This window comes from Notolepis coatsorum (assembly GCF_963971535.1).
Source record: "Notolepis coatsorum genome assembly, chromosome: 5".
Taxonomy (NCBI): domain Eukaryota; kingdom Metazoa; phylum Chordata; class Actinopteri; order Aulopiformes; family Paralepididae; genus Notolepis; species Notolepis coatsorum.
Genome location: NC_140169.1, coordinates 111,143,281 through 111,215,369, shown reverse-complemented (window position 1 = coordinate 111,215,369; position 72,089 = coordinate 111,143,281).

Below are 72,089 nucleotides of genomic sequence, written 5' to 3'. Positions count from 1 at the left end.
GGCGGAGTTTAGTGATGTTTCGGAGGTGAAAGAAAGAGGTCTTGCAGAGGTGTTTGATGTGTGTATCATATGTGAGGTGGGGGTCCATTTTCACGCCTAAGTTGGTGACAAGGGTGGAATGGGGAATGTCCTGACCGGAGAAGGAGATGGTGGTGATGGTGGTTGACCGGACCTGGTGTGGGGTACCGATCAGCATGGCTTGTGTTTTGGAACTGTTGACCTGGAGAAACCTGTGGTTCATCCACGCCTTAGTCTCCTCCAGGCAAGCGGTCAGTGTGGGGGGTGATGAAGGTGATGATGGTGTGATCCGGATATATAACTGGGTGTCGTCAGCGTAGCAGTGGAACGACACACTGTGCCGGCCGATGATGCGGCCGAGGGGGAGCATGTACAGGGTGAACAGCAGGGGGCCGAGGACGGATCCCTGGGGGACACCGCAGGTGACAGGGTGGTTGGAGGATGTTGCGCCTCTGAGGGAGACACACTCAGTCCGAACAGCCAAGAGGGACTGGAATAAGCCAAGGGCTAGGTTGCGGAGTCCGACATTGGAGTGGAGACAGTCCAGTAGAATGGGATGATCCACTGTGTCGAAGGCTGCCGATAGGTCGAGAAGGACCAGAATGGATGGGGTTCCAGCATCTGCCGCCATCAGTAGATCGTTGGTTACCCTGACCAGGGCTGTCTCTGTACTGTGCGCAGAGCGGAAACCAGACTGGAACTTCTCGAAGATGTTGTTGTCTCTGAGGTGTGCTCTGAGGTGTGCTCGATTCACTGTCTGTTGTTACTCCTAGGAGTTTAGTCGCCTGGACTTGATTAATTGCCACATGGCTTGTCAAGAGCATGAGATATGCAGTTAGGGGTTTGGTATTTTTACACATGGGAATACTTTTGGTTAGTATTACAATGATTTAGCTGAGTAGTGACTCACAGGAAATGGATCGCCTGGTATTCGTTTCTGATTGTGTGTTAACATTGCAGTACAAGTGCAGCGTCTTGCTGTGTTTTTTTTCTACATTATCTTGCAGTAGGCCTGTTGCGACGAGCACAAGCTAGTTTAAATAGGTAAATCCGTTGACATAGTGTATATAATATATTAGCATTGTAGGGCGGTTGTTTTGTACTTAATTGGTTGGATTGGTTGCGTTTTAATCACAGGACTGTTTAGGTCTGGTAGTTAGTCATGTTTCAAATTGCATGTATCCAAGTGACGATATTGGTGGTTCATTTCCCGTTGTTCATATGCCTAGGTTTTGTTTTGTAGGTGGGTTTAGGAAGGATTAGGGATGTTGCAATTCACAGTCAAAGATAGGATAAAGATAGGATAAATAGTGGGGTAGGAATATTTATTCAGTATTCTTATTTGGTTCATTGCAATGTACTCAAACATAGTAACAGACGAGATTATGTCGTCATCGATCTCTGTTTATATTCAGGAGTGCGGTTGAGGTCATCCTCATTTGTAATACGTGTGCTTTAAAATCAATTTCTAGGTTTGGTTAAGTTTGAATGTGTAGTTTTTTATTTTTAATAGATTATATTATAGGTGTTTTGTTTGCTTTTCTGAGTGCATGTGGGGCCGGTGTTATAATTGGTACAGGTACAGGAAGAGTGGGGTGCGAGCGGGTAACAGTGAGGCTGCGGTGAATTAAAATGTTTAGTCCTCTGCTCCTGTTCTGATAGGCTCCGCAACGTTTCACATATGCGGGGTGCTCCTATGTCTAAATTCATATTTTGTTCTTTCGTTTTTGGAGATTGGGAGCTGTGTTGTGTTTGTGTATGGATGAGGTGTGAGTTATGTTCTGCGTTTTCTAGGTCGACCTGGCCTGCATTGTTAAATTTTGGCCAGGTGTGGGGGATGACCTGTGTACAGCAAAAGAGTCTCCAAAGAGATGCCTGGTCTCACCACAAGGTGGCAGCAACGCGCCTTGAAAGACATTTCAGTGACTGACTTGATTTTGCATGCAGGGAAAAATTGCTTTAAAGGCAAGGTTATATAAAATAGTTATATTCAGTATAAAAACATTTACCAAAGTACATAAATAGAGATAATAAATTACATATGCTTTGATCTTCATTCATTTAGGTTTAAAATAAATAGATTAAGTCATTTTAAAATGCTGGCCCTTGGGTAAAAATGTACATATTAATGCCTGGGTTGGAACTGATTTGTTAGGGATTTGATAGTAGGGCAATGATTTATCTTGCTTTCATAAATAAGTATGTGATGTGAAGAAGCGCACTCGCGCTTTTTGATTATAAAAAAAAAATATATATATATATAAAAAAAAAAAATGATATAAATTTTTTTAGAATGCTGTCTGAGAGATATGAAGTTGGAATTTCCGCGCCCAGCCAATGCTACCTGTAAATTAGGTAGTTTATGCGAGAATTACCCTTTTATAAGAACTCGGATTGCACAAAATGTTTTATTTGATTTATGTACCATTTTGGGAAAAGTGAGCAGTCAAGGATGGAAATGAGAGGAGCAAAGACACTGTCTTCAAAAGCATGACGTAATGTGGGGAACCGTTTATGCATGAATGGTTCTTTAAAGGACGTTATTAGCTTTTTGAATGTCATGGAAGCAAGAATGATGGTGCAAAATTATATGTGGTTGGACGTCTGTCACATTACATCGGTGTGTTGGGCGCCCAGCAATTGATGTGGTGAACAGATGTAGTATATTTGCGCCTGTGAAAGACTGAATGGATCCATGCGGGGGAAGCATGGGTACAGGGTGGATAGTGCAAGATGTGGGGCAGTCACGGGATCGTAGTTTATGATATGATTACCGGTGCCCTGTAAGAATGAGGATTCAGTGGGTATTAATATCGCTGAAAGTATTTTCTTCCTCATTAGTATAAAGCGTTGTGACAAACAGAGTGAAAGGGAGGGCACAGGCCTATAGCTGTGTCTTGAAGTAGAGTCAAGTGGAAGGACTTTGTATAAAATTGTAATAATGTATGTAATAGGAATGAGAGCATAGAAGACATTTATTTGAATTTTCTCATAGTAGAAATAGACAGAAAAAGTAACCGTGGAATGTACATTTAAAACGGTTTCACTAATTTTAATCTGTTAAGATTAAGCAGATGATTGGATTTACAATTGAACTAATGCAAGTCTCTTTCTGTTTCCTGTTTTTGAGTGTTACAGGAAGACCGAGACGGAGTGTGATTGCAGTGCAAAGATTCGACCAGAGAGGAATCGAATTAAAACAAAAAAACAGATAAGGCCTTTGTTTTTTGCATAAGTAAATTACATTCTCTCTGTGTGTTATGGGGTAGGAAGAGTCCGTGTTCTGTGGGAAAGTAAAAAACCAGAGGCGGAGAGGAAAGTGACACTGTTGTTTTAGGTGTGTTTTTTGTTCTTTCTCATAGGTTCTCAGCAGGGAGAGAGTTTCTGACGACAACCGGTACCAGTAGCCACAGAACGGCTAAGTCATGGGTGCTGTATAAACACAAGAGGGGAACACATTTTTACACCTGCAGACGTCAATTAGGAATCCCTGGTTGAATTGAATAACCAGATAACAATAACAGAGAGACTTGCTTTGACAACAATAACATTGTGGTTTGAAATGGAGAGACTGTCTACCTATCTATTAGAGATGACCTCAATAGACCTGTCTCAAACCCTGCCCTCTTTTCTTGATCCTCCAATCACAGCTGTCGCTTACCTCGGACTTCCTCGTACAAACAAATGTTATAAGAAGTTTAGTTATGTTCATTGAAAGATGGCGAAAGAAGCGCGAGATTCCGAGGCGACTGGAGTTGGCAGTATTACATCTGTTGAATCAGGAACGTCTTGGGGATATAGAAAGAGAAATATTAAGTGAAACCGTCAGTATTGAGCATGTGACCCCCTTAGAGAACCAGTTGGTGAGATTGGACAGAGACTCCGAGATAACGGAGTTGGAAATGAAAGCCCCTGACCTCGGAACAGACGGGGGGCGAACAGTGGGAATTATGGAAGAAGTAACAGTGAATACTCTGATCTGTGCTGAACAAGGGATTGATTTGCCAGAAAGTGGATTAACTGTGTCCATTCAGCAGGTGTCTGTGGAACCCGCTTCGACAGGCGGGAGAAAAGCAAAGAAGGCAAAGCAAGGAATACGGCGAGGCCCGCAGCCATTGTATAATGGACCTGTGTTGTGTTGGAACTGCGGGACCAAGGGGCACATTGAAAGATCCTGTCCATACGACCAAGGGCAGTTTCCAGGTCCCTTCCGAGGACAGGCCCGAGGGGGAGAGAGACGTACCGTGGACCTTGTAGGCCGCCCAGCATTGAGAAGCCAGGTCGCAGGTGGAGCGACAGAGAGGAACAGGTATGTGCTCTCCCCACTACAGCAGGACCTGCCCAGGGAGACGGCCGGAGGGGACCGAAGAGATGTGAGCCTGTCAGAGACTGTGACACATGACACTGAGGGACGACAGAGGCCTGAGTTTGAACAGACTGCCAGGAGGGTGGTACAGGGGGGCCCTTCACAGGTGCAACAACAATACCAGAGGGGACCGAACTGGCAGCCACAGGGCCAATATGGAAATCAACGGGGGGGACAGAATGCATACCAGCCACAGTCGAGGTACCAGCAAGGGCCAATACAATTCTGGGATTGTGGAGGACGAGGACATATAGCCAGAAGCTGTCCCCAAGAATATACCGGCCCCTACCAAGGGAATCAGTTCCAAGGACAGAGAGGGTATTTCGGGGGTCAGTATCAAGCCCCTGATCAAGGCCCCAGGGATGCAAGGTCCAACAGCCCTACTGCATTGGGAGACAGGGCCAGGACCGTGGTCAGGATGGAGAGGCCAAGCAAGGACGGTACGAGAGAGGGGGGCTGCAGTGCCACGACCCCAAATGCCAGGGCATCCGAAGGGGTGACCTCCTCCACCACCAGGTGGGATGGCTGACAGGCCGCCAATCACGGACAGAGGAGCCCCAGGAAGAGTGTCATTTTTGTGGGCTATTAGGTCATTTCTACCAGGCCTGCCCCGGACGCCTGTATCAGTTCCGCAACCGTTCCTATTTCCGGGGTAGGCCTGATTGGCCGCGACAGGCACGTGACCTGCCGCGGCCACACCCCGCGGCAGCCCCAGGACGCGGCAACGAGGCTGCTGTGTTTCACCGCCGCTTTCCGCCTTCAACGCCGCCCGCAGCAGCAAATTTGCGCGAGCGCAGGATTATTTCAGTGTGTATCATGCAATCATTTATCATTTAACATTTGAAAGGCATACAATGTTGTATGAAATAAAATAGTATAGAGACATATGTACAGCGTTCGATGCAGAATAGAAGTAACTGAGTTACCATACAATATACAATACGCTATAGTGCAAAGCAGAAATGGGATGAGATACAATTTACAGTAAGGTGATACTATGCAATGTACTAATATACAATACGGCTCACTTTTCCCACTTCAATGACAGAGCCGCTGTTTAATAATATTGTCGCGGCGGAGCTCCGTCGCGGCAGCATTATGTAGCAGTAATCCCCCCTTTTTTACTATCGACAACTAGCTCAACTGGCAGCGCTGCCTTGCTGTGGATCTTCCGGTCCATTGGTCACAAGTTTGATTCCCTTAAATCTTTTTTTTTATTTTTTTGTTTTTAACGTGCATTCTTTTGCCGGTTAAGTTTAGGCATGTTAACTTTAAGCATAGTATATTGTATGGTACAGTAACAGTCTCTGGAGCGCAACAGTAAGAAGCATTTGCACTGCAACGCATACACCTTACTGTAAATTGTACCTCATCCCATTTTTGCTTTGCACTATAGCGTATTGTATATTGGTACATTGCATTGTATATTGTATGGTACAGTAACAGTCTCTGGAGCGCAACAGTAAGAAGCATTTGCACTGCAACTCCGAAACAATGCCTAAACTTAACTGGCGAAAGAATGCACGTTAAAAAAAAAAAAAAAAAAAATGTAAGGGAATCGAACTTGTGACCAACGGACCGGACAGCAATGCAGCGCTGCCAGTTGAGCTAGTTGTCGATAGTAAAAAAGGGGTGATTACTGCTACATAATGCTGCCGCGACGGAGCTCCGCCGCGACAATATTATTAAACAGCGGCTCTGTCATTGAAGTGGGAAAAGTGAGCCGTATTGTATATTAGTACATTGCATAGTATCACCTTACTGTAAATTGTACCTCATCCCATTTCTGCTTTGCACTATAGCGTATTGTATATTGTATGGTAACTCAGTTACTTCTATTCTGCATCGAACGCTGTACATATGTCTCTATACTATTTTATTTCATACAACAATGTATGCCTTTCAAATGTTAAATGATAAATGATTGCATGATACACACTGAAATAATCCTGCGCTCGCGCAAATTTGCTGCTGCGGGCGGCGTTGAAGGCGGAAAGCGGCGGTGAAACACAGCAGCCTCGTTGCCGCGTCCTGGGGCTGCCGCGGGGGGTCACGTGCCTGTCGCGGCCAATCAGGCCTACCCCGGAAATAGGAACGGTTGCGGAACTGATACAGGCGCCCCGGACTACGGTTCTCTAGGGGGGGAGGAAGGAGGGGGTCTTGCACCACAGACAAGGGGTAGCAAGTCTATAAAAAAATAAAAATAAAAACATAAGAATAACTAAATGAATAGATTACGTATAAAAATGTATAAGAAAAAATATTTTTGTAGATTAAATTTAGAGAATGAATAAAAATGTGTCCATAGACCATAGCCGATTATTTTATGCATGCCAGGGATTAAAAAATTAAATAAAATAAAAAATTAATAAATAAATAAAATAAAATAAATATAAATGTGCGATACTAACAATAATGAGGGAAATGAGGGGGACTCACTGGGAATGCATGTTCGGATATTACTAACATAATTAGAGTTACAGGATAATATAACATTTGTGTTACTAAAAAAGAAATATCTAAAATATGTAGTAATAATAATGATTATGTAAGATGGTGTTACAAGCCGTTTAGTTAGAATTTAATAGTGATTGTCCATTCTTGAACAGTGAAAACAACAGACATTGTTCTAGAGGGTGGAATGCAAAATAAAAAATAGGTTTTTCTTTTCATTTCCTGTAGCTTTTCTTAAATTTTTTACCTAGTTGTTGCCGGGAGGATTACACATATCTCTCGAGTGATGTTTGCTTATTGATAGTGTGTTGCATGTTATTTGGCGTGGTAAAAGAATATTGTTTTGTTTGTTTTTGAATTTTTTTCTTTCCTTTTTCTTTTTCTTAGATTACCGACGCTGGGGGCGTTCTTGCCTCTCGGATAGGTTGTATTTGTGACACACCCGGATGGTTAGGAGTGTCTGGGGAATGACCTGGAAAGAGATGTGGGATAAGTCGAATCTCTTTCCCGTTAATTTGTGTGTTGCAATAGTGTGGAAGTTGGAAGTAGCAAGACTCTCTGTGTTGTATGAGCTGATGGGGGTGATTGGGATGTGCCCTCGTGAGTGACTTGGCTGAGATTGGCCAGGTGGGACGCGGTAAAAGCAGGACTATGAAATGTGTGATGGACCATGGGCGGTACAGTGTCAGATCTCCGCCTCTCCAGACTGGGGACCTCGGAGGGGGACGAGGTGACCGTGTTGAGTGTACACGGCCAAGGGTGGAGGTGAGTGAATGAAGAGAGGTGATTTGATTGTGTAAAGGGCATGTTGAAGCCAAGAAAATGATAGGACAAAACAGAACATAATGATTTGGAAAAACGTTTAAAAGAGGATGCTGTAAGTGAAAGCACTCTGTAGAGAAGTGGAAATTTGAACTGCAATCACCTGTTGTGTATGTACTGTATAAACCTGCATTGTCCAATTGTAGAGTCAAAAGACTGTTCATAAATCATTAATGTATTTTCCTAATATACTGGAGGAAATGACATTAGACTGTCTAAGGCAAGTAGGCCATGTTATAAAAATAGAAGGTTTAAAGTCAATAATAATGTAAATAACCACTAATGATTGTACTCCCGACATTTTCCGTTCTTTTATAAAGTTCTTTGTAGAAAATATAACAATTTTGTAGGCTTAAGACTGAGTATAGGCCTTCTACAAGCACATGTACACTTGAAGGAATACAATAAGGGGATATGGAGCATTCCCGAGAGAAAGAAGGAAATTGCTTTTAGAGTGTCGTTTAATACTGATATCAATATTATTAAAAAAAAAATTATTGTTTACTGTTATGATGCAAGTGCTCGGATGTTGTGGGATGGAGAAAGCTAAGGTTAAAGTGGGAGAGGCCCATAGTTAGTCTTACAGGGATTCTGTGTTTTAAAGGTTTTACAAGAGTAAAGGGTGGGGGTAGTTTTTTTTTTATGGAATACGATTACTGGACTGTTTATTCGATAATTGTTAATTACCGAAGGGTGGACTTTGGTATCCGTAATCGTACAGGCTAATACTCCATGCAGATATGTTGCACATTGGTCAGATACAGACCTTGAGTAGAATTAGCTGGGAAAACCCTGAAGGACAGATCAGTTTGTCTGCAAATGCTAAATGGAGCAACACGCAGTAAAGTAAACAGGACACTCACTTTAGAAACTTAGAGTAGATGCTAGGAACAGATTGTGAACCACTTTGGATTGGTTCTGTCGGCCTGACCGCGATACGGCGCGATAGATGGTGATTGATAAGTTAGGTTGCCATGGGAACATACTGGGAAGAGGGGTTTATGACCAGCCTCAAACGAGAATCTAAGAAACAGACTGCTAGAAGCCACATGTAGATTTTCCCTCCATTTTTGGGAGACAAAGAGAGAGGGTGAATATTGGATCAAATGCTGGCATACCCACTAAAAAACATTAATAAAATAGTAGAACCATATCATTGTTAAAGAAATAAGATTCTAGTTAATTTAGAACTAATATTTAAGACTATTACTAGCGGGAAACCAAGTTAAACAAAATAGTGTGTTTAGAACTTAAAACAGACTGCAAAAGTAGTTTAGCCTACACCTAGAAAAAAAGAACAAATAAAGTAAGCAATAGATTGAAATATTCAAATACTTCTTACAGTATATTAAATTAAGGACTCAATTAGGATAAATCATGTTTAAAACGTACTAGGAACATTTTGTAAAGGCTGAAATAGAAGATTTGGATAAACTAGAAAGTATTATGTAGTTTTTAAGATACCAAAAAATAGAAAACTATATTTAAAGCATCCTGTCAAAACTGCTATGGCTTATAGTCCAACTTCTGAAGTGTATTTTAATCAATCAAAGACCTCGTTGCATTTACGAAGAGGTCCTCCCTCTGGTACATTCCAACAAGGGCTTCAGAATAACTGGTTGGTTGGATAATATTCTTTAACCTAGCTTTTAGCTTAAATCAAACGGTACAAATATTAAGTAAAGAATCTATATCTTTGTCTTTAAGAGGTAGATACTGATCGCCTAACTCTAATTTGGAAAACATTAATCTAAAAGGTTTAATTGGAAGAAAACAATTTTCTTAGAACTAACAGAGGGAGGATCGTCTTTCTGACTCACAGGCCAGACACGGCCTCAGGCTTGTTTTTGATTGGCTGAGGGTGTGTGTCCTTCTTGATGAGGGAGGCGGGCCTGGACGGTTTAAATGTCTGTGCCCGGTGGAACAAACACACACACAACAGACACAAGGCTGATGAGGCCAGATGGAGATGATGAAGATGAAGATGACGAGGAGAGATGGCCAGAACTGAACACAGATGAAGGTGCGCTGCTCTGCCATGCCAATGATGACTACGACTATGCAAACTGCCAAACGAAGACCAAACCTGCTGAAATAATGATTTTGTAAATACTGGAAACCATCCAGAGAGAGTGTGTATTATGATATTTCAGAGAGCTTTAAGATTACCACCTTCAGGGACTCTTTTTAAATAAAAGCTCTATAGTATACCACTCCAACTGGCTTGTGTGGACTCCAAATTCTTCTGCACTACACCTGCACCAGACCGGTGGTCGAACCAGACACGTAGCCATATAAGAAGCAGAGTACTGACCCAGAATATACGACTTTCTTGCAGTTTATCCAATAGAAAACACTAGCGTTTCAACCCGGAAGTCTGCAAATCATGTTAAGATTTTTCAAAACGCAACCGAGTAACACTAGCTGGTTACTGGAAACGAGAAGCCAATGATGGGTGAGGCTCAGCCAAGAGGGCGGCCTATGGCCACGCTCGCTATTTACATCACAATATTAACTCCCCACTCCCAAAATATCAAATTGATATTGTAATCTTCAAAATGGGGTAAACAGCACTTATTAGCAGACACAATTTAGATGTATTAGTTGTATATTCTATATAGATAAAAACAACTTAACTCTATTTGACCTGGCTTCTTCTTCTCTGCTTTCTTTGTGCATCATTACTGCAGGTAATCGTACTCTTCCCTCTGTCATGGTCACATCCAGACACCATACAATGAGATGCAATGTATCTTATCGATGAAAGTAATACAAATCAAGCTATGTCATTATAAAACAATTTATAGAATGTTGAGAGACGCATTTCTGACTTTTACACAGGCAAATACAACGCTCTCCCCCACAAGCTTGCTAGGCAAGGTTTTGCAATTAGCTCACAATGCGTGTCAAGGTGTGTCAGCAAAGCCTGCAGGATTATTAAGGACCCCAGCTACCAGGGCCGGACTGGGGAAATAATTCATACCGGGAGATATAGCGCGAAATATAGCCCCAGTCAGGCCACTTTTTAAGCGGGGGGTCTGGGGGTCCCCCACTAGGATTTTTTTTGTTACAAAGACTTAATTTCCTGCATTCTGGTGAATTTTAGTGCATGTGAATCACAAACTAATGAGCCAACAATTGCTTAGTACAATGTACTGTTATGGACCTCAAATAAAACTGTTGTGGCACTAGCAATGCTACTCTCTCCACCTTCAAAAAGAAAAAAGCAAGAGCACAACATATTTTTCTATTTACTATTATAATACAGTTAACCACTCTCTCCTGTAAGGGCCTTTCTTTTTCTTTGTTTTATCCCTCTCTCCTCCACCCTTTCTCTTTCTTCCACTGTCCATCTTGACATCAAGGTTAATTGACTTTCGCTCTACTGTATCTCTCCCGAGTCCCTCACTACCTGGCTCATTGCCTGGCTGTTATTCTGCATCTGAGTGCCGTCTGCCATTCCATTCGCCGCCTCCGCTGTCAATCAGCTGTATCGCCTGGTCCCGCCTCCACCAATCACAAGCGGCAGCACGGCTCCATTGTGTGTGTGTGATCCGAGGGAGAGAGTCAGATAGTTCTCCAACTCTGATGCAGACAGTGAAATCCTGGTTGTTCCCCACCCATCTAGGTTATCTAACTATCGCGCCGCGCCGCCGCCACAACTAGAAACAATGGCCTGGCAATTTTTTTATTTTTTTTTTTTTTTTATAATTTTTTTTTTTTAATCTGTGCAGGCCAGGCCACCGGGAAAACTCCCGGTGCTCCCGATGGCCAGTCCGGGCCTGCCAGCTACCCCAACCATAAACAGTTTCAGCTGTTGTGATCCAGCAAACAACAGCCTAAGGCCTGGAACAGCAGACTCCATGACAGTTTTTTCCCCCAGGCAGTCAGACTTGTGAACAAATATCACTAGAGGCCGGCTACTGGCCCGTGACTGGAGTAATACAGTGCTATTTTAACCTCTTCCGCCCGTGCGGTCCGTCGGCAGACCGCAAATTACATCACGTCATGAATCAACCTCAAATCAACTGTCTGACAAAATTATAGTTTTTTTTCTCAAACTTATTCAAGTATAAACATCATAACCATGTCACAACAGCAGTTATAATGTATATTATCATCAATACGTTAGTTTACCAATAGGTTAAAGTGTTATTAGTGCGATTTTAGTAATAGTTTTTGTGCTGTTTTGATCGCGAAAATCAGCCATTTTGAAAAATTTACCGATGGGAATTGTAATTTTTTTTTACGACATTTTGAAGAGGACATCGAGAGCTTTCAATGAGCGCCATTTTTCAGAACGACACTTCCCAAAGGCCTCTATGGGGCTTCAAGCGAATTACTTCTGTATGCATTTTTTTAATATCTCTTATTACTCGGGATAATAAACCACAAAACGTAACGTTATTGACATATATTGGAGCGCAGTTAGTTTCTCTTCCCTATTTTTAGCATGTAGCAACAATCAGATTTGAAATTAGTTTCAAAATGTCGGCACTCTGGCCAGAATAATAAACCTACTGTACATAGGCCTACAGTAGATTTCATTATCTGTTCTTAGCATGCCTGGGGATACTAAATCCAAATTGAACCCGGGCATTTGAAAGATAAGCTTTGGCACAATCGATAAATGTGCGAATTGGCTATAATAAGGTCATTTATAAGCCTGCTATTCTATATTCTATAATAATATTTCAAATTGCATTGGTCCGGATGGGAGGATTCAGTACTGTATCTACAAAACCTTCTGTTTAATCATCTTCCCTTTATTCATTTCCTTAGATTTTTTGTACACGTGATCTCAAGAAGGTACTGAACGAGATCAGTGGCAGTTTTTCATGGTGTTATTCACTATGGTGTGTTATTCACTGTCAAATATGAATAAGAAAATGGCAAAGATAAATCATAATTCATATTCTCCTTTGTTTCATCACAATTCAAGCAAGCTTAGTAATAGACACAGATGTCTCTATAGATACCAAGAACATGCAAATAGCCTTGTAGAAGTGGAGCAATATTCCATTTACTTAGGTATGTATTTTAGGCGGATTTTCAGAAAATAGTGCTCCGGGCTTAAGAGGTTAAAGCTGTCTCTGCTAATGATTTGCAAACACTACTGTTTTGCACACACTACTGATTTACACACACTACACCTGTGCTGTGTTTGTTAATCTCTGATTCTACTGCCACTTTACACCCACAACACCCACACTGTGACTAGTACTACATTGTGATTCTTGTATTGTAAATTAATGCCATTGTTGCATCATCATTAGAATGTTCAGGTCTGAAAATTATATCTAAGATATGAGGTCAATAACTAATCAGTCCAATGAACTCAGTTCCAGACAAGCATGTTGAGATCAGAGACTCTGTATAGGATTGTTAGTAACTGTCTAACTGTACATATGACTGTTTACACTAGTAACTGTTTACCTGCGTAGACAATTGTCTCCACCAGTGATTGCCTAGTTGCATATATATCTGTCCCCACTGGAGGGCACTCTAGGCGGAGCCACCCAGGTATTCTACCTTATGGCAACTATCACAGGAAAGGTGCCCACCCCTTTCGTTCTCTCCCCCAAAGTCTCTCAGAGAGAGAAGAGTTGTACTACTACTGCTGCTGACATGTGAATAAAAGAAGCCACGCCAGTTCAGGCACAAGATAGAAACCATGCCTCTTGACCACATTATTGTCGCCCTAAATTGAGTACTGTTAACAGGTTATGGGCCCAGATAAGCCGGGGCGAAATAGTGGAAGTACTGTAGCAAGCTTAGCTGAAGTTATAGGCTAGGATAGCGCCGGGAGCACCGCGTGGCTAGTCGCTAGGCCAACCAGAGTAAAAGCTAAGCATACCATTAACGAAGAGGATGGAAAACAAGAGAAGAGACAAGTGGCCGACATTCAATGGAAAAGCAGAGAACTACGAACTCTGGGAAGAGCGCATGCTGAGACGGTCCTGGGGGCCCCCACCGGAGAACTGACAGCGGAAGAGCAAGCCCTGGACGACCAGCGGAATGCTAGCGCGTACTGTGAGTTAGCGCCGATGCTTGACGACACCAGCCTGGGGCTGATATTCCGCGACACTAAAGACAGAGGCCGAGAAAGCCTGGCGGTACTGAGAGAGCATTTCATCGGGCGAGGAAGACCCAGAGTCGTGGCCCTCTACACAGCACTAACGGGCCTGAGGAAGGGGAACACCGAAACTGTGACCGAATACGTCAACAGAGCTGAGCAAATCACGACGCCATTGAGGAGTGCCGGAGAAGCACCGAGCGATGGGATAATGATGGCGATGATAATGAGAGGACTACCGGAGCTGTACAAACCGTTCACACTCCTGATAACACGCGGTTCAACGGACATTACGTTGGGACAGTTCAAGGCTAAGTTAAGGAACTTCGAGGCCTCAGAAGACACCCACCCAGCCGCCGCGGAGGAGGGGGAGAGGGTGCTAAAGGCTCGAGAGACGCCAAGAGAGAGAACCAGGACCACGACGGACCTGGCGTGTTGGCGATGCAGAGATAAAGGCCATCGGAGAAGCGAATGCACAAAGGCTGTCTGGTGTAGCTTCTGCAAATCCACGGGGCACACAGACAGAGCGTGCATGAAGAAACACAACCAGAGCGCGCGATACACGCATGGACAAGATGGCGGCTACAGACGAGATGACGGCCATGAACGAGACAGAGGCCACGGACAAGATAACGGCTGTGGACAGGATGACGCCAGCGGACACGACGGCGGCGACTATCGACGTGAGATGAATCGAGATGACGCCCGGAGAATCGATGGTGGCGACGATCAACGTGAGGCGAGTCGAGACGACGCCCGGAGGATAACGGGACAAGAAGACTGCGCTTTTGGAGCGTGGACGGCGGGCATCGCCGGACCGGCCCAGATGCAGCGGGCCCAGAGAAAGAGACTGATCGTGGACACGGGCGCGTCGTCCCATGTCATCAACGCCAGGAGTCGGTTCAAGAACTTTGACGACACTTTCCACTGTGAGAGGCACTGCATGGAACTGGCGGACGGTAGATGCATCTACGGATTGGCACAAAAGAGGGGAGACGCACAGGTATGCCTCACGGACAGCAGGGGGCGCCGGCGTACGGTGACGCTAAAGAACGCTCTATATGTACCATCGTTCCCACAAGGACTATTCTCTGTAATAGCTGCTACTGCAAGCGGCCCCAAGGTATTCTTCGATAAAGGTAAACATTTTCTTATAGAACCTGACGGTACCCGGTTTGACATAAAGATGTACCAGAGAGTATTTTATCTGAAAACGGAGTGTGATGACTACGACCAGTGTAACGATAATGATGATGTGTGTAGCGGGACGGCCAGTCACGATATTCAGTCATGGCACGAGATTGTGGGTCAGGTTTTAAAGTTCAGACTGGAGCCACAAACCACCAGGAGAAAAAGGGTTGCAATCAAATATCCATTTTATTTTGCTGGATAATGATGATATGATGTTTTCATGTTGATTGCCATGGTTCTGAATAAAGACAAAAACAAATTCAATATCATGCCAGATAATACAAACATAAACATGGCCTTTAGATCATAGTATATCATTTAGGTATTTAAAGTATATTATTTGAGTAATAATTAGCCACAGATTTGGGAACTTCATAAAGTAAACAAAATCAAAACATACATTTAAACAATAGAAATGCATCTGTTCTTAAACATAGTAAGGAAAACACTGGGACTTACATTAAACAAAGTTCAACAGACGCATGGCAGATATCGGGCAACACACAGCAAACTCACAGGCCTGCTGTGCATGTGTTGGAGACAAAGGGAGAATGAGAGAGAGAGTCCTGGGTGTAATGGGAGGAAGTGAGGTCAGTACTACCACAGGTGCCACTGAACACCTTGTGGCGGTGTCTCCTTGTGGAGCGGAGGGAAAGTGTACCTTGCAGTTTGTCACAGGGTCATTGTAATTACGAGGATTTACTGAAACTGCAAGTAGTGTCAGAGGGTATGCACATTGAGGGGGAGAAGCGTAGACCTGACAAAAATTGTGCAATGTGCAAAACGGAGAAGTTTACCCAACCGAGATACAGTAATCCCACAGACGGAGTAAGGGTACCACTTGCACTAGTTGACATGGACCTAGCCGGCCCAGTGAGCAACGAGTCCATAGCAGGTTTTGGATATGTACAGTATTTTACAGACGTGTGTACAGGGGCAGTGTTTGTTTACTTTATCAAAGAAAAGAGTGACACACTCCAGGCCACCGAAAAATTCCTGGCAGATGTAGCTCCTTATGGTACAGTAAGATGTTTGAGGTCCGACCACGAAACCGAGTTCACAAACAGAGAGTTCCAATCACTGTTGGGAAGGTATAAGATAAGACACGAGACGTCACGTCCATATCCCACGCACCAGAGCGGGGTGGCAGAGAGGGAATGGCACACCCTTTTCGAAATGGCTAGGTGTAAGCTAGTAGTAACTTACCAAAGAGCCTGTGGCATTATGCGGTACAAGAAGCCGCTTACACCAGAAACAGGTGCTTTAATAAGCACTCGGGCACCACTCCGTATACAGCGCTGACAGGAAAGAAGTGTAATCTAGCCAGAATGCACCGATTTGGATCAGTGTGTTATGTGTACCTGCAGGACAAGGGAAAACCCAAGTCCAAGGATGTAAAAGGATTTTTCGTAGGACACGACAGAGGAAGACCTGCTCTCCTAGTTTATCATCTTGGTAAAGGGATAGTGCAGAAACACATGCTATCAAGTTTGTCACGAAGGCAACCTGTGAGAGCGAGACACAGACAGAGGAGCCAGAGCTGGACTCCAGAGCAAGGTGTGTAGAAATAGAAACACACCACCCCAGTGTACTTAGTACAGTTGTGCAGACAGACAGCCAGCAACCCCCAGAGGGCGATGACGAGGAGCACCCGAGGGTGACGTCAAGTGCCTCAAGCAGTGGGAGGTATCACCCAAGGGAACACAGACCCCCAGAACGTCTGACAGGCTATGCCAGGGAAGGGAGTGACGAGGAGGACAATACACCTATCCCCGTTGAGCACTACTACAGGGTAGTCAGTGGGGTAAACCCGACCTTTAAAGAGGCCACAATGTCCCCCGAAGAGGGCATGCATACAGTGGGAGGGAAAATGGATGTATTCAACCAAGTTACTAGAGGGCAGGCAGTCAGTGGGAGGGAGACAGGGTTATTCAAGCCAGGAAGGTATTGAAGACCACGGTAAATACAAAGTATGGTTAATAGAAAATTGATTGAATGCTGAAGAATTGAGCCATATGTTTGGTCCCATGTTTAAGTACAGAGGTGGATGAGTTACCAGGTTTAAAATGCTGAAATGGATCATATGTTTAATCCCATGTTTAAATACAAAGGTGGGTGGTTTACAATGTTAAAATACAGAAGTGGAGGATTTGATCATCGCTCCAGACCACAAAAGAAAGACCTAGGCAGTGTGGTATAATATGCCCTCATGTAAATATATCCCCCTCCCCTGTGTTCCCTTTACCTGTGCCCCCCCCCCCTCTCTGTGGAATAAGACACCCCCCTCCCCTGTGTCCCCAAACCTGTACCCCCTCCCCCCCATCTGACCTATCAAATGGGACCACACACCCCCTTTGTTGAACTATAAAGGGCTCTTCCCGACCACAATCAAGGCTTCTTACCTGGGTAATTTCAGCTGATCACCTGGGGCGAGAGCCTCAGCCATTCTCTCTATGTATTCTATCTGTTTGGTTAATAAACCTTGTTATTATCCAAGCCTCGGTTGACTGAGACATTCTTCATCAGGATATCCACAAATATCCCACAATTGGCGTCTACGAACTTGTGACGGACTTTTTGCGTCCTCCCGGCGTGCTGTATCATTCAACTATACAGAGAAAAGTGAGTATAATAGGATGGTCGACAAAATGTATGGAAAGGAATTGAAACCTTCCCGCTTTTCTCTGTGCCAGGTGAATATTACAGAATGTTGTCCAATATTGAGATCATGGCTGAGTAGAATAATGTGCATTAATATATCTGATCTGTATTGAGAATCGTTACCAGGGCGCGCGTGCACCTGGGTCCTTTATCAGGCGGTTCTGAGAGGATGGGTTATAGTGCTATTCCCAAAAGTTTAGGCACAAAGGTTGAGGTGCTATTCCTGGTCGAGTCGGAGCCGACCGAAAGCTAAGGCACACACAGGTTGTTGGATTGCTACCCCTAGTCTAGCTGATGCAGACTAAAAATATAGGCAACAAAATAGATACGTGAGCTTATTACGATGTGATATCCTTGGAAAACGCTACTCTGTTAAAAAACGTTCTGTGATTCCTTTGCAAAGAGGCGGGAAGTTAGGACCGAGAAGCTGATGGAATCATAATTAGAAATTACCAGAGTAGCGTCATAATATTCATTGTTTCAACCTCAAACTAAGCTCACAATCTTTTCCATTCCTGAAAACGATGTATTTTGGATTAAATTAACCAATTGATCAATACAGATAGCGGGAAGATGATCACGCGATGTCCTAGTTAGTACATGATTACGCGATGTCCCGGGAGTACGTAAATGTACATTAAACGGGACATCAGTCGCGGAAAAGTACATTAAACAGGACGTTAGTCGCGGATTAAGAGGCCGAGAGTATGATTAAAAGGTATATATAATCTAATATATCGCTGGTAAATTTCGAAGTCAGGTTCGGTCGTTATGATTTTAATAACGATGTGTAGTTATATATCAAGGGTATAAATGCCTTGTCGCAACAGATGTTGGAACAATACAGATGTTGGACGACTAAACGTACAGCGATCCAATACAGTCAGATATACACACACGTTAACTTATATGTATTAATGTTTGTTTGTCTGTTTTAAGTCTCGTTTGTATGTGCACAAGTATTATAGGACCCGTCGCGTTGCTTTATTGAGTCAAGAACCGGCTACGGATAGCGCGACGAGCATTGAGAGACTAGTTACCGTTATACAAAGAATAACATTGAAGTGCAGTTCACGGGAACAAACTAGGATAGTAATTTCCGGATTCCGCAGAACACCGGCCCACGGGAACGGCCATTTGGAGAAGTATAGTTTTATCGTTTCAGTTTGTTTACGTTTCACATATGCACAGGCGCGTTCATTCGGTAACAAAACGCTGGTATAGGAATTCCAGGCTATTGAGAGCTCGTTGGAAAAATACTGTATGAATTGCAAAGCGTTATTTCCGAGGCGAATGAGAACGCACGAACGTCGCATGGAGCGATGACGTCACGCTATGCGCGCCGTGAAGTGATTATTTTATATTAAACTATCCATAAGCGAACGTAAAGTGTAATGTACCCAAGGCCAAGGGTGCGTGAAATCCACGTGTAGTATATGTTTTATTTGTATATGTATGTGCGCGCTGCTATTGGAAAATGTTGAGTTGAGGTGGCGAGATGCGGGTTGCTGACGACACGTAACGGATCCAACCCAACACAACAGCTGTCCCCGGTGAGTATAAAAATCATAAATATAGATGCATTGATTGATTGAAAACTTTATTAACAGATTGCAGAATGGGTACAATACAGCACAGCTCAATACACAATTGTTAAGGGGATGCAGACCAGAGAGAGACTTTAGATTTGTTTACATCAGGGTCCCCCATTTTCAATTTATCAGAACATATTATGACATACATGACAGACAGATAGTCAGTACTGCTACATCTGTACATTTATGACATACCAGATTTGCAAATTCAGTACTTTTTGTGATACAAAAGGAGTCAAGAAAAGGGAGTCATTTGACGTAGAAACTGTACATATACACAACTATCAGTTAAAGCAAATTACAACTATCTCAGATCACTTGAGTGTTTATGTGCTTTAATTTACACATTATAAGTCACATAAAGCTAATTACAATGTCTGTTTCAGAATTATAATACATCTGTGGGCGTACCGGTCATACTGACCATGGGAGCTAAACAAACACTTCCGGTTCCCAATATATGGCAGTACAGGAATTGTAGTCCACATAAACAGCGTTAGATTAGACTTTATAAGCTTTCAATGTTGAAAACTTGGAACACAAACAACATAGATCATGTTTAAAAGTAAGATGTTTAGGTTATATTCACTTGAGTTAATGTGTTTATCTAAAGAACCAATGAAAGATAACTAGCCCTTTCCATTGTAAGACATTTTAAACATGATTCAAAATGTGTGGGTCCACATTCATATGCTTGTGTACATATGCGATATGATTGATAAATGATAACACTATCATTACATCCAAGAACGGGATGGATGAGATCTAGCTAATGTTTGTTGAGCACACAGACAGTCAAAGAGGATTCACCCAGGTTTTAGAAAAGAGTGGAAAATTAACATGTGTTTGTATTTACAGATCTGGCTCTGAGGCGAGATGCAAAACAGTGAATGACTACACCCAAATTGTATCACAAAAGACAGAAAATCCAACAATTTGCATGTCAACCGAGAGACAGTGCAGAGCTGAGAGACAATCGATTGACCATTTGGAACAAATCTACATCCAAAACACCCACATGTAAATTTCTTCAGAGTGGGCACTTGGGAGACAAAGCAATGCAAATGCCTGCACTCGTGACCACAGACTTGATGAACTCACCTAGCGGTGGATGGCAACAGAGAACCACTTAATTAACATGAATTAGACACCGGTGATGAATTTGCAGTTATGAAAATCTACCTAACTCCCATACTAACAATAACTAACCAGTCGTTTTCATCATCTCTTTTCAAAAGACACGTGAATTAGAGAAGTGCCCGAGATGAAAGATTAATGATGAAAACAACTACTTACAATCCCCTCCTTCTATTCTCTGTTTATAACCAATAACATGCATGACTTTCCTTAGACTATTCTTTTAACAACTAATACTTTCCATGATTGCAAAATTATCAACCACCAAAATTGCAGCACAATTATCTAAATGTACAAGATATCAACAACATTGATCATTTAGCTGACACTTTTATCCAAAGCGACTCACAGGTTCTGTACGACAGGACATCAGGCAAGGCACACCTCTATCAGCTGAGTAACAATGGTCATCAAAGTGTTGAGTGCTACAGTGTAGATTAGTTTATTAGGACAAATGCATGACAGTAAGGTTAGTTAAAACGTAGATGACAAAACAAATGATTGTTTTTCATGCAAAAATTAACTGGCTACCTAGATTTTATGTTTTTTCCCCATGCTATGCTATGATGAGCCATACTGAGATGTGAAAAACGCCAGAGAAGTCGTGGCGAGGTAAGTATCCTGAGACACACCCAACGCATCCTGAGGTAAGATCAACTTCAATTTAACACCACAGACTATTTTATCTGATTCAAGACTTTGGCCATTCATTTACAAATTTTATTTAAAGTGTAATGCTGGAAGATCTAGTTAGATACAAGATCTGATAAAATTGTAGTGAATGTGACCTTCTTGACGTAAGGAATCACTGCTAATGCAATTGGCTTGCATTTCCTATTGTCAATTAAGTGATTGTATTTAAAATGAAATGAATTAATCCCAAAATGATTTTCCACTTTAGCAGAAAGGCGTTGAATCATTTATGTGAGGAGTTTTCTAAGGCAGTGTTTATCACCCTCAGATCACGAATTGGTGAGAGGACAGGACGAGTGAGACGATGCGCGACCTGAACCACGAAGCTGCGGACACAACCAATGACGATTCGGACAATAAGAAGAGATCTAAAGACGATAAAGGGCGAGAATGTCTCCTTCACTATCGCAGCAAGCGGGCAGCCAGAGAGACGACGGTGCCACCCCGACCCTGCTGATAGGCTCCGACCATGCAGACCTCATAGTCCCGATAGACCGGGTCCACACAGGGCCCAGAGGCTGTCCTGCAGCAGTCGAGACCCGCCTAGGATGGACATTACAAGGCCCCCTCGCTAAGTCTCTTAACCGAACAGCAGCCACTAGCTGCCTCCACTCCAGAGTGACAGAAGAAGACACCACCCTCCTACAGCATGTCGAGAGGCTATGGACACTAGAGACAATGCCCTTTAAGAACGAAAAGAAAGACATTCGTTCCAAGGAAGACATTTACGCCATAGCACTCCTCGAGCAAGGGACAAAGAGAGTCAAAGTCAACGGAGTGATGAGATACGCAACTCCACTCTTGAGGCGAGAGGGTATGCCCACCTTCCACGCCCCAAAAGAAGCGACGGAGCGGTATCTATTGAACACAGAGCGGCGCCTAGCCAGAGACCCCGCTCAAGAGACTGTGTACCGCGCTGAGATTAACAAGCTAATCACAGCGGGACACATAAAGAAAATTGACAACCAGAGGCGATGACAACAACCGTGGGAGAACCATCCAACCCAGCCCACAGACATCCCCAAGAAAGTGGAGCAGAGGACCACGAAGGAGACTGACCAAGGAGACACTGACGAAGAGGAGATCAACCTTTGACGGCCTCCACCCCGGCACTGCAGACCAAACCCATCACCTGCAGAAGGGAACCAAAGCCCCGACCATCAAGGTGGATTCCCATGACAAGATTGTCATCCGTGTGAGAGAGAGCGTCCTACTGACTAGCCACTACACCGGCGGGCCCTCGCCCTCCATCAAGTGGTACCACAATGACGAGGAGAGGACAGCGAAACCAGCACAACACATTCAAAAACGCCCTGACCACCATGTCTCTGGGCCTGATGGGAACCAAGCGTGAGCACAGTGGCGGATGTGTGGTGGTGATGGAGAGCAGCGCAGACAAGTGACCCTTGACAGGGAATGGACGGCGACCAGTGAATATTCCCGACTGCATCGTCAAGAAGAGACACATAGCAAATGAGACTGTCTTACTGCCACACGACAGGCTCACAGAAACATCAACTGAATGTACGATACGTTCAACACACAGCAGGTCACACAGAAGGACACATCCCCGACCGAGAACAGATGATCAACACTTCACAGCAACTGTCAGATTCACAAACAAGAACTGTAATTTTATAATGACAATGAGAAATGATCACAGAGTCACATTGCAAAATGGTATTGTTAAACAGGGCAGAACCAGTTGGATTGTTCCAAGACACCAAGTTTGTTTTGACCACAGAACAATGCATAACGATTATCATAATCACCTTTTATATTAACCACTAGGTTAACGGTTTTCAATTTTATTTTGACACATTAGCCACTAAGGTAATGTCTATTGTATGTATTTATTTAATTTTTATGTGTTACTGTTTGGCCCTGCCACACGACCGACAGAGAACACCTTGTCAACAACGACGCAACATCATTCAGATTAATACCTTCACAAGCAGGAAACTTTTCACACAATTGTATGTATCTGCAAAACGATGAACTAGGGATGTGATGAAAAGAAATCAATGAGAAAGCATTAACAATGGTTAGTAATAATGAGCTAAAATGTATTGCTGAAGGAAGAAGTGACCACATGATCACATTACATCACATTAGAATTACTTAGGTTACAAAATTGTATTGTCAGACAAGAAAGAATCAGTTGTTTTATTCTCTCATAGAAGAGGACATGTAACGTTGTCAATCATGTTAGTTTTATTAACCACCAGGTTAACGGTTGTTAAAATGTTTTTGTACACATTAGCCTAATTATGCACACAATTTTGTTTTTTCACCCTGTGCAATCTGACCACACAGACAGTGCATGTATTTAATTGGTTTATTACGATGCCTGTATGCACAACGATCACACAAGCTCCCCAGAATCACGACATGAACGACTGAAGGTATGCCAAGATATTTGCACAGCGATAGCTTCAAATGATTATGTTAATTGTTGTTTGATATCAGAGATGAGGACCACTCATTGATATAGGTATTTTGAGCGATTAATAAAAGAAAAGGGTGATATCTATTCCCACATCTCTGATATCAAAATAACACAGACCGCAGTCCAGTCGATCATGTCATGAATCATGTATGTAAATAATTCATGAATCATGTATGTAAATAATTCTATTAATCATGTATGTAAATAATTCTATTTTAAACTATTATCCCCACTTTTACCTGTTCCAAACAATCCTGGTATATTATACATTAATCTCACCCACATTATAAGAAAGAAAAGTGAGTATTGTGGTATAATATGCCCTCATGTAAATATATCCCCCTCCCCTGTGTTCCCTTTACCTGTGCCCCCCCCCCCCTCTCTGTGGAATAAGACACCCCCCTCCCCTGTGTCCCCAAACCTGTACCCCCTCCCCCCCATCTGACCTATCAAATGGGACCACACACCCCCTTTGTTGAACTATAAAGGGCTCTTCCCGACCACAATCAAGGCTTCTTACCTGGGTAATTTCAGCTGATCACCTGGGGCGAGAGCCTCAGCCATTCTCTCTATGTATTCTATCTGTTTGGTTAATAAACCTTGTTATTATCCAAGCCTCGGTTGACTGAGACATTCTTCATCAGGATATCCACAAATATCCCACAGCAGGTTAAACCATTTTATAGGTATGGACTTCGAACAGTCTGTCAACTGTGTAAAAATATCCCAGAAGAGATATGTGGGAGAAGGTCCTGAGATGTTTTGACTGAAGTAAGAAATGTATAGATAAACTGTAGGTAACTTCATTCTGTTGGACAACCTGTACTCGCCCTGACCTATGTTCTGTAGTGAGTAAGAATGTCATAGTATTTTTGTTGATCCCACAGAGAATCATTGAACTACGTCAAAAATATGTTTTTCGTTATCCCAGAGGTACTGCAGACAGCAGTGTTTTCAGAAAAGACAGCAAAGGCTTAAGGGCTTAAAGCCTACAGGGATACTATCAGCCTGTGAAGCTGAGTATATATCTCTAGCTATGACAATGAAAAATGTGTTTATCTAGAGCAACTGCTCGAAGTGATGAAGATAAGGTTATGAATGCATTGTTCAAGATGCAGTAGGTAATTGAAATATATCCTCTATACCAAATATGATGTTTTTGAATAATGGGCGTTCTGTCTAAACCGTTTAAAATGATGAACATTGTGTATATATGGAGACTGTTGTTTATAAGGACAACCAGGGGACCATTGTGATTACTAGGAACCTAAGGTGTCAATATAGATGTAAACATGTCATTATAAATAATATCATCTCATCAGGTATGCCATCAGGTAAGAAAGAATGACACCGGTTTGCTGTCCAACGGACAACAGAGTAATAGATACTATGAGGGAGCCTGTTTTCAAATTAAAACTGATGTGATTTGTAAAGGTCATGTTTAATGTGAAGGTATTGAATGTCATACCCTATGGATGCTTTTGAGTTTATATATATTATTTCCTTTGTTAAAATGTTTTTCCAAGAATTCAGCCAGTATGCTAAAAAGTGGGAGTGTTGAGATCAGAGACTCTGTATAGGATTGTTAGTAACTGTCTAACTGTACATATGACTGTTTACACTAGTAACTGTTTTCTCCACCAGTGATTGCCTAGTTGCATATATATCTGTCCCCACTGGAGGGCGCTCTAGGCGGAGCCACCCAGGTATTCTACCTTATGGCAACTATAAAAGGAAAGGTGCCCACCCCTTTCGTTCTCTCCCCCAATGTCTCTCAGAGAGAGAAGAGTTGTACTACTACTGCTGCTGACATGTGAATAAAAGAAGCCACGCCAGTTCAGGCACAAGATAGAAACCATGCCTCTTGACCACATTATTGTCACCCTAAATTGAGTTCTGTTAACGATTTTTGCAGTTCAAAAACTGGTCTCCCAATCTCCAATGTAGCTTTAGCTGTCGGTCGGCATATTGAGGTTCAAGCAGGAAATGACGAAGCAGAGGTGTTACATTGTTGCAGTTCACAGGTGAATGTTCCCCGAGCAGATTAGGAAAACAGGTGTTGAAGATTGAGAAGCAGAAGGTATGCGATAACTAGGTAACCTATTTATGCACGCACACACATCCAGCCACCCTTATACACATGTAACGGTTGTGACAATGTCACCTCAAACTCCGATGCCCCGAGTGGGAGTCGAACCCCGGTCTCCCACACCGCAGGCAGCAACACAGACCGCTATACCAGGAGGTGAATCCACTTCTAAGTACTGGGTCTATGCGTCTTTTGAGGATGTGAGAGTGAGTTTAACCCATAGCACCGCTACTCACCCCAGCCCTTCTTGACTGCGCTTCACGATACCATCCGTTACACTCACCCTCTCAAACTCACTCCACTCCACCCAAGGCATCCGGGTCAATCGGCACCATTGTAACGGTTGTGACAACGTCACCTCAAACTTCGATGCCCCGAGTGGGAGTCGACCCCCGGTCTCCCACACCGCAGGCAGCAACACAGACCGCTATAGCAAGAGGTGAATCCACTTCTAAGTACTGGGTGCGTCTTTTGAGGATGTGAGAGTGAGTTTAACCCATAGCACCGCTACTCACCCCAGCCCTTCTTGACTGCGCTTCACGATACCATCCGTTACACACATACGCACACCCAAAACACCCAGGGATGCATTTGAATGCACTAGGCCGGGGTAGGGTACAAATAGATAGAGCATAGTAAAGCAATATTTTGCATGGAAATATATCGTATGGTGGCGGACACCAAGTATCAAACTTTTTTGCTGCAATATAAAATATTGGATAAATGAACAGACTGAAGACTTTATCTTGTTTTTTTATTGCAGATGTTGAAATTTTTTGAAAAAAGGTAACAAATCGCAATATATTGCGATTATATCATATTGTGGGGCCTCTGGTGATTCCTACCTTTAACATGCATGCATGCATACACAAAACAGGCTTTGCTCAGACTGCATTATTACCCAAATGAAATGACAGCTGAAGATTCAGGTGTGGTAATTACCTCGATGCTAAGAAGAGCTCATCAATCAGAGATGTTACTTATTCACTGGGCTGAGATTTTACAGAGAAAGAGAGATTGGAATTCGTCACAAATCCCCCCTCCTTGTAGCATGGTTGCTTTTTACAACAATGCATTTGCTTTGTCATTAAATATGCAATGAAAGAGGAGGCTGTGTGCATTTGAATGCAACAATGAATGTGATTAAGATTTTGATGGCACAGGGTGCCTCTCTCTTTTTCTCTCTGCATGTCTTTCACTCTTTCTCTCTCCCCATCTCTCTCAAGCACACAACTGTATCTGTATCATTATTTCTATATATATATATATATATATATATATATATATATATATATATATATATATATATATATCATTCTGTATATATTATAGTAATATGCAGTATTATAGTATATCCTCGCTCTCTTTCACAACCGCTGCTATCTCTGTATCTCTCTCTATCCTTCTCTATATTATAGTCATATATCCTCTCTCTCTATCCTTCTCTATATATTATAGTCATATGCAGTATATAGTATATTATCTCTCTCTATATATTATAGTCATATAGTATATCCTCTCTCTCTATCCTTCTCTATATATTATAGTCATATGCAGTATATAGTATATTCCCTCTCTATATATCCTTCTCTATATATCATAGTCATATGCAGTATATAGTATATGCTTATCTATATATTATAGTCATATGCAGTATATAGTATATTCCCTCTCACTTTCTATCTTTCTCTATATATTATAGTCATTATGTAGTATATTATAGTATATCCTCTCTCTTTCACAACACACAACACATGTTTCCTACAATGGTAATTGTGATGAAAGTAGATCCCCAAGGCAGAGGCTTCATTAATACCGAGTTACACTCTGATATCAATAATCAATCATCAACCTGTTTGGCTCCATTGTAGTCTGTTGGGTCTCCGGTAAATCAATACAGTGATGAAGCAGTTTATCCCAGGGGGGTGCTCGCTCACTCACGACTGCTTAGCCTGCGCTGCACTAGACTCCTTCCTCTGCAGAATAACACAAACCCCCAAATGTCCTCGCGGGCCCTGGGAAGGGTACCACTGTGTCTCACTACGCACTGTGGTACATTGGGAAGTCACATTGATGTTATCGAATTACTTTATTGGTTTTATTTCCACTGGATAATCCCATTGAATTTAAAGGATCAGTATGGTTACTTTCAATCTACACCCTATGTAACTGCCCCCCGGCATGGTGTAGAAATAAAGATGCTGTTATGTTTCGTACAGGTGCTTTTATTTTATTTTCTCTTTTCTTTTGCATTTTAGCATTGCAGCACTGTAGCTTTTCTTTAGTAGTCTTCGTTGCACCATGGTTGCACCGTGAAAACTATAACAGTCAAAAACACAAATAACATACACAATTAGTTATATTGTTCACAGAACCACAACAAAGCTCATAATGCGTTCAAACAAACATTTTAACTTAACGATATGAAGGGTGAACTCGTCTTCCATAACAAAAGGGCAAATGAGTCAGTGCACCACTTTACACGTCTACAACACGCAAAATATAGACATCTCCAGTAATAATAATACACATTTTAGTGTTCAACGTACCTTATTCCGCTTTACCAAGGGGTGTTAATTTCTGAAGTAAGGTCATGGTACTCTAGATAGTTTGCTGTCTGCTCCGACGTTCTTACTTGGTTACTTCCTGTATTAGTTACAGGTCTCGTGAGAACAAACAGGATCTTGTGACAACCTTTATACTATAAAAAAGACGAGCTCTGCCCCCATGTGGACACTAAAGGAAAATGCACAAGCGGCAACTGAGATATTAACACGGGGTTCTTAATTAAATAGAAAGTTTAACATTATAAACCAATAAGAAAATGTTGATCATCTAGACCGATGTAAATGAAAGCTTACTGATAATAAAGATGATAGGCATCTTGACCCTTGGTGGTCCTTTACACTCCCACCAAATCCTGCTATGATGGATAAGCACAGTTTAGAAAGAATACATTTGTCATACAGTACCAATTTCTGGATCGGTCGCTCGAGGACTGAAGGTCTGGTAGTGCAATCTTTTCGCTCCCCAGTCTGTATTTTTACTCGACGTACTAGACCGTCGCTCTCTTGAGTGGCTTCGACGACTCGACCTAGTTGCCACTGGCTTCTTGGAAGGTTGCTGTCCTTGAGGATGACTATGTCATTCACCTTGAGGTTGCGCCGGGGTACGTGCCACTTCTGACGTGTGGAAATGTTCAGGAGGTATTCCTTCTTCCAGCGGCTCCAGAATTGTTCGATTAGGTACTGGACTCTGCGCCATCTCCTGGTTGCGTACATGTCCTCTTTAACAAATCTCCCAGGGGGTGGAAGAGCGACTTTAGACTTCATCATGACGAGGTGGTTTGGTGTTAAAGGGGACATGTACTATAAATGTCATTTTTCAGTCTCTAGCATTGTATTATAGTAATAGGAGTTAGTATCAATGTGTTTTAGTGTCTAAATACCATGTTGGCGGATTGCTCTGATTCAGCTCAGATAATTTCCTGCTCCAGTAAATTAGTCCATCCTGATTTGAAGGCCTGAGTCACGTCATTCAGGCTCTGGGTAGAAGACAGTGATGTGATTGGCTCTGTGGTTGTAGCTAATGCCCGCCCACAATCTACCTAGACGATACACGCAGACTAGACAGCGAGTGGAAAACCACTTCCTCAAACCTTACAGATGTCTTCAATAGACTAACAGGAATTGTGTAAAGTTGCCCAAATAGTGCTAGGAATAGCAGTACATGTCCCCTTTAAGCGTTCTAGTGCCATGGGGTTGTTGATACCATCTACTGTCAGTGGTCGGCTGTTTACAATAGCTGTAGCTTCATAGAAGAGTGTTCTAAGGGAGGCGTCATCAAGTCTGCCTGGACACAGCAATAGTGGCGTTCAGCACATTTCTCACGGTCCTGATTTGATGTTCACAGACACCACCTGCATGGCTGGCGGATGGAGCATTGAAGACGAATTCACACTGTTTTTCTGCTAGAAAGATTTCCAGTAACTTGGCGTCACATAGTTTGAGTGCTTCTTTAAACTGGTTTCTAGCTCCCACGAAGTTAGTACCGTGGTCGCAATGAAGTTGGCGGACAGCTCCTCTGAGGCTGATGAAGCATCTCCAGGCGTTAATGAATGAGTCTGTTGATAAGTCTTCAAACATCTCGATGTGGACAGCTCGGGAAGCCAGGCAAGTTAGTATCAGGCCATACCTTTTGTACTCCTTCCGTGCCTTTTTAATCAGGAAAGGGCCGAAGCAGTCCATGCCACTGTATGAGAAAGGCGGTGAGTCTTCCACACGCTCTTTAGGGAGTTCAGCCATTTGCTGTTCTTCAGTAGGTCGTCGGAGTTTCCTGCATCGCACACAATTGTGAATCAGCTTGGCCACTAATTTGCTCCCACCAATGACCCAGAATCCATTTGCTGTCAGTTCCATTTGAGTTTGACTTCGGCCTTGGTGACAAACTTGGGCGTGATGGTGAGCCGTAATTAGCTTGGTGATAGGGCTGTCCTTAGGCAAAATGATGGGATGTTTCATTTTTTGACTGAGGAATGAGTGTCTCAATCTTCCACCCACACAAAGAAGTTCTCGATGCAGAATTGGATCAAGGGAATGAAGAGCGCTTGAACTTGGAAGAGCATCTCCTTCCTGGCGTATATTAATTTCTTGAGCGAAGGCTTGCTGCTGGACGAGCTTGATCACTATTTCAGCAGCTCTCTCTCGTTCTTCGACTGTCACCAGTTCGGTGTTGTGTACTTTTCCCGATCCCAGCCTCTTGATTCTTGTGACTACTTTCAGGATCTTTGACCATGAAGAGATCTGACTTAGGCGAATAAGAATGTCTGTGCAGTTGTTGACTTTGGTTATGAAAGCTTAACTTCAGGATCGCAGACGAGTAGCTCTGCGAAGGGGTTCAGTTTGGGATGCACTTCTTGCTCCCAGAGAAATGTAGGACCTGCGGCATAGTTCTTGGAGTATGCATTTTCCGCTTAGGGTGAATGGGGCAACAAACCCAAGTGGGTTATAAAGAGAGGCGATAATTGAGAGGATTCCTTGACGAGTTGAAGGCTGGTCTTTCATGTTGACATTGAAGCTGAAGGTGTTGTTTTCTATAGACCACTGAAGGCCAAGTGCATGCTCAGTTGGGGTCGCTTCCAGCTTAAGTTCGAGAGGGTCAGTGATTGTGGCTCTTTCTGAGGGTTTCACACAGTCGAGGGCGTCTTTGTGGTTAGAGTTGAATTTGTGGAGGTGTAGGCCTCCTGGTTTGCACAACTTTTGTGCCTCGATGATCAGTTTTTTGGCTTCTTCGATGAAACGCTGGCTAACCCATCATCAACGTAAAAGTTCTTCTCAATGAAGGCCGAGGCTGCTGGGTAGTCTTCTCTGTGTTGGTGTGTCATGTACCTTAGGCCGAAGTTGGCACATCCAGGAGACGAAGCAGCTCCAAAGAGGTGAACTGCCATCCTGTATTCCTGTGGTTCTGTTTCCAAATCACCTTACTTCCACCACAGGAACTTGAGGTATTTTCGAGAGTCAGGGGTGACGAAGAACTGGTGGAACATTCTTTCCACGTCGCAGATTATGGCCACGTCTTCCTTTCTGAAGCGACATAGAACTCCTATTAGGGAGTTAATTAAGTCGGGACCAGTCAGTAGGCAGTCATTTAGGGAAACTGCACAGAATTTAGCTGAGCAGTCAACCACGACCCTTAGCTTGCCAGGTTTTTTAGGGTGGTAAATGCCGTGATGAGGAAGGTACCAAGCAGTCTCTCCATATGAAGTAGTATGGTCTAGTACTGCGTCACCTTTCTCGATGATGTCTTTCATGAAAGTCTTATAGCGTTCGTGATACTCTTTAACTGTCTTTAGTTTCTTCTTTAGACACTGGAGGCAGACTGTAGCTAGTCTCTTGTTGTTTGGTAGGGATGGTGGGCTGCTACCCTTGAAAGGTAGAGGAATATCGTAGTGTCCATCTTCTTTCTGTCTGATGTGATCACTGAGGAATTGTATGAAGCGAACATCTTTTTGAGACACGTACTTGTCCTCGTAGTTCTTTTCAGAGAAGTCCGACTCAAGGGCTTTCAGGACATCTGTTGTAGACAGGGCTGGTATTTATTTTACTGTGACTCTATGTACGAAGCTCTGGCTCCCTTGTCTGTCCAGATGAGGGTTAGATGAGCCTATTATGCTCCAGCCAAACTCTGTTCGCTGTGCAAAAGGTTCGTTTTCACAGCCTGTGATGACTTCCAGTGGAGCTAGCGCTGAGGGACAATCACATCCTATTAACATACCCACTTCACAGTCTAGAAGTGATGGTAACTTGTTTACGAGATGCTTGAGGTGAGGCCACTGTAGCGCTGTTTTGCCAGTTGGAATGTAGGATTTGTCCACTGGGATGAAGTTACGAGTGTAGGCTTGTGGCACTCTGATGTTGTTTGCAGAATGGAGTCCTCGGATTTGTAGGCCGCTGACACTCTTGCTGGTTATAACTGTATTTACAGCAGTGATTGTGCTGAGTCTCAGCTTCACGGGTTGATTTTCCACACTTAACTCCTCAAGCAGGTCTTCTAAGATAAACGCTGAATCACTCTGTGTGTCAAGTAGTGCGTAAGTGAGCACCGTTATCTGTGGCTCTTGAACTGAAGACACAAGGACTGGGACAATGCTTGAGGTGGCAGAAGCACATCGGGTTGTAGTGTGAGACACAACTTTGTGGACTTCTTGGCTCCGGTAGTTTGCAGTAGATGTGCCACTCTGGGTTGTCTCTGGCGCTTGTGACCTCTCTTCGTGCAGACACGTTGGATGACGACGGTTGCAGGTGTTGCAGGTATGTTGCCGTTTACAGTCCTTGCTGGAGTGTCCCTTCCTCAGGCATCCAAAGCAGAGGTGATTTTGGTAGATGTATGTTCTCTTATCTTCTATAGACCTTGATGCAAAGTTAGTGCACGTAGCAATGCCATGATTCTCATTCTTGCAGATGGGGCAGGGTGGTCTTGCTCTATAGGGTGAGTACTGTGTCTCTACGATGTTGTTCTTCATGTGAGTGCTTGTATTTAACGCTCTGGCTCTCTTGGGAAACCTCTCGTCTGAGGCTCTGGAGTTCAACAGTAGTGGGGAGGCGATGGGGTTACAGGCTATTCGGGCCTCTTTGTTCAGAAATCAGAAAAGTGTGCAAGACTTGGATAGCTTCCAGACTTGTCTAGCTCTTCTACGACGATCCTGCTCCATCTTCGCACAATCCACTCAGGTAGTTTCTTGAGCAGCTTGTGGTTCTCTTCACAGTCATTCAAGATGGCCAGCCCTCGGACATGTGGAATCGCCTCTGTACATCCTTGTAGGAAGTCTGCAAACTCTCGGAGCGCCAGAGGATCGTTTGTGTTTATCTTAGGCCATCTCATGAGCTTGTCTCTGAACACCCTTTGTATAATGAAGGGGTTCCCATACCTTTTTTCCAACACTCTCCAGGCACCTTTATATGCTTCTTCGGAGTCTCTGTAAAAGAATCCTTCCACAGACTTACGAGCTTCTCCAGTAAGGTACATTTTCATATAAAACATTTTATCACTTGTTGGGAGAGGCTTTCGGTGTATCAGGGCCATGAAGGTCATTTTCCAATCAACAAATTTCATGGGGTCACCCATGAATGATGTAGGATGTAGCGGAGCACTATATTCAGGGTTTTGGTGAGCAGTATTTATTTCATGGTCATTGTCTTCTTCCAGAACTGTATGCCCTCACTCGGGCTGCTGCTACCTGGACTTCCTTCTCTGCTTGTAGCTGCTGTAGCTTCATCCTCTCCGACTCCAGCCTACGTCGACTCTCCACCTTCATCTTCTCCATTTCCACGAGCATGGCTGCCTCTTCTTCCTCTAGTTGGAGGAGACTTGTTTGCTGAGCCTGTATCACTTGGATGGCCTTCACCTCTTCCACTTTAGCTGCGAGTTCAGCTTCCCTCCGCCTGCTTGACACCTTGGATCGTTGAGAGTCAATTGTCTCAGTATTTGTGTGTCCATATACAGACCTGTACTCCTCTTTGTTCAGAGCTATTCTCACCCTATCCTTCTCAAGTCTTTCATTAAAATCTTCTTCTTTTGTTTCCAGCTGTCTACACACAAGCTCTTGAGTGTCTGTCGTCAGCTGGATACAGGCGTCCATTTTATTTGCGATCTCGGGAGTTGTGGCATGGTTACGTAAAATGGACTCATACACACTACTTACTAGGTCACGACTTGTTTGAATGTCTTGTTTTAGTTTATCAAGTTCTTCTGCCGGACAGAAGGTTCTCAGTTTCCCTCTGGCTTCCTTTGCTATCTTCTTCCAGGTGTGATACGTTTTGTTAAAAGCGTTCTCATTTTTCTTATCTTCCACCTCACGATTCTCCTTTCCTTTCTCTGTTAGAGTTCTTTTGCAAGCACCTGTCCTGTTCTGTTCCATCTCTAAGAGGTTGCCAGCATCGTCTGCTTGGACCGACATTGTATTTGATCACAAAAAAAGGTCAACAAATAGCTGGCATCAAGAGTTCCACTTGCTGGGATGGATACCAGACAGCACAGGGTTAATTAAGTATACAGGAGTGGCCACATATCCGTGGAATTGCTGGGGTGGATACCAGACAGCATAGGGTTAATTAAATACACAGGAGTTGCCACACATCCGTGGAATTGCTGGGGTGGATACCAGACAGCATAGGGTTAATTAAATATACAGGAGTTGCCACACATCCGTGGAATTGCTGGGGTGGATACCAGACAGCACAGGGTTAATCAATCCGTAGGTTTATTCTTCCTTCTCATCATACATGTATCCTCTTCAGAGTAAGGTCTTCATCATACATGTATCCTCTTCAGAGTAAGGTCTTCATCATCATACATTTATCCTCTTCAGAACATTTATCCTCTTCAGAGTAAGGTCTTCAAAATACATTTATCCTCTTCAGAGTATGGTTTTACTCACATTTGATCCTCTTCAGAGTAAGGTTTTACTCACTGATGGGGGTAAGTTTTCACTCACTGGTGGGTACGTTTTCACTGTAACTGCCCCCCGGCATGGTGTAGAAATAAAGATGTGGTTATGTTTCGTACAGGTGCTTTTATTTTATTTTCTCTTTTCTTTTGCATTTTAGCATTTCAGCACTGTAGCTTTTCTTTAGTAGTCTTTGTTGCACCGTGGTTGCACCGTGAAAACTATAACAGTCAAAAACACAAATAACATACACAATTAGTTATATTGTTCACAGAACCACAACAAAGCTCATAATGCGTTCAAACAAACATTTTAACTTAACGATATCAAGGGTGAACTCGTCTTCCATAACAAAAGGGCATTTAGGGAAACTAATAAGTAACATTACGTGTTCGGCAGCAGGTGCTCTGATTAGAACCGAATCAGTCAGTGCACCACTTTACACGTCTACAACACGCAAAATATAGACATCTCCAGTAATAATAATACACATTTTAGTGTTCAACATACCTTATTCCGCTTTACCAAGGGGTGTTAATTTCTGAAGTAAGGTCATGGTACTCTAGATAGTTTGCTGTCTGCTCCGACGTTCTTACTTGGTTACTTCCTGTATTAGTTACAGGTCTCGTGAAAACAAATAGGATCTTGTGACAACCTTTATACTATAGAAAAGACGAGCTCTGCCCCCATGTGGACACTAAAGGAAAATGCACAAGCGGCAACTGAGATATTAACACAGGGTTCTTAAATAGAAAGTTTAACATTATAAACCAATAAAGAAAATGTTGATCATCTAGACCAGTGATTCCCAACCTGGGGTCCGCGGACCCACTGGGGTCCGCCAGGGGGAGCAGGGGGTCCGCCAGACCACAGATGATTTGAGGTCTTTAAAAAAAAAAAAAATTTTTTTTTTTTTTTTTTATCATCAGAAGCATGAATAGTCTCTCCACTACAATAAAAAATAAAGATAAATAAATAAACATCTAGACATGATTTTTGAACGTTAACAGTAGGCTACCGGGTAGCCGCTAAAACGCGAATCAGTTGACTGTATCACTTTCTGTAGCTAGCCTAGCACGCTAGTTAACTTTCTCGGCTCGTCTGCAGTCAGCCGCCAGAGGCGAAAATGTGTGACAAACGAAAAGGAGATGACGGCAGCTCATCTGCAAAAAAAGTTAGGACCTACAGCAATCGCGAAAATTACATCACCATGGGCTTCACTGAGGGACCAGACAAACGACCTGAGTGTGTGATTTGTGGAGAAAAGTTGGCAAACTCAAGCCTGAAGCCCAGCAAGCTGAAGAGACATCAGGCGTCTAAGCACCCAGAAACCGTTGGGAAGGATCCAGACTTTTTTCGGAGGAAAGAACAGTCTCTCAAGGCGAACAAGCCTGTTGATGTTAGAGTAGCGTGGAGCAGGGGTGGCAGTGATTTACAGAAGGCTACCGAAGCCTCCTTTGAGTGTTCGCTTTTAATTGCAAAAGCAAAGAAACCGCACAATATTGGCGAGCAGCTCATCAAACCAGCCTGCATCAAAATGGTTTAGAAACTGTGCGGCCCACAGGTGGTGGATAAACTAAAATCAGTACCACTCTCGAACAATGTAGTGAAAGACCGAATTGATAAGATGTCAAGTGATTGCGAGCAGCAGCTGTCAGAAAAGCTTAGAAAGGGTCCATTTGCCATACAACTTGATGAAACTACAACTGTCGCAGATGAGGCTGTGCTCATCGTTTATGTGCAATATATTGAAAATGAGGATCTGAAGCAGGACATTCTCATGTCAGTCAACCTTACTACCACCACTCGAGGTGAGGATATTTTTACTGCAGTGGATTCTTACTTCATTCAACATAAATGCAAACCGTTCACCATTAGGGCCTGATTTGACAGGATTTGAATATTGGCCAAAATTTTGAAATACATATGGTGCAAGATTAGATTTGTTGATTGAAGGCACAAGTCAAAGAAGCATAGTGGGTCTAATTATGATGCATATGCCTGTGTATAAGCAGTTTGTTATTAAAATGACAAAAAAAGGTATTAAACCCAGCTAGGACAGATTCTCTCTGCTACTGATTGGAATTTCCTGTCTCATATTTAGTTTAATTTGTTGCATTGATTTGTTCCATAAATGCAAACCGTTCACCATTAGGGACTGATTTGAGAGGATGAATACAGGATTTGAATATTGGCCAAACATTTTGAAATGCATATGGTGCAAGATGAGATTTGTTGATTGAAGGCACAAATTAAAGAAGCATAGTGGGTCTAATTGTGATGCATATGCCTGTGTATAAGCAGTTTGTTATTAAAATGACAAAAAAAGGTATTAAACCCAGCTAGGACAGATTCTCTCTGCTACTGATTGGAATTTCCTGTCTCATATTTAGTTTAATTTGTTGCATTGATTTGTTCCATAAATGCAAACCGTTCACCATTAGGGCCTGATTTAAGAGGATGAATACAGCATTTGAATATTGGCCAAACATTTTGAAATGCATATGGTGCAAGATGAGATTTGTTGATTGAAGGCACAAGTCAAAGAAGCATAGTGGGTCTAATTGTGATGCATATGCCTGTGTATAAGCAGTTTGTTATTAAAATGAAAAAAAAAAGTATTTTATGGTATCTTATTAGGAGGGGGTCCGCGAATTTCATCAGAGATGTTTGGGGGTCCCTGGGGGGAAAAAGGTTGGGAACCACTGATCTAGACCGATGTAAATGAAAGATTACTGATAATAAAGATGATAGGCATCTTGACCCTTGGTGGTAATTTACACCCTATTTTTACATACTATAATCTGCCATCATATAATACTAAGCGTTCCTGACCAGAATCAATTGGGGGGACTATTAAAGTGTCTGTCAGACTTGGCTGAACTCTCACCAGTGGAGAGTACAAGCATAATCAAGTGCAGTCCCCTCCCACCATCAGAGATGTTGTGTTGAGTCAGGCTCAATTGATACATTGCATAAAAACACACTACAATGCGGCCCACCAGGCAGCATCGCCAATTTCTAACCAGACCCAGGCCTGGCTACATTACATAGCAAATTAATACATTACTTACTTACTTAGGCCCATCGCTCCCAATGGAGCATAGGCCAACTACGACTTTTCTACATCCAACACGGCTTTGGGCTGTCCTTTCTGCCTCCCCCCAGGTAGTTCCTTGTCTCTTGAGCTCCGCCTCAGTGTCCCGCCTCCAGGTGTTCTTAGGCCGCCCTCTCTTCTGCTTCCCTTGGGGATTCCAAGTCAGGGCCTGGCGTGTAGTACTGGCAGCCGGTTTCCTCAAAGTGTGGCCTATCCATCCCCACTTTCGTCTCAGGATCTGCTTCTCCACTGGTTCCTGTCTTCCTTTCAGCCATAGTTCCTCATTCTTGATTTTGTTTGGCCACCGGATCCCAAAGATGCGTTTCAGACAGCTGTTTATAAAGGTCTGTATCTTCTGCAATGTTCTTTTCGTCATTCTCCAAGTCTCTGAACCGTAGAGAAGGACGGATTTGACATTTGAATTGAAGAGCCGCACTTTGGTTGTCATGGCGATGTCCTTGGAGGACCAGATGTTCTTCAGAATGATGAATGCTGCTCTGGCTTTGCCTACTCTTGCTGTGACGTCGCCATCTGTGCCGCCCTTCTTATCCAAGATACTGCCTAGGTAAGTGAAGGAGTTGACTTCCTGTATGGATTCATCACCTACTGTGACTCTCTTGCATTGCTGGTAGGGTTAGCTCGCCTAGTGCAGCTTTCAATACACAGTAGCAGGAGTTGGTTGGGCTTGACGTGCCGAGACAGCTTGTACACGACCCTCAGCCTGTCTGGCCTCACGTGGTATGATGCTGCAATCCATCACCTGGAAGACAATAGGCGTGGGAAGAGGACTAACAAGCCAACTCCAAAACCCTCCCCCAGAGGTTAAATGGGTTTGCGTAGGGCCAACAACCCTACCTGGAAAAAAAGCACGTTACTAAAGCATCTACGATAATTCAAAACCAACTCGACCTGGGAAAAGAAGGGCTCCCACACAGGAGGCGCATGACGTCGTGCAGTGAAAGCCGAAAGGAAGCTGTAAGGCAGACTCCCCTCTTAACCCCCAGGAAAACCACCAGAATTGCCACATGGAACATCAGGACGATGTACGAACCAGGGAAGACAGTCCAGGTAGCACAGGAGATGAGGAACTACAACATTTCTCTCCTTGGCTTGTGTGAGACAAGGTGGCTACAAGCAGGACAACTGAGATTGGCATCTGGGGAGATGGTGCTCTACTCCGGTCATACAGAAGAAGGCGCCCCACACACGGAAGGGGTGGCCCTGATGCTGGCTCCGGAGGCACAGCGCTCTCTCATTGGTTGGGAACCGGTGAACCCACAAATCATCACCGCCAAGTTCACCACTAAGAAGGACAACATCAGACTATCCATCATTCAGTGCTACGCGCCGACAAACGACACCGAAGATGAGAAGAAAGACAATTTCTATGAACAACTGCAGGCTGTACTGGACAGACGGAGAGAAAAAGATATCACCATCCTCATGGGTGATTTCAACGCCAAGATAGGAGCCAACAACACAGGCTACGAAGACATCATGGGTGTACATGGATTGGGGCAGATGAATGAAAATGGAGAAAGGTTTGCAGACCTGTGCTCCCTCAACCAACTGGTAATAGGAGGCAGCATCTTCCCCCACAAACGTATCCACAAGGCCACATGGAGATCTCCAGATCAAGTTACGGAGAATCAAATAGACCACATATGCATCAACAGAAAGTTCAGGAGGTCATGGCAAGATGTACGAGTCAAGAGAGGGGCAGACGTGGCATCAGACCATCATCTCGTGCTGACGATCATAAAACTACGTCTGAAGAAGTACGCCACAACCACCGGCGCAAGAACCAGTTATGACGTTGGACTTCTTAGGAACAAAGAAATACAGAGTAGATCCAGATCAGCCTTACCAACAGGTACCAGCAACTACAGGAACAGGATGAAGACACAAATGTGGACATAGAAACTCAATGGCAGCACACAAAGACATTGTGGCTGGACACCTGCAAAGAAATATTGGGAAAGAAGAAGACAAAACACAAGGAATGGGTCTCAATGGAAACACTCCAGAAACTGAAAGAAAGAAAGGAGAGGAAAGAGAAACTGAACACAAGCAAAACAAGATCAGCAAAAGCAAAGGCACAGGAAGAATACACCCAAGCCAATAAGGAGGTGAAGAGTAGCATTAAGAAGGATAAAAGAGATCACATAGACAACTTAGCCAAACAAGCAGAAACAGCGGCAGGGCAAGGCAACATGAAATACCTCTATATGATCACTAGGAAGTTAGCAGGCAAGTTCCAACAAACGGACAAACCGGTAAAAGACAAACAGGGAAACCCACTTATAACAACAGAGGACCAACGGAGAAGATGGGCTGAACATTTCAAAGAACTACTGAACCAACCAGCCCCGACAGAGCCAGCGGACATTACACCAGCGGAGAGAACACTTCCAATAAACTGTGATAAACCCAGCAAAGCAGAGATCAAAAAAGCTATTATCTCAACAAAGGACGGAAAATCTGCAGGACCAGATGAAATACCAGCAGAAGCCATCAAGGCCGACTTGAAGACTGCGGTAGATATGCTTCATAGCCTCTTCACCAAGATCTGGGAGGAAGAAAAGATTCCAGAAGAATGGAAAGATGGAATCATCATCAAGCTACCAAAAAAGGGAGATCTCACCAACTGCAACAACTACAGAGGAATAATGCTTCTATCAGTACCGGGAAAAGTACTCAACAGAATTATACTGGACAGAATGAGTGTTGCTGTGGATCCCATGCTTCGAGACCAGCAGGCAGGCTTCCGGAGCAACAGATCTTGCACGGACCAGATTGCCACCCTGCGCAATCCATCGAATGGAACTCTCCATTATACATAAACTTCATAGACTATGAAAAAGCCTTTGACAGTGTGGATAGAGAGGCTCTGTGGAAACTGCTGAGGCATTATGGTATCCCAAAGAAAATCATCACTCTGATTCAAAACACCTATCAAGGAACATCATGCAAAGTTTTACATGCAGGCCAACTGTCAGAGAGTTTTGAGGTCAAGACCGATGTGCGTCAGGGATGCCTCCTATCGCCCTTTCTATTCCTCCTAGTCATAGACTGGATTATGAAGACCACCAAAAGGAAATAAAAACGGCATACCGTGGACCCTATGGACACAACTGGATGACCTCGACTTTGCTGATGACCTGGCTCTCCTGTCACACAACTACAACCAGATGCAGGACAAGACAACCAAGCTGGCAACTACATCCCTTGAGACTGGGTTGAGAATAAACAGGAATAAAACCAACCTAATGATGATCAACACCTCTACCAACAACAAATTAATACATAGTATACACCTAATTGATGCCTATACAGTAGTTGTAAGTATGCTATGTTATTGTATATAGTTGTGCTGCAGCCTGTTTTTTCCTCTGGTGAACAAAATAAAAGGTCAAATAAAAACAAAACACCCGGCCACATCCTAACAGGAGGCTTTAGAGACCAGGGGTGCCCACACTTTTTAGGCTTGGGAGCTACTTTTACAATGACCAAGTCAAAGTGATCACCCTACATAAAAAATGCTAAACATGTAATTATTTATATGTGACCCGGCACAGTCTAACCCATCTTGTTAAGGAGCTCACGATTCCTCAGAAAACCCCAAAATGTAGCGCAATTCAGAAATAGGTTGAAATGGAGATATTGGCAATTTTGAGTGCTTTGAAATGTTCTCTATATGTGACCAGGCACAGATAATAGGGTATTGTTAAGCAAGCTTCACATTTTGTATGTAACATTTTCTAATAAGGAGACATATAGAGAACATTTCAAAGCACTCAGAATTGCCAATATCTCCATTTCAACCTATTTCCTCGCTGTGTGAAAAAAACTACTGTGAGAATGGGTTTTAGGTGGAGCCCAATCGCTGAACACAGGAGAAGATAGAATGGAGCGTTTTAGGGTATTTTAATATTGTTCCCCAAGCAGACAAGTTTGACATCAGGAATGTGCAACCGACAGGGTTAGAATGTTCTTGGGGGAATGAGGACAGGTGCACTCCAGTGCAGCTGTGGGCAGAAGACACAGGTCTGTGTCGCGAGAGAGCAGGGGCACTCTTTGTGCAGCAGGAGGTGTCCAGGCTGGAAGATTCACTGGAGCTGGGGTCCTGGGCACAAGAGAGACAAAATTAGAGCAGGGAATAATCACGAGAGAAGGTCTAGCAGGTCTTCAGGCTGAGTCGTTGTACCTAGGTAACTAGAATAACACCACAACGAGGTCTGGTCAGAATCTGCCGGTAGATGTAGTGCCTTGCTGATCAGGGGATGAGATGCCTGGCAGCGTGTGAATCAGAAGATGATGTGCAGCCGTGTTGAGTGAGGAGCTTGACAGGAGGTGAAGGGGTGCTGCCCATATAAGGATGTGAGGCTTCCGTTGTGAATGTGGGAGAGGATGAGGAGGAGTGAAGAAGGTGTGTGGTGAATGTGGAGGGAGGATGAGGAGGAGTGAAGAAGGCTCTTGCCGTGATTATGACAACAGTTGCGTCTGAGGGGAGTGGAGTCTGAGGGGAGTGGCTACTTGCACAGAAATGAGAGGAGAGGAGACACACCTGTGCTGTTCTCAGACAACGGGCCCAGTACTTTGTTGGCGGTGTGAAAATATGCAGAGAAGGATTAATATCTTTGGAACCGTTTGTGTTCAATTGTATCTGAATCGGGAGATGATCTTCTCCGTATCCGTGTATTTTTCCGTCGCACAAAAGATGGCTGGCAGTCACATTGAATAATCTACCCCAGTACGCGCTCCACAAGTCTGTAAGCTTGCGCATAACGGAGTATAGAGAGAAGGCTCTATAGCAGAGGTCCAGGTACCATCGGGGCGCGGACCGGTACCTGGCCGTGGATCATTTGGTACCGGGCCGCAAAGAAAGAATAAAGTTGTTTAAAAGGAAATGTATTTTATTTTCATTAGTCTTCCGGGTATTTTACTTTGAAAAATTGCATACCTACCCCCTACCAGTGAATGTCTCTCACCTGGGAAAGGTGTTAGGTGGGGGAGGGGTTAGGTGGCAACGGCTGGTGGGTATTTGTAGTTCTGCATGCATCTTAGGCCATGGTTAGACTAGTGTATTCCTGGTGTTTTTTTATACGTTTTTGACGACGTTTGATGTCCCTATTACACAGAAATGCGTTTTTTGGCGTTTTTTTGTGGATACGGCTGAAACGCAAAATTGTGTTTACGTTTGGAGATACGCAAAAAAAACGAATCGACAACAGCGTGTAGTCAGCACGCTAGCCGTTGTTGCGAAAACGCCCATGCGCAGTAGATACCATCTGCGTGCCCTTCCGGTGACAACAGTGTGTGTGTTTGGGACATACAGTAGCTCCGTGTCCCAAATAGCTTCAGCTACCATGTGTTGTCAAGTTATTGTTATAAGGACCCCAGTCCAAGCTACAACAGTCTGCATTCCCTTAACAATTGTTTGTATTGAGCCGTATTGTATTGTACCCATATGCAATATGTTAAAGGGGTTATGCACTGCTATTCCTAGCACTATTTGGGCAACTTTACACACTTCCTGTGAGTCTATGTAACACATCTGTAATTTTTATTCCAAAAATAATCATTGTTTTATATTTCTAATCTTGTACTCAAAACCAGCATTTTTCAGCCTCATGAAAGCAGGCTATTATTGGCTTGGCTCCAACCATACTAGCAGAATGCTTTGAGTGACAGCCACCCACCAAATAGCTCCGCCCATCTCCCCGTCAGAGATTAGGTTTCAGGTTACATACAAATATGGTATGTCATAAATATAGAGATGTAGCAGTACTGTCTATCTATATATATGTTACCACTATTTGTAAAAGCCACAACCACGTTACCATATTTGTAATAATGTAAATCATTGTGTCGTTGTACATATTGTGTATACACCGTTAGAAGCTAACATAGCTTAGCTTGGTAGCTATTGTGCTAACAACATATCCCGACGTCCGGCTCGCTGGCCGGCATGCACGCCCGACACAAAATGGTTCTCTCCTCTCTGTACACCCCCGTCCCCACGGGTACCCTGCCGGGGAGCCCATGGACGCGACAACGGCGGCAGCCATAGGGTGCTCGAGCCCGCCGTAACGCTAGTGGTACACAATAGCTATGAGCTAACTAACGCTACGGCCGCCGCTGTTGTCGCGTCCACAAGCTCCCCGGCAGGACACCCGCGAGAACGGGGGCACACAAGGAGGAGAGAACCACCCCAAATCGAGCACTCATGCCGGCCGACAAGCCGGACACCGCGGTTGTTGTTAGCACAATAGTAGCCCACTGTGATGCACCGAGTGGGCCACCATTGATCAACATGCAGCGATGTGTAGCTTGCATGATGCGTGTGCAGTGCTTTGCCACACAGGTCTGAGAAGAGGACCTGCACATGATAGCAACCGGGAGCGTCGCGGAGCATTCAGCCTGCTGGCTACCTAGATCCACTTCAACCAGCCGAGCGTCGGGAGCTCCAGCAGCTTGTCGATGTGCTAATAGCCTGCACTACCGTTAGCTTGCAAAGGCTCCAGCACACCGACAAGCTGTTTAGCCAGCTACCGTTAGCTTGCAGAGGCTATTAGCACACCGACAAGCTGTGTAGCCAGCAGGCTGAATGCTCCGCGACGCTGGTTGAAGTGGATCTAGGTAGCCAGCAGGCTGAATGCTCAACGACGCTCCCGGTTGCTAACGCCGGCCCCGGCTGGTGCTAAGTAGCTAGCGATCGCTCCCGAGTCCCGAGAGCTAACGCCGGTCTGTCTGTCGAAGACCGAGGGAACCGCATCAGGCTTCAGCTGATTAGTGATCTTCTGGACAAGCCTTCCACCCTGCAGGTAGCAAGAATGGAGGCGGGCATTACTAAAACCACAGAGCCAATCACATCACTGTGCGCTATAAACAGCGCCCTGTGACGTGCACCAGGTCGTCAAATCAACATGACCTGATTTACTAGAGGCAAAGAGGGGATGGGCTGTAGCTGAGGAATTCGCCAATATAGTATTTAGGCCCAAAAACACATTGATACGAACTCCTATTACTATAATACAATGCTAGAGACTGAAAAATGACATTTATAATGCATAGCACCTTTAAATAAAGTTTACATCCATTCATTCTGCTAGCATTACCGATTGCATGAGCAGCTGGCTAACGTGAGCTATCAGGATTCAGACCCTGTTAGCTCAGAGCTCCTCTTTCAACTTAACAAGCATTAAACAAAATGGCCCAGTCATCTATTCACCTTTGTTTAATACACACAGCGTTGTCTCTAATGTTATCTAACTACTGATAGCTCGCGATATCATCAGTTTTGGTGCTGGCTAAGTAGCGTGAGCTAACGTTAGCTTCTAGCCACAATGCTATATTGTTATAATGGCATACTCCATTGACGTTAGCATGCAGCTAACAATGCTACCGATCGTGTTTTAGACTAAACTATCCGCTCTTGGTGGTCACTTGTGTTGATGTTAGTTTTGTTTCATCAACAAATGACAGGCAGAACACACAGTGAATGTATCCGTTTTGTTTATTGCACTTTTATTAGGCTTTGCTGAAAAATAATTGCTGCATTGAGTAAATAGGCAAGATGGTGGCGCGGCATAGGCGCCTGCCTTATTGACATTTTCTTTGCTGGAGCTTCCAGGAAGTGTATTGGCACATTCGTTCTGATTGGTTGAAATTGCCTTCATGTTTGCCACCTACTGCCACCTACTGCTTTGGCAGTGTACTACATCAGTGTGCTCGGGTGACAAAAACGGAAAAAAACGAAAGTGTGACTCGAGGCGCACAACGTCGCGGCGATACGCATATGAAAACAATACGAAGATGATACAAAAGGTGTAACCGCCGCCTTAACCTCTTAACCTCTTCCACCCGACGGGACCGGTACCGGTCCCAAAATGACATCATGTCATAAATCAATCTCTCCAGACTGTTTGACAAAAGTATAATTTTAATTTTCAAACGTATTCAAGTATAAACATCATAACCATGTCACAACAGCAGTTATAATGTATATTATCATCAATACGTTAGTTTACCAATAGGTTAAAGTGTTATTAGATAGATTTTCCTTTTCATTTTGGTCTTGTTTAATTCGCGAGAGGCAACCATTTTGGAAAATTTTAACCATGGGAATTGTAGTTTTTTGCAGCAATTTTTTTAACCTCGTATTTTACCGAACCTAAAACTGCTTTTGGTAACGATCGCCGTTTCGAGGTCAAACGACCCCCCTTGATGAGTTTGTGAATAAACATATATAACCTTTGATTTGGAAATATTTGGAGTTTCAGGCGAGCAACCCAAACAATTTGGGCATATGCACATAACACGTCATATCTCGCGATCTAGAAAAAAATACTGGATTATTTTGGAAAGGGGCGATGGTAACGCACAAACTAAAGTATGTAGAAATGAACTGGTTATTCAGTGTTGGACTATAAACAATGCCTGTCAAATGAGCCATAAAATTGTCTCCATAGCTATAATACAGAACACACGATGGGTCCGCAAACATCGCGGAAATGGTCAATAACGCTGGCGCCATTGAGTAGAGATGGGAAAACAGCGTGGCGGTCAATGAGTTAAGAGTGTATACCTCCTTTATGGTGAATGTAAAGGGTAATTGAGTGTGTTCTACTGTGTGTGGGAGTGCCAGTAGAGTAGTAGTGCTTTTGTTGTTGTGTTCCACTTTGTGGTGCGTGGCTAATGTAATTGTCATGCCAATACTAACCCACGCTGCCCATATAGTGAGCGCAACCCCATAGGCAAGCCAGGGCTGTCTATTCCTTGTACTGCCGCCTGTCCAGCAGAGAGATTCCCCCGACACTCTTTATTCCAGTGGAAAAGAAGGAATATTTCCCAATTTGTTTGGTGCATTATCCTGTTCATTGAATTTTGTAATAAAACCATTGTTCCTGCTTGCACCGTTGTCTCTGTCTACTCTTGTCTGGGAACCTACTAATTCAATGGAATGTCCCCACAATGCATGAAAATGTGACTGTGCGTGGTCATTAGTTTCACAGTGGGCCAGCTGTGTGGTCTGGCCCAGGTATATACAGCTCAGGTGGTGTTCATTCAACCTTGATATTCAGCAGGCTGGGGTCTGTGTGTGTGTGTGTTGGGGGGGGGGGGGTGTACTGTATATCCTCCTGCAGGCATCCCCCTCACCTGTTGGCCTGTGTTGTACCTAAAGTATATAAAACATATATATAAATATACTTCAATCAGTCTGACATGCAGGCAAGATAGGTGAGAACACTGCAGAGGAACGCACACACACACACACACATCCTCAACATATTACATCAACTTTGTTTAACTGTCACTTTTGGCATGATAACATCTCTGTTATACTGACAGAAATCATCTGTCTGTTATCTTTCAAAGAAGGGGATGATATTTGTATTTATTTGATTTTGTAATTGTATCATTCTATTGTGCTTCTATTTTAATTTAGTTTATATTCAATGTTATTTTATTCTACCTATTTATTTTATTCTACCGTATTTGTTGCACCAAAAACAACCAAATCAAATTCCTTGTATGTGTAAACTGCTTGCCAATAAAGGCCTGGGCCCTCATTCATCAACGTGTTCTACGCACAGATCTGTGCTTACCCTGTGCGTACGATCATTTCTAAGCAAAGAGTGGGATTCATCAATTTCGATTTGAACTTGACTCCGTGCTTACATCTACGCACAGGTCAGACCAGGCGTACCTGGCGCCCAGTGGTAGAATATATTATTACAACAAGGAAATGAGCTTCTGTGCATAATAACACTGGCATGTTCTGTACGAACCGTAGTTCATTATAGTTCATTGTAAAATAGCAACAGTAGTGTAATTATGGTCAAAACCCTATAAATAGCATTTGGAATAATAGATCTTTCTCTCAGAATGAATGCAGCATGGTTTATATAGCGTTATCGGAATATACGGGGTGTAGGCTACTGACTGACTGCGCTCCGCGTAGCTTGATTGATTGATTGATTGAAAAGTTTATTAACAGATTGCAGAATGGGTACAGTACAGTACAGCTCAGTACATACAATTGTTAATTGGGGATGCAGACCAACTTTCGTCTTGTTTACATCAGGGTCCCCCATTTTCAATTCATCATAAATCATAAAGCTCAACTCGTTATTATTTTGCGCACAGACCGCCGAAACACGGGAACGTTTTGATTATATTTAAAAGGCTTTACGTTAAACGAAACACGTGGAATTTCGAAGCTGTAAGCAGAATAAGTCATATGAATATAGTGTTCTTCCCCCTTTTTACTGTATAAGAAAGAATAGAAAACGCATTGCAATGACACCATGCAGATAGTGGACAGACTATATGATGGGATTCAAGTTCGCGTTTTTGTTGCTCATAGGCATGCTGTCAGAGTATGATATCTTAATCAAACATTCTAGAACATTTGTCGTCACAGATCATGTCCTAATGGAACATAGGCTATGGCATGGATCGTGATATTGTGTGGACTGTTATTATTACTGTACACCGGTACCACCCATTGTGACAACAGCCTTGTGAGTCCCGCACACAAACATGATGGAATTCAAGTTCATGTATTGAAAGGCAGGCTATATCATACATGCAGTGAGATTCATTGTTCTTGTATATGCTCTCGTATTATATTGTTTATAGGCTACCCAATACTGACATCAAAATAGATTGTAGTATGCCTCTAGAAATCATATGCAGCAGGTAGAAAATTGACGGGAGATCCATCGCGATTTGGAATAGAATTGAGGAGAACTTTAATCCCTGGGTATTAATCAAACAACACGGGAAAAGGCAGTCATATTCCAGCGCGGTCTTTATTAGCCGACAACAAAATAGATGCCTCTAAAAATCATATAGCCAATCGAACACAACTAATAAAGGCATTCATATTACAGCACGGTTATAATGACACACAACCAACGCCAGTGGTCAACGAACGGTCTTTATTAGTATTTTGAGCTGTCCAGGCAGAATTGCAGCAATGGTCTTAGGGAGCCGTTGATATCTGACATCACCGTTTACAAGTCCGCCTTTTATTTATCCCATAATACGCGATAGTGTCTTCTTGGTTCGACAGCAGTGAACAATCTTCGTGGAGTTTCTCAGGGTTCCGCTCGGGTCAGTCCATTATTTCACATCCCATGGGGGGTGTTTCCTCATTTTCATGACCATATATGGATAATCATGCACAAGCATTGACGGTAGAACAAAGTGGTATTCATCAACACGGAGGAGCATAGAGCCTGCGTACGCACCGTGTGATGAATCCCGACTTCCCTGTGCGTACACTAGTTCTACATTCCGTGCTTACGTGTGGAAATAGGTCAAGTTCTACGCACACATTGATGAATGAGGGATTCTGATTCCGATTCAGATATGACATCACATTAGATGTTTAATTTCTTAATTTCTTTATATAACTTTTTGGAGTAATTTTTTTTTATATATAAACAAATATATAACCTTTTGGAGTTATTCACTTTGCCACCATATTGCTTGACTTTGATGCAATGAGAGTACAGATGCAGAAGTGCCCAAAATAGTCAAAACAACAGGCAGGAATACAAACTCATGGTTAGGTGACCACAGTTTTCACGTTTTTACGTGCTAGTGCAGATGACAGATTGCTTGGCCCCTGGTATGGCTGTTTGCTGCTTTTATCCAATCAACTTCACACTAGACACTGCACTCACTTGGGTACCCGTGACATGCCCGTTCAGAACGGGCCGATTGCTTGGCCCCCGGTATGGCTGCTTGCAGCTTTCTAGAGAACCGCACAGCCAATCAACGTCACAGTCGACACTACACTTACTTGGGTCATCAGCAATACACCCGCCAAGTGTGAAGTCGATTGGATGAGCAGACGTACTGTACATACAGACAGACAGAGACTCCTTCCATTTTAGTCAGATGTGGAAGTGAGTCAGTCATCTGCTCATTGAAATGCATTCATGGCGATCTCAGAAAATAAAGTGAATGAGGCAAAGATATTGAAGGCTAAAGACAAGTGTAATATTCTGTTCTATACCCAATGTTTTCTGGAGGTGGGAGGGTATTGTAAGCGTTCATCACGGGTAGGCCTACTCTATATTCTGCACAAAAAGCGGCATTTCTTATCCAATCCACTTTATTTATAAAGCACATTTAATCTTTGAACCCCCAACGGTGCCGTATGACCATCTTGACACATCTTGAGGTAGAGCGATGCTCTTTTTCCATGTTTTTTCCATGAACTTACAGACATTTTCCATTCCACTTTCAGCTCTTGATTTAATGAGCTTCATGAGTTTGTGCTGCCATCTGTATCAGTTGTTCTTTGCTGTATTTCAAAACAGAGAGCAATACCTGGCATTTCAGATGGTATTGTTGTCGCTAAGAGATGAGGAGAGAAGAGAAAAGAAGGAAATGAGAGCAGAGGAAAGGATAAGAGAAAATGAGAAGAGGAAGGGGGAGGGAGAGACAGAAAAAAATTTCTCTGGTAATTCTCTGAGCCAACTGGGGGATTTGTCTGATCTGGACTCCACTGCTTCACTGGCTGTGAGTCTGTGATGGCTGCTGTTCTGTTGCAAGAGATCCACAATACAGCATGGCAGCCATTACACACACACACACATACACACACACAGTCCCCCCATTAGTTAAACAAGGGCTATTTATTAATTCATTTATCGGGGCGCTCGCAGGACTAAGGCCACGGAGAAACAGCGGAGGGAGCTTTTTAATCAAGCCACAGTTCCAAACCGGCTCACTGATGTTCAGCGACGCATGTTTATTTACCCAGGGCCCAGCTGCCAGAACATCGAGAGCGGCAGCTCTGCAAGAAAGGGAAAAAAGAAGAAGGGCGAGGAGGATCTTGAACTTTTCCTAACGAGATCTAAAGCACTGGGTGTAATTAGAAGCTGTCTGGAATGAGGACAATTAAGTGCGGTTTTGGTGTCCCCCAGGGTTCTCTCAATGGGCCGAATTAGAAAAACGGGTGCGAAGAGATTGATGAGTTCAATGTTTTCCAAATGAGGAGCCTCATACACATAATTACACCACGGAAATGAATGGATCATCACGATACAAACTCAGGCGAGAGTATGCTAATTGCTCATCAAATGGGAAGGCTGCAGTGTCAGCTACACAACTGCAGTATTCACAGTAAAAATAAAATGTTAAAAAGGAGGGGGGGGGGGGGGGGGGGGTCTTGCAGCTAAGATTAATGTGATCCATCTTCCTTTTGTCCATGTTCATTATTCTATATTCATGGACTAACCCTGGTTATCTGGTCCCGCGTTACGCTACTGTCCAAGCCAGTCAGACACACAAGGACATTGCAGTACTTCATAGAGCTGTAACCCTATACGGCTGACATTAAATACTGCTGTAATGTCATGTTTCATTGTGCCACCATCAACGCGTTTCCCCTCGAGCACCTCTCTGTCAGTCCGAACACCGGCTGACAGGGAGATATGGAGGAATTGATGGATCATTCCCCTGCTCCTCCTCCTCCACTGCATGCGTTCTCCATGAAAGACTTTCTCGTCTCCGCCATATCAGTTTGATACATTTTTATTCCTTTTTACTTATGTGGCCATTTTACCAGAAAGATGCAATGAATAGACCAGAGGCGAGGGTGTTTCTGCTGTTATTCTGATGTATCTCCCCTTGGTTGCACTGTTTACTTTAACTTCTCCCAACGGGTTACAATGATAGGCTCAAATGGAGCGGAGCAGGATTCCTTACAGACTTTTTGTTGATGACGAAAGACTTCTTTAAAGTAAGTGATATTTACAGCAGTATTCTTTGGAGTAATACCATCAATCATTTGAATAAAATCCCCACTTTTATGCCATGGGGTTGTGATTATCTGCAGTGGGTGAAGAACTTCAGAAATAGCTGCCGGAGAGCCCTTGCATTTGATAGCTTTTTAAACAATGCCACTAACTCACTCACTCATTCAGTCACATTCAGTCATTCACTGATTCATTCGCTCACACTTAGCCGCTCTGCCCCTAGTGGCAGCTCACAGGCACGGCACTTCAAGGCAGACCAGTTCAATCTATGCGAGAATGCTTCGCATCTATGATAGTGTGTTATTGTTGATAATGCAATAATAATAATGCAGGACCTGCTCAGAGGTCTTTAATTGGCATTGGCTATTATCCACAACACACACACACCGGAACACACACGCATGCATTGTCTGTAGGATCGCTGATGCGATTCGTCTCTGCGATTAACCCATCCCGTCGTCCTTCCCCCCAAGGGCAGACGGGAGTAGACAGGCGTCAACGTGAGCCGCGCCAGGGGACCAATCCAAGTGCTCCTGTCCGTCTTTGTCAAGGACGCCACAGCGTTAGCGATCTGTTGTTGTGCATGTTTTTCCATTGGGTTTATCTTATCGGGGGGAAACCCTTGCGAGCACGGGGAGAACATGCAAACTCCACACAGAAAGGCCTGGGAGATACCCCACCTGGGTACCTGGCATCATGGAAACCTGGTCCCCAAGCGGGAATCGAACCCTGGACCTTCTTGCTGTGAGGCGACAGTGTTAACCACTTGAGAACTTGATACTGTATATTACGGCTTTGATAGTTGGAACTTTGCTGATTTACTCAAATGTTTCTCCTTTTTTTTCTCCCAAATTTGTATTCCCCATATCCATTATAGATTTAACTATATTTGAGCTTGTGTAACTTCTGCAGTGAATACTATTCTCCAGAGGTCAGAGTCTATGTTCTTGCCATTCCTTTAACTGCTCTCCCAGCAATGAGTAATTGCACTGTACAACACATGAGTGGAGTAATCAATCAGTCAGTCATTATCACCCCGATAGTGGACTCCATCTGACAAAATAACTTCCGCTATCTATCTCGCCTGTGATGTGTTTGTGCTATAAGCCTGAGATGTCAGTGTAACGGCAGAGAATGTTGACAAAGCTTTACTTATCAAATCCCCAGGAACGGCTGCCAAATCCCATTCTCCCTGACCTGCCGTATCTGATATCTATCCAGCCAGCCTTTCAGTGGACTCATTCTGCATCGCATTGGACCACAGAGCCTTCGGCTCGCATGTCTCAGTGGATCCTGCCCCTATTATTCATCCCAACCTTTCCTCTCCCATGCCCCCCCCCCCCCCCAACACCCTCACATGAATAAGTGAGTGTTCAGGGAGGTTGGTTCAAGTCCTAAGATCTGCTCGCTTTTCCTTTGGGATCTCCAGTCCTACGCAGCACATTCCAATCCATGACGGCCTGCAGAGGAGACCGGCTAATGAAGGCAGGATCCACATAGCAGGTGCTCATATGGAAAAACTTGTGCTGATTCCCCCTACATATTTAATTAGTTTAGACATGGTTCGGGGGATAAGGCAGGACACAGAAGCATGTGAACAGAGCCAAAGTGTGGCGTGCACCAATCAGAGGGACATGGGGAGGGAAGGTGATGCTAAATGTTACAAAATGGCTCCTGCTGTTTATTATGCTGCTAGCCAAGCAGAGCAGAAATTTCAGCAACCTGGTGATCTTGTTTGATTGATTGATTGATTGATTGATTGATTGATTGATTGATTGATTGATTGATTGATTGATTGATTGATTGATTGATTGATTGATTGATTGATTGATTGATTGACAATTTTATTAACATATTGCAGAATGGGTACAATACAGTACGGCTCAATACACACAATTGTTAAGGGGATGCAGACCAGAGAAAGACTTTTGTCTTGTTTACACCAGGGTCCCCCATTTTCAATTCATAACATTTATGAGATACACGACATAAATATATACGACATACAGATATACTGTTACATCCAGACATTTAGGACATACAAGATATACAAATATACAGTACTATTTATTTACAGACAGAGTTTCTAAAAGAGAATATACATTTGAGGGGGAGGGAACTGTACATTGGGGGGGTTGGGTGGGTGGGGGGGGGATTGGACATATACCGGGGCCAGTTTCGAATTGCGACCTCCCATAGGTGCTTTTTTAGAGCGGTTTTGAATGTGGGTAGGGATTCACATTATTTTACGGCTGTGGGTAGGGTGTTCCACATTGTTGTGGCATAATTGCGAAACGTTGTTTAGTCCCTTGTTTGAGCCAAATCTGGGTTGGACATGATTTGTAGAACTCCCTCTGGTGTTGTGGTCGTGGTATTCACTGACCTTTGGGAAGTATTTCGACATGTACATGGGTACCTTAGTGCAGTCGCAGTCCAGCTGCCCAGCCCCCGTATGCTTGCCTACTAGCCTGACTGTCCTTATTGTGATTATGTGGTTATGTGATTTATGATTATGTATATGTGTGCCTGCCATATGTGTGCCTGCCTATACGGTGTTTATACATGTATAGCTTTGATTTGTCCCTGTACACTGTTTATTTTATACATTTTAATTTTATTAACTTTTTTTATAGATTCCTAGAGAGTGAATGTACAGAATATGTTTTAAACTGTTTTTATATTAGCTTTAATATCCTTCTAGTTTATTTTCTGGCTTAAACCTTTCACTGCCACACTACAGAAGGTTAACTCTTTACTATCACACTACCGACGGGTAGGTTACCGTCGGTAGTGTGATAGTAAAGGGTTAACCTTCTGTAGTGTGGCAGTGAAAGGGTTAACCGGCTGTTGTGTGGCAGTGAAAGGGTTAACCTTCTGTGTATTGTCGCAGTGAAATGTTCTGAAGCCAGATTGGAATTCGTAGATCGTAGATGACTTAAAGGGGAACTCCAACATTTTGGGAAATTAGCTTATTTAACATCTTCCCTGGAGTTAGACAAGAAGATACATACCTTTTTTGTCTCTGTGCGTGCATGGGTCTTGGACTTCCTGACGGGCAGACCCCAGGTGGTGAGAGCAGGCAACTGCACCTCCTCATCCATCACCCTCAACATAGGGGCCCCCCAGGGCTGTGTTCTGAGTCCCCTCCTCTACTCCCTGTACACACACGACTGTGTGGCTCAGCGGAGTAGCAACACAATCATCAAATTTGCTGACGACACAGTGGTGGTGGGCCTGATCTCTGCCAACGACGAGAGGGCCTACCTGGAAGAGGTCAAGGTCCTGGCGGGATGGTGCCAGGAAAACAGCCTCTCCCTGAACGTCAGCAAAACAAAGGAGATGATTGTGGACTTCAGGAGGTCGGGGGTCAAGGACTACAGCCCCCTCAGCATCGACGGGGCACCGGTTGAGAGAGTCAACAGCTTTAAGTTCCTCGGAGCCTACATATCCGAGGACTTGACATGGACCACACACATTGACAGTGTTGTGAAGAAGGCACGACAACGCCTCTACTTCCTCAGGCGCCTAAGGAAGTTCCAAGTCAGTCAGAAGATCCTTAAGAACTTCTACTCATGTACAATAGAGAGCATCCTGACTGGCAACATCACCTCCTGGTTTGGGAATAGCACTGCACAAGACCGAAGCAGACTACAAAGAGTGACACGTTCAGCCAAACGCACAATCGGAGGGGGGCTCCCCACCCTCCAGAACATTTACAACAAGCGGTGCAGGGGCAAGGCTAAAAGAATCATTAAAGACTCCAGTCACCCGAACAACTGCCTCTTTGAACTGCTGTGGTCAGGCAAGCGATACCGGAGTCTCAAGGCGAGCACAGAAAGACTCAGAAGAAGCTTCTATCCCCAGGCCATCAGGCTGCTCAACGAATAATGAACACTACACAACAACAACCATCAAACGCACATAGCACACACATCCACACGCACACACTCACTTTAAACAAACACACTGTAGCACCCACTCCCCACACTTTATATTTATTGATGAAGGATTGCACTACAACTCGTACACCTTACTGTAAATTGTACCTAAATTGTACCTCATCCCATTTCTGCTTTGCACTATATAGTATTGTACATTAGTACACTGCATAGTATTGTATATTATATGGTAACTCAGTTACGTCTATTCTGCATCGAACATTGTACATATGTCTATACTGAACACTGTGACCTCATTTTCTACTTCTAATTTACATGCTATACTATGTTATTTGATACTATCTTGTCTAGCACAGTCTCTGGAGCATAACAGTAAGAAGCATTTTGTATGAAAGTATTCTGTACTTCTGTATGACAACTATTAAAGAAACTTGAACTTGAAACTTGAAACTTTTAGCTTTGGGAATAGACGCTCCGTTAGCATAGCTTAGCTTCATCACTGGAAGTGAGGCAGGACAGTAGCCTTACAGTGCCTTACAGTGTATTGCAAGGTCTGACATTGACCAAACTTGATATGCATGACCTTGGTGGGCTCTAGGTCAACTCCTGAAAAGGGGGTCAATGTCAGACTTTGCAATCAAAAGTTAGGGGGCTAATAACCCTTGCCACAATTTCAGTGCGCCCCCTAACTTTTTATTGCAAGGTCTGACATTGACCCCCTTTTCAGGAGTTGACCTAGAGCCCACCAAGGTCATGCATATCAAATTTGGTCAATGTCAGACCTTGCAATACACTGTAAGGCACTGTAAGGCTACTGTCCTGCCTCACTTCCAGTGATGAAGCTAAGCTATGCTAACGGAGCGTCTATTCCCAAAGCTAAAATGCACGCACAGAGACAAAAAAAGGTATGTATCTTCTTGTCTAACTCCAGGGAAGATGTTAAATAAGCTAATTTCCCAAAATGTTGGAGTTCCCCTTTAAAGATCCCCTCCACCACACACCTTTGCCCTCATTGAGAATGCAAGGATCTATGTATAAGAAGTATACTCAATCACGTGGATATAGCTATAGTGTAATATTCCATATACTGTCTGGTTCTCTATTGTTATTATTTATTGTTGGTTTTATTTATTTTTTACATTGCTTAGTGTGCACATTGTAAGAGCCAGTGGATAAACATTCCACTGCTCATCTTACTTTTCACAAGTTGAACCCACACAAATGACAAATGACACAAAGGATAAATTTAACGAATTCCATATAAATCTATAGCTTATGAGCAGAGATGCAGCTTACAATACCCTCCCATCTCCAGAAAACATTGGGTATAGAACAGAATATATCTACACCCTAGTTAACTTTCTATTTTTCCACTTAAACAAAAATAAATGTGTTACTGTTTTCATCTAGTGCATAGATCACTAGATGTATCAACTTATAATACAAGTTGTATGTTAGCATTTCACATTAGCAGTTAGCATTTCCTGGATTACAGTGTGGCCAGTTGAGAAACAGACCCTTTTAACAGCAACCATTTTACCAGATGGTCCTGCATTTTAGCCCTTTGACCTGTGACCTGCAACAGAAGAAAAGTCTCCTGCATTTCAATAAAGTCATGCTTAAAATGTTAAATATATGAATTTGTATTCTATTAGTCACCATGCATGCACTAATGCACCACAAGTAGCCTAGTCTACAGTACACATACGCACTGCTGGCTAGAACTGTGTTCTACTACACTTTGAGCACCATGGTATCATACTGCCTGTTATCACGGTGGAGCTCATGAAGAGATACATCAAAGCGAAATTACCACACCTCCCCTCACCATCTCTTGGACAGTTCCCCTCACATCCTCCCCTTGTTCATGGTCCTCTTCCCCCACCTGCTGGACAAATACCCTCACTACCTCTGGGACGTCTCATTCATTTGTGTCTGGTTAGGTTGTCCATATTTCTCAGTGTTCTCCCCATCTTGTTGTCTCTCCCAGTGTGCCGGTTGCCCTTTGTATTCCCTTGTCTGGTTTAGGTTGTATTCTTGTCTTTAGTATTTTGTCCCCAGTGGGTTTAGTCTTGTCTTGTGTTGTTATTTAGTCTTGTACTCTAGTCTTGTCGTTCTGTTCCCATCCCAGATGTGTTTAGTTTCCAATCAACCCTCATGTGTCAATTAGTTTGTGTATATGTCTTGTCTGCCCTGCCTTCCTGGTCGATTTATTACTCTGTTTATTCTGTTTCTTGTCATGGTCGTGGTAGTTGTCAGATTCTCCCTGTCTTAGGTTTTTGTTCCTTGTTAGGTTTCCCCCTTTTCCAGCATTGCTGAGGTTTTGTTTTGTGTTTTTTGAAAGTTTGTTTTGTTTGTTGCATTTAGTCTATGTTCTTAGTAAAGCTATCTTCTTTGATTTACACCTGCCATGTCCTGCCTGCTTCCTCCTTGTCCTGTCTGCGATTGGGTCCTACCACAACACCGATCCCTAACACAAATAGATCAATACAGTCTGTATTTTAACCTATTGTCCCAAATCTGAACCTGAACTTCATGGGTTTGTTATGGAATATTTGTTAGTGGGCATGTTCAAAGTACCTCATATATGGTACCATATTGAACTAGGGATTTCAAATTATATAAAATATGTGTATGATTATCATTATTATGATTGTGATTATTCTTCATAGCAATCTTTTGAGTTGAATTTGAACTTCAAACAAACAAATGCAAAACAAAATCACTTTACTGACATGGGATGTAAGAAATTTTAGGATATTGGATTTAGACAATTTTGTGGGCAATATTGAACCGTTGACAGATTAGAAATATCATCTATTGTTAAAAATGTATGAATGAATGAATGAATGAATGAATGAAACTATATTCACAAATATCGATTGTTTTGAATTGTATTAATATTTTTTTCTATTACATATTATTTATCTGATAATTTAATGTGTATGTTAAAAAATGTATTCAAACTTACCACGTTCTCATCCTAGAGGTAACACTGCTCTCTCTATCTCTGCGAGCCAGTCTCACCCTTGGGGGTCTGTGGGCTCACGCCAGGGGTTGGGCGTGAGCAAGCAAAAGCTAGCTCTGCTGTCGTCTTGTGACCTCAATAGAAGCAATACCGGAAGGGCTCTCTGGAACTCGAGGCGCGCTGGATTTCCCATCTCTTTCCATCTGCAGCCAGAGTTCATCAAATTTAAAAATGTTTACTTAGGATATCATCAGTAGTCAATATACTAATAACAGCGAATATATTTTTTAGAAAAACAAACTTACGCTGCGACAATTGGGAGGGCTAACGCCAGCACAAGGCCTTGGATTGCATGCTGTGATGAGAGCTTCTGTTTCAGGACTGTTTTCGTGGAGGGGCCGCGGCACATTGAATTGTTTGTTGGAGCGAAAATATTCACCAAAATTACTAGACATTACTATAACACTAGAAACAGTTGGAAACTGAACGAATCCTATAATATGTTCAACAATGACGTTGTCGTTACCGTATCCGTACTTACAATGGTTGCTTCAAGATGAACAGCAAGTCACTAATCCTGGCGTCTGTTTACAAAAAGCCCCGCTGCCTCTATTGGTCACTCCAAATGTCTGTCTCGCCGTTTAGACCAATCCTATTAAGCCATCCCTGGGACTTACAGAATGAGAGTAGCATGCTCTTAACCGTACATCTCCAAAGAGTTAAGTGATGTTGCATTTATTTTTCAAATGTAGAGTAAAGACCCTAAGAGTAAAGACCCTAACCCTATCAAAACAGCAGTCAACGTGTATATTTTTAGCACTATGTTTGTTTACCAATGATTTTAAGCAGGGCCGCATCAGGGGGTGTGCGAGCAGTGCGGTCGCACAGGGCCTCGCGGGAAGGGGGGCCTCGCAAAAAAAAAAAAATAATAATAATATTTTATTTATTATTTTTTTTATCTTTTTTTTATTTTTTTTTATTTTTTTTTGTGAGGCCCCCCTTCCCGCGAGGCCCTTTTTCATCACAGACCTAAAATCTAGTTTTGCTTATATGCTTATATATTTCACATTAGACACGTTTGTAGAATGTGTCTGACTTGTTCCTGGCTCCTGCGGCTCTGCAGATACACTATTGGAGGCAGCTCTGAGGCTCTGCAGCAGAATTGGTTTCAATGAGGGGAGGGGTTACAGGTAAGGTAGCGTCTGACTATTTCGCGCGTGCAGCATTGGAGGTTATGCCAGCCAAGATGAAGAGGACATCGTTCGGCAGATGGACTGAAGATGAAAGTTGTTGCATGTTAGACAGTTCAGTCAGGCTAGCCATCCCGGCTAAAGACAGGGACAGCTAGTTAGCTTTAGCTACGTTATAATATTGAGTGCTAACGTGTGGTTCAGTCGGGATATAGCCATGATGATGTCGGCTAGTAGCTAGCTTAGCTAAAGGCTAACTAGCGTTAGCTAACCTAGAGAGAGCACGTGCAGCATTGTTATGCCAAGATGAAGAGGACGGTCGTTCGGCAGATGAACTTCGTCAACTCCACGCGGTTGTCTCCATCCTCTTGGACGTTTGGTGAGTTTTTAATGCACTCTATTCTATTCCCGCCGTGGATATCTCTCTCTCTCTCTCTCTCTCGGGAGCCAAACGGGCCGACTAGCTGTTGTAGTAGTAGCTAACGGTGTGTCATTATGAGAATATATCCATGCTCAAGTCGGTTATAGTCCGCGAGGGACTTGTTGCCGGCACCGCTATGGTAAACACCACTGTAGTGGGACGTGTATTGCCTTCTTTTTCCCTTCTCTCTTCGTATGAGAAGAGGAAAACACAGCGGCTGTCTGAAGTGTTGGCCTGTATTGCTTTTCTCACGTTGTACAGTTTTTCAGTGGTAGCCGCATAGCTTGCTTCTGCGTTAGCTAATGGTTAGCGATAGCCGGGTTGAGCTAACTGTTAGCCAGTTCGCTGTTTAGCTACGACGTTAGCTGCTCGTTTTCGCTCGGCTGGGAACGTTAGCTTGATGCTATCAGTTAGCCTAGAGTTAGCTGTTAGCTTGTGCTACGACCATTGACATTAGCCGTGAGAATAGCAGGCCCTGGCACTCTGACTACGACATCATCTTTGACAGAAGATGTAGTCAGGCCTGCACCATGACAAGGTTCCGGCCATAGCTTCTTTTTGTCCCGCCAGCGAGAGGCCTTTTGTCAACGTGGAGACCTGTGTTGCGGCCTTTCGCCCTGCGTTCCTTGGTGCAGTTAAGATGTCCATTGGACATTACCCCACTCTTCCTTCCTTCCCCTCCCGAATGTTTTGTTAATAACGATGTTTTTTTCCAGGCAAAACATATGTTACTTCACAACATTTGGAGATACGACATGTGCTGTGTGTGAATTGTCTTGGTCGTTTGTGTAGCTTGGGTAGCGTTGGCCAAAGCTGTGTGTGGCCTGGTGTCAGTACCTGGCTACTCTATTTGCAGTTAGCCTATTTAGCTGATGTCGGCCATTGGCTCCTTGCTACTTTGTTTTATCTGGTATAGACCCTCTTCTCTTTGGATTTAAGTGTTGATCTTTGTCCTTTTGGATCTATGTATATTCATGTTGCCTTTGTGAAGTTATCTTTTCCTTCTGTTTTGTTCTTCCATTAAAAGTTGAATATCCTTTAGGGGCTCATCTTTGCTTATCTCTCTAATACATGCTCTCTCTCTAACACACACACACGACACATAGACATGCTCTCTCTCTCTAACACACAAACACACATGCTCTCTCTCTCTCTCTCTCTCTCTCTCTTTCTAACACACACAGTCTGCCTATGGCGGCCTTTCTCGATGGCTAGGCTGTGCTCGCTGAGTCTGTACCTAGTCAAGGATCTTCAGTCACAGTGCTCAGGTATTCTGCCACTGTGTACTCTCTGTTTAGGGCCAAATAGCATTTCAATTTCTTTGAATTGCTCTCTCTCGCTCTCTCTCTTGCTATATGTTGACTGTATCATGCCCAGCCTCGGGCAGCGCTATTATTTAAGAATATGTTGACTGTATTGAAATCTCGCACAGGGCCTCGCATTTCTCCCAGGCGGCCCTGATTTTAAGTGTTATTAGCTAAATATGAGCTTATATAAATCTCTGCGAATTGCACCATAAACTGGATGATTTAGACATGAGGACATGATGCCGTCATGAAATCGTTGTAGTCCTAAGAATGAGGAGACCCAGGGCTTTCGATGGACATAGAAATTTCATACAACTACACTACCCAGCTCACACCAGCCGCAACAACGGAAGTCCAACAATTTGTCTCTTACAAATTTTGCCGTGTTTATATATTACGGGTCGAACAAACCTCAACGTTATTGCCATAAAATACAACGCATATTGTTTCTTTCCCTTTCTGGGAACGTGTAGAAATAATAATAAAATAATAAATAAAACATTTAAATTCACAGTCTTTGCTGCCCTGTAATGGGCGCCTGGTGGTACTAAATCCACAAGTGTTCCCTGCAGTAGATTCAGTCCACTTAGCTGTTCACTTGTCCCGCTGTAGGGTGGTAAGGTTGCAGATAGTGGATGTCAAGTGAAGAACTCAACGTTGTAGGCAATCTCTAGGGAAAGCATACATCTCAACCCCCCCCCCCCTGGACTCGATGGTTCTTTTCAGATTCCATATATTGTAACACAGCAGGACAACAGATGAAGGTGGAAGTGGAACAGAGGTCAATCTTTATTTGAAACATTTTAATCATAACATAAGTGAACTAAAAAACACAATGAAGGAAATTGGGTGTAGGAAATCTCCTAACTTTCGAGCTGCTCACTGGTAGCCTGACTGCAGTGCAGCTTAGTTACGGGGAACCCCACATGACCACAGCAGTCCTTAAGATGGATGGGCAGTACCCTAGCCTACCAATGCTGAACTGGGGTGATTGGGATATCCAAGATGGCAGCGTGCACAACAGAAATAATAAACAAAGGAAATAGGGGGGAAACGGTTGCCACTTAACAGGTTCAGCGCCAGAGGTCGCTGTGGGCGTATGGCTGTGTGTGCCACCGCTTTTTTCAATGGGGATAAATGCCAGTGTTTGCTGTGCTAAAACTATATTAAATATTATAGCTATGGATCTAATAACATAGTCGATTGTCATTGAGTTTCTTCTGGTCAAGATGCAAAAAACAGATAATTTCTTCATCCATACATTTCCATTTTATACCGTGGTGAATATGAGTATAGTTTTAGAGTGATTCTGTGTAATCCCAGGAAACGCCGCCAAACAGCGTTTTACTGTATTTCATTATAAATCTTGCCATTCCTCCTGGATCAATAATCCATCTGAAATCAACGCTAGATTATCAGTATTATGGTTCATGATGCATGCATGAAAGGGTGGGGGGGAGGTCATTTTTCTATCCTTTCTGTCTGTATTAGACTATGGCGATGTGATCTATATGCATGCTCCTTCCTCTCTGCTTAAAAAGCTGGATTCTGCGTACCATACTGCCATACGTTTTGTAACGGGTGCAGGCTCTCGCACCCACCACTGCACTCTGTATCAGTCCTTAGGATGGTCCTCTCTGTACCAAAGTAGACAATCACACATGTTGATTTTTATCCTTAAGTCATTGCTAGGTAAGCTGCCCTTATATATCTCCAGACTTCTGTCTTTTTATACTTGTGTTTTTAATACCAGACGAGCAGCTAATGGGATGCTTTTAAATGTTCCTTTGATGCAGTCAGAGCTTGGTAAAGCTGCATTCTCCCACTATGCTCCCTTTTTATGGAATACGCTGCAAGTAAAACTTTGTCTAGAGGCACTTCCTACTGTGAATGCTTTTAAAGGTATGCTACGATTATCCCTTCACGAAACATGTAACTGTTTTACCTGATGCTATTGTTGATTTGATTATGCTCCTTGCCACTGCACAAATGACCTTCTGTATTTATATTTTAATTTTGTTTTATGTTGAAACTTGTTGTGTGCCGTGTTGGTCAGGACTCCCTGGAAGAAGAGATATTGTATCTCAATGGGACATTGCTGGATAAATAAAGGATAAATAAAAAGAAATAAAAAAATGCTTCGATCGCCACCAACGGAATACGCTACACAGTACATTACAGACACACGCTCCGATCGCGGGAAAAGAATTATCGGATCAACGCAAGATTGATAACATATAGTCCTTACCTTGATGTACTGCAAAAAGAATAATCCAATTATCTGATCGCCATTCCAAATACTGATCGCGATCGTGTTTCCAACGTAATCCAGCATTGAACATGAACAGGGGGCCTCGTCGATTTAGAGTATTTAGACCCCGCCCGCACGCCGTAGTTCGGCCCAGACAACAAGCCACATCGTTTCAAATGGAGTGCAATAGCGGCCGCAAGGCGTTAAGCGGCGGTATTGGACGTTTGCGATCTCAGACCCATTCCCAATGATAACATCAGGCTGGATGGATGAATTATGAAGGGAAATATCAAATAAAAGAAATAACGATGAAAACGCGACTTTCCTCGGGTTTGGCGCCCAACATTCGGCGAGTTAACCCGAAATATGTCGGGTCCGGCGTCCACTGTGTTAATAATAGCTAACTTGAAAACAAAACAAACAATAAATCATGAATTTGGCCACACACACCGATAGTAGTCACACACAAAATAATTTATTTGTAATTGCTCACACTGGAACTCATGATCGAAAGTGTACGTAAGTATCTTCGTAAGTAGTTTGTACGAATACATTTAAGGAACGTTTTCCTCCGGATGCCTGAACGTGTGAAAACTTGTTCATAAATGGCCAAAGCATTCTCAGCTGCGATCCTCTGAATGAAGAACGTCACTCATTCTTAAACTGAAAGCGTGTTCAGAAAAGCTCCTTATAGGGCAGCACAGGACCGCACAGGTACTGTAGCGTGAAAGCAATTTGCAACTGATACAAATTTGATTAGATTAGATTCACATGTATTGTCATTATACAGTACAAGTACATTACAAGGAAAATAAGTTTGGCATCTAACCAGAGTACAAATGTAATAGTAAAGTGCAATAGTAACATACAATGCACAGGTGATTAAACTGGGTATAAAATATATGAATACTCCTGAGTAATAGTGCTCATCAGATGCATGTACAGCGTTGTAATATTAATATGTACAGTGATACAGGTATAAAGACCCTATCATGACTTATCTAGTAAGTCATACTGTAGAACATGACATCTTAGCGTGACATCTTATTTAGTAGTGTCAATACAGGTATACGAGATAACAGTTGAGTATAACGTGGTGTCAGGAAAGGAGTGCAAAAAGAAATTAGTTCATGTGAAGTGAGTCCAAAAAAGAATTGCAAAACACAGGAAATATGCTGGCCACTGGAGGAGGAACAGTGGGCTCAGGTTGTCTGAGGTGTGTCAGCTGCTCAGGAGCATGCAGCTCTATATGCATCCTCACCAAGCCGCCTGCATCAGGCTGCTGCATTGCTGCTAATAAGCTATAGATTTATATGGAATTCGTTAAACTTATCCTTTGTGTCATTTGTCATTTGTGTGGGTTCAACTCTTGAAAAGTAAGATGAACAGTGGACTGTTTATCCACTGGCTCTTACAATGCGCACACTAAGCTATGTAAAAAATAAATAAAACCAACAATAAATAATAACAATAGAGAACCAGACGGTATGGAATATTACACTATAGCTATATCCACGTGATTGAGTACTTCTTATTTATTTATTCACTGTCATTTGTGGTGTTTGTGTAGTGCTTTTATTTATTTTTGGACATCACGATACCTCGTTGAGTCATGACTATAAATGTAAAACGTAATTGTTTTTTTTTTCCATTTTTTCTCCTCTTTTTCAATTTTTCTCCCATCCCAATTCCATTGTGCCAATTCTTATCTCCCCTGTCTTGAACGTTGCTCGCATATGCCCCCCACTGGCCGGTTGTAGGGAGGATAGAAGCCTTGCATCACGTGTCCCCTCCGGTACATGAGGAGGCAGCCTATCACATCTTTTCACCTGCCAGCGCGGACTCTTATTGGCGCGGTGTAACGTGTGGGAGGCTCACACTACCCCCGCCACTTCCTGTCTCTGCTGTGCAGGCGTCCCCAACCGATCTGTAGGAGTCGCTGTCCACAACGTCCAGATTACCACCCATCGACTTCCACCCGCTACCTCTGCCAATTGAGATAGTATGCTGACTGGCCCAAGCCGGAGGCAACGCCGACAGCCGGAGTCGAACCCGGTGTCTCTTGCATTGGTGATGAGCGCAATGTCCGCTGCGCCACCCAGCCGCCGTAAAACATAATTGTTAATAATACAAATAGTCATATTTATTATTATTATAAGTATTTAATTCCTAGGATGTCTGTAGAATCGACGTGAATGCAAGCACCAATGATTTCTCCCAAATAAAGCCCTTGATCACTGTCCTACGTACAACGTTCGTAAATCCTGTTCGTAGCTACGAATGAATCTCCGAAAATAAACCATTTGCCAAAATCGACCAGAGTAGTTTGTAAGTGGAGTTACAAAGAAATGTGTTCGTAACTTTCTTGTAAGTCTGTTCGAGGACCACTGTTTATAAGTCCTCACAGGGCTAAACATGCACTCAATCAAATGCTTGGGATTAAGATAAGATAAGATATTCCTTTATTGATCCCCTTGGGGAAATTCAGGCATCATAGCAGCATGGGGGAAGGGGGGGGGGGGGTACATGTAGTAAAAACAACACAAGCAGTGTAAACAAATAGGTCAATATAATTTACTATCTAACTAACTGAAAAATATATTCACAATATTCACAGTGTCACATAAAGTGCAGTATGCATAAGGTAGTGTTATAATTTACTATCTACTGAAATATACATTGTTCACAGTATCACAGTATCCACTGAAATATACATTATTCACAGTATCACAGTATCCACATAAGGTGCAGTATGCCTAAGGTAGTGTTATTGTCCTCCTTGGGTTCCTATTAGTCCTAGGTCAATGTCTGGCAGCAGTCGCTGCCCCCTGTTGTGGAGCCTGGAGGCCGCTAGTCGCTGCCCACTGTTGTGGAGCCTGATGGCCGCTGGTATGAAGGACTGTCCGAGGCGGTTAGTTGAGTGTCGGGGGGGTATGAGTCTGTGGCTGAACGTGCTTCTCATCTTGACTAGCTTGTCGTAGAGGGGGTGGTAGGGGTTCTCCCTGATGGCAGCCAGCTTCCTTCTCATCCCCCTCTCTGCCATCACCTCTAGTCTAGGTAGCTCGACTCCCACCACGGAGCTATCCTTCCTCACCAGCTTGTTGAGCTTGTTGGTGTCCCTTGAGTTGATGTAGCCTCCCCAGCATGCCACAGCATAGAAGAGGACGCTGGCCACTACAGACTGGTAAAATGACTGCAGCAGTCTATTGCACACATTGAAGGACCTGAGTCTCCTCAGGAAGAACAGCCTGCTCTGTTCCTTCCTGTAGAGGGCCTCTGTGTTATCCGACCAGTCCAGTTTATTGTTCAGGTGTACCCCAAGGAACTTATATGAGTCCAACACCTCCACCTCCACCCCTCGGATGGTGATGGGAATCGGGGGGGGCCTCTTCTTGCCCCATCCGGAAGTCCACCACCAGCTCCTTGGTCTTACTGGTGTTGAGTTGGAGGTGGTTGCTGTCGCTCCACCCCACAAAGCTCTCCACCAGGGCTCTGTACTCCTCCTCATCATCGTCGGTGATGTACCTTACTATGGAGGAGTCGTCTGAGAACTTCTGCAGGTGGCACCTGCTTGAGTTGCGGCAGAAGTCTGAGGTATAGAGGGTGAAGAGGAAGGGTCACAGCACAGTTCCTTGGGGGGCGCCGGTGTTGCTCACCAGTACGTCAAACTGGCTGTCCTTTAGTCTGACGTACTGCGGTCTCTCAGTGAGGTAGTCCTTGATCCAGGCCACCAAGCCGTGCTCCAGCTGCATCGCAGAGAGCTTCTCCGCTAGCAGTGATGGCTGGATGGTGTTGAAGGCGCTGGAGAAATCAAAGAACATAATCCTCAATGAGCTGCGCGGCTTCTCCAGGTGCGTGTACGCTCTGTGGAGCATGTAGATGATGGCGTCCTCCACCCCAATGTTTGCCTGGTATGCAAACTGCAGGGGGTCGAGGGAGTCTTGCACCAGGGGCTTGAGGTGTTGCAGGACCAGTCTCTCAAACGTCTTCATGACGTGTGACGTCAGAGCGACTGGCCTGTAGTCGTTGAGAGTGCTGGGTCGTCCCTTCTTGGGCACCGGGACAATACAAAAAAAACACAGCAACATGCACTAACACCAAGCCCAGCAATTGATATTAACAGGGGCACACAGTACTGCCGCAGCTGCTACAACCTTGAAAGGTATCCCCGCCACGCTAGTGATCTGTCAACAATGGGGGCGACAAGGGAAACCACACAAGGTATTAAAAAAAGAAATGTGATCTACCTAAACACAGATACACGAGCAATGGGGAGGAAAGGAGACAAGACGTGGGGAGATAGCTAGGGACAGTGTAGGGGGGAATAAAATCATAATGCCGCTGCCCGGGGTACCGAGCTGAGCCAACACTGCCCCCGTTGGTCCAACTAATATGCCGGCGGAAGCGTGTGTGGTGCATTCGTGAAAAAGCTCTGTGTGGCAAAAGTGACGTCCTCCATCGGTTCCATCCACATCTGGGCGATTCTGTTGGGTATACCTTATGGAGAGGAAACTGCTATCAGTGGCTTGCTGTTTCCAGTTTAACATCCGACCATACACAGCGAGGTAACAGAAATGCACTTAATTTGGGGTAGATGGTGCATTGAGGAGCCCCAGATGAGTCTTCCACCAGGAAAAATGACTGCTATTTTGACTGTGGGCTCCCATTATAAAACCCTCCATGATCTCAGCACGCACCTATGGAAAACTATCAGAGAGCTATCAGAATCTATCAGAGAACTATCAGAATCCCCAGGCCTCCTCCAAACATAGCAATTTATCCACAGCTGACGTATCAATTAGTCAATACTGTTTTTTTTCTGGACACAGCTGTGGGAGAGGCATCCTGCAACACACTGTTCAAGCAGTTCATCGTTGTGTCTTGGTTATGCAATAATCCATACCGAAAAAATTACATTACTCCAATGGCCAGGTAATCCAGTGAGGTACAGTATAAACGTTAAAATGACAGTCAGCTTATAAAAAGGGTTTGAGCAGAGGGGGAACCTTGTCCTGGCAACGTGTGACATTAACTGTAGAAAAACGTTTTGGGGCGGAGGGGACTTTCAAGCATGTTGGCGGGTAAAAATAATGACAACTATATTCTGAAGCCTCAAAAGAAATCCCCCTCAGAGGGAATGTTTTAACATGAGATGCTGCTGGTACCACAAAGGCAGAGGTTTCAAAGAGATGCTTGAAAGGCGAGAAGGAAAAAAATAAACATCTTTCAGTAAAGCGGTTATTGACAATAACGGAGAGCAACTGAAGGTAATCATAAAGGGTCATGATGCATTCAGAGCTGCACTACTGGGCAATAGCTAGCACAGTGTCTGAGGGCAGAGAAAGGAAGGAGAGGATGGGACTAGTAGAAGTGATTTGTCTTTTACCTGTTAACTGTTAGACCTTTAAATTCCCAAAGAAACATAGGCTATTGACGAAGCTCCTCCATCCTCTCCGGTCTTGTGCCCTCTGCTCCAGATCATGCCAGGACAGCCCTTCTTTCTTCATCTCCTGTTCTGTGGTTCTTCTCCAGGTGGTTCTCGGTCTGCCTCTCTTCCTCCTGCCCTGTGGGTTCCAACGTCAGTGCCAGCTTTGTGATTTCTTTCTTTCTTCTGAGTGTGTGACCTATCCACTTCCTCCTCCGGATTTTAATTTCTATTGTGTCCTGTTTGGTGAGTTCCCACAAGTTGGTGTTAGAGATGGTGTTGGGCCAGTATATTCCTAGGAGGCGTCTGAGGCACCGGTTGGTGAAGGTCTGCAGCTTATTGAGTATAGTGGTGGTGGTTTTCCAGGATTCTGAGCCATATATAGTAGAGACTAGAGTGGTCTTTACATTTGAGTTGAAGATTTGTAGCTTGGTCTTGAGTGAAGGAAGTTTTTTGCCTTCCAGATATTGTTTAGCATGTTGAATGTTGTCCTTGCCTTTCCAATCCTTTGTCTTTTACAGAGGCATCCAATCAATTTCATTCACATGCATCACCACCAGGGGTGTAAAAAGTACCCAGAAATTATACTTAAGTGAAAGTATGGGTACCGTCTCAAAATTGTACTCAAGTAAAAGTCAGACTATCTGGTTAAAACACACTTGAGTAAAAGTAAAAAACGTTTCTACTTTTAAATGTACTTAAGTACTAAAAAGTTAAAGTAAAAACTTTTTTTCTGACTATCTATTCTTCTGATAGCAGGTGTTTAATCAAAGATCCCCGCTTTCTACTCTTGAGAAAGGACCAATCAGCATTTTCCATTGATGGGGATTTGATTGGCTGTTTTTAAATAAAGTGCGGCCGCAGGATTAATAACGTTAACGTTAGTTCGGCCAGATAAACAAATATACTAATTAAAATAGTTGGACCTGCGCGATTTGTACTTTGTAGGGCTGCATTTTAAATGTAAGGAGTAAAAAGTATGTTTTTTTTTCTCTGAAATGTAATTGAATAAAAGTACAAGTATACAAACCTAATAATACTTGAGTAAAGTACAAATCCCCCAAAACAGTACTTAAGTATTGTAACGAAGTACAATTACTCAAGTACTTTACACCCCTGATCACCACATTGGTTGAATTGAAGCAATGGGGTGGTAGGATGAGGATGTACCACCAGCTCCCTGCTGTGTTCAACTCTTACTTCAAGAACCAAAGTTATCAAAACAGGTCTTAACATCCATAGTTCTGTGCTTTACTTTTCAGAGCTTCTATCCCCATCAGGATGCTCAATGACACTATGTAACAACCCATCATCTACACCAGTGATTCCCAACCTGGGGTCCGCGGACCCCCTGGGGTCCGCCAGGGGGCGCAGGGGGTCCGCCAGACCACAGATGATTTGAGGTCTTTTTTTTTTTTTTTTTTATCATCAGAAGCATGAATAGTCTCTCCACTACAATAAAAAATAAAGATAAATAAATAAACATCTAGACATGATTTTTGAACGTTAACAGTAGGCTACCGGGTAGCCGCTAAAACGCGAATCAGTTGACTGTATCACTTTCTGTAGCTAGCCTAGCACGCTAGTTAACTTTCTCGGCTCGTCTGCAGTCAGCCGCCAGAGGCGAAAATGTGTGACAAACGAAAAGGAGATGACGGCAGCTCATCTGCAAAAAAAGTTAGGACCTACAGCAATCGCGAAAATTACATCACCATGGGCTTCACTGAGGGACCAAACAAACGACCTGAGTGTGTGATTTGTGGAGAAAAGTTGGCAAACTCGAGCCTGAAGCCCAGCAAGCTGAAGAGACATCAGGCGTCTAAGCACCCAGAAACCGTTGGGAAGGATCCAGACTTTTTTCGGAGGAAAGAACAGTCTCTCAAGGCGAACAAGCCTGTTGATGTTAGAGTAGCGTGGAGCAGGGGTGGCAGTGATTTACAGAAGGCTACCGAAGCCTCCTTTGAGTGTTCGCTTTTAATTGCAAAAGCAAAGAAACCGCACAATATTGGCGAGCAGCTCATCAAACCAGCCTGCATCAAAATGGTTTAGAAACTGTGCGGCCCACAGGTGGCGGATAAACTAAAATCAGTACCACTCTCGAACAATGTAGTGAAAGACCGAATTGATAAGATGTCAAGTGATTGCGAGCAGCAGCTGTCAGAAAAGCTTAGAAAGGGTCCATTTGCCATACAACTTGATGAAACTACAACTGTCGCAGACGAGGCTGTGCTCATCGTTTATGTGCAATATATTGAAAATGAGGATCTGAAGCAGGACATTCTCATGTCAGTCAACCTTACTACCACCACTCGAGGTGAGGATATTTTTACTGCAGTGGATTCTTACTTCATTCAACATAAATGCAAACCGTTCACCATTAGGGCCTGATTTCAGAGGATGAATACAGGATTTGAATATTGGCCAAAATTTTGAAATACATATGGTGCAAGATTAGATTTGTTGATTGAAGGCACAAGTCAAAGAAGCATAGTGGGTCTAATTATGATGCATATGCCTGTGTATAAGCAGTTTGTTATTAAAATGACAAAAAAAGGTATTAAACCCAGCTAGGACAGATTCTCTCTGCTACTGATTGGAATTTCCTGTCTCATATTTAGTTTAATTTGTTGCATTGATTTGTTCCATAAATGCAAACCGTTCACCATTAGGGACTGATTTGAGAGGATGAATACAGGATTTGAATATTGGCCAAACATTTTGAAATGCATATGGTGCAAGATGAGATTTGTTGATTGAAGGCACAAGTTAAAGAAGCATAGTGGGTCTAATTGTGATGCATATGCCTGTGTATAAGCAGTTTGTTATTAAAATGACAAAAAAGGTATTAAACCCAGCTAGGACAGATTCTCTCTGCTACTGATTGGAATTTCCTGTCTCATATTTAGTTTAATTTGTTGCACTGATTTGTTCCATAAATGCAAACCGTTCACCATTAGGGCCTGATTTTAGAGGATGAATACAGCATTTGAATATTGGCCAAACATTTTGAAATGCATATGGTGCAAGATGAGATTTGTTGATTGAAGGCACAAGTCAAAGAAGCATAGTGGGTCTAATTGTGCTGCATATGCCTGTGTATAAGCAGTTTGTTATTAAAATGAAAAAAAAAAGTATTTTATGGTATCTTATTAGGAGGGGGTCCGCGAATTTCATCAGAGATGTTTGGGGGTCCCTGGGGGGAAAAAGGTTGGGAACCACTGATCTACACTCACTGCACACACATCCACATGT